The 64143-nt window shown below is 50.4% G+C and overlaps 5 protein-coding genes across 7 annotated transcripts; 2 read left to right on the forward strand and 3 right to left on the reverse strand.

Moving 5' to 3' along the window:
* Window positions 1-643: 643 nt before the first annotated feature.
* VPS16 (VPS16 core subunit of CORVET and HOPS complexes) lies at window positions 644-27228 on the reverse strand. The gene is made up of 24 exons (XM_004772907.3): window positions 27108-27228; window positions 7318-7406; window positions 7009-7106; window positions 6798-6926; window positions 6576-6720; window positions 6347-6462; window positions 6130-6252; window positions 5944-5999; window positions 5511-5600; window positions 5309-5403; window positions 5128-5204; window positions 4326-4457; window positions 4077-4204; window positions 3930-3965; window positions 3628-3736; window positions 3324-3458; window positions 3120-3228; window positions 2931-3028; window positions 2725-2832; window positions 2318-2395; window positions 2043-2212; window positions 1866-1962; window positions 1060-1163; window positions 644-944 (listed from the first exon to the last, which is right to left on the reverse strand). The coding sequence occupies exons 1-24, from the start codon at window positions 27158-27160 to the stop codon at window positions 800-802; spliced, it is 2520 nt and encodes an 839-aa protein (XP_004772964.1). The 5' UTR covers window positions 27161-27228; the 3' UTR covers window positions 644-799.
* Window positions 27229-27585: 357 nt separating this feature from the next.
* On the forward strand, window positions 27586-32373 carry PCED1A (PC-esterase domain containing 1A). 3 transcript variants are annotated; one of them, XM_004772904.3, is made up of 8 exons: window positions 27586-27722; window positions 28033-28177; window positions 28707-28786; window positions 28896-29134; window positions 29235-29385; window positions 29500-29746; window positions 31367-31642; window positions 31988-32373. In XM_004772904.3, exons 2-8 carry the CDS (start codon window positions 28054-28056, stop codon window positions 32233-32235), a joined length of 1365 nt encoding a protein of 454 aa, XP_004772961.1. In that variant the 5' UTR covers window positions 27586-27722; window positions 28033-28053; the 3' UTR covers window positions 32236-32373. The 3 variants fall into 3 exon arrangements, with proteins under 3 accessions (XP_004772961.1, XP_044941986.1, XP_004772962.1); XM_045086051.1 differs by having other exon boundaries at window positions 31571-31642; XM_004772905.3 differs by lacking the exon at window positions 27586-27722 and adding an exon at window positions 27771-27857.
* A 10762-nt stretch (window positions 32374-43135) lies between these two features.
* Window positions 43136-43893, reverse strand: TMEM239 (transmembrane protein 239). The gene is made up of 2 exons (XM_004772910.3): window positions 43789-43893; window positions 43136-43655 (listed from the first exon to the last, which is right to left on the reverse strand). The coding sequence occupies exon 2, from the start codon at window positions 43642-43644 to the stop codon at window positions 43186-43188; it is 459 nt and encodes a 152-aa protein (XP_004772967.1). The 5' UTR covers window positions 43645-43655; window positions 43789-43893; the 3' UTR covers window positions 43136-43185.
* Window positions 43894-43929: 36 nt separating this feature from the next.
* On the reverse strand, window positions 43930-47134 carry CUNH20orf141 (chromosome unknown C20orf141 homolog). Its single transcript, XM_004772909.3, is given in 4 exon segments — window positions 43930-44631; window positions 44727-44871; window positions 44874-44945; window positions 44948-47134. Coding segments are annotated over 4 exon segments (498 nt in total). The 5' UTR covers window positions 44991-47134; the 3' UTR covers window positions 43930-44393.
* A 2658-nt stretch (window positions 47135-49792) lies between these two features.
* On the forward strand, window positions 49793-56117 carry CPXM1 (carboxypeptidase X, M14 family member 1). Its single transcript, XM_045086052.1, has 14 exons — window positions 49793-49976; window positions 51276-51437; window positions 51607-51716; window positions 51839-51978; window positions 52079-52169; window positions 52752-52902; window positions 53202-53290; window positions 53607-53730; window positions 53832-54028; window positions 54109-54288; window positions 54374-54671; window positions 54848-54987; window positions 55550-55652; window positions 55756-56117. The coding sequence occupies exons 1-14, from the start codon at window positions 49793-49795 to the stop codon at window positions 55995-55997; spliced, it is 2211 nt and encodes a 736-aa protein (XP_044941987.1). The 3' UTR covers window positions 55998-56117.
* Window positions 56118-64143: the final 8026 nt, after the last annotated feature.

Raw genomic sequence — 64143 nt, forward strand, 5'->3', positions numbered from 1 at the left:
GCCCCAGGACGACATGGGAGTTGCTTACCACTGTTAGGTGGACATGGTTTGTGAAGGTTCCTCCTCTAACCCTCTGACACGCTGGCCACATGCTCATCCGTCCTCCAACCCTTACTGTGGTGAGAATGGAGGCCTTGCCTCGGGCTCCTCTGCTCAGAGGGCCCAATTTCAGTCATCCCTCTTCTGTCACAACAATAGCTGAGGAGAAGCTCTAAGACCCCTACCAGCACAACTAGGTTTCAAATCCCAGTTTCGCCACATACTCACTGTCACCACACATCCTCAGTCCTTGACTTCCTCTTCTGTAAAATGGGGCAATGTTACCTATCTCACTGGGCTGTCTTGCGGAATAAGTGAAATAGCAATGGTAAAGCATTCAGCATGGTTCTTGTGTGTACATGTATAATGCTTTTCAGATTGGCTCTCGATGGGCTGCTGCTGGAGTTCTGCCCAGCTACCCGGAGCTATGAGCTTAGTTACAGGGCTTTCTTCCATAACTGTGGAGATGGGCAGTTCTCTTGCAAATATCACTGAGGAGCAACCCTACAGTCCCAAACAATCAAACACACAGAGTACTGCTCAAGTGTCTGGATGGTTCTGCCTTCCAGCATGCTTTTGCCTGGGCCGGACTGCGTGAGACAGGTACTCTAAAATGTCCCAACTTTATTCACAATCAGACCATCAGACCCCCGGCTCCCACCCCACCTCAGCTCCTCAGCTTAGCTCGGCTCTGAAGAAGCTGGATACGCAGTGACCTTCTGCCAAGCCTAGAGCTCAGGAGACATGCAAGATGAGCCCCTTACTTCTTCTGGGCTTGTGCCCTAGCCCGCTGAATCTTGTCAGCCGTGGCCGCGTCCGTGGCTCCAGTGCAGTGGGACAATACAAGTGTCAGCTCTGCTTCGTTCCGGTGTTCAATGGCCACATCTGCAGCCTGAGCCACATCCCTGTGGTTTGAGCAGGAGGGGAGATGTTGTCAGGCTGCCCAAAGGCACAAGCCGTACCCCTCATCAGCCCCTGGGCTCAGCCCCCTAGCACCCATGGGGCTCTCAGCCAACGCACCCAACAAGAAGCAAGGCCTTGACCTTCTGCTCGGGACCCACACGGGAGGCATACTTCTTGGCCTCATATTTGTTGTGTTGTTTCATGCAGATCTCGACAAAGGGCTTAGGAGAAGATGGGGAGAGGAGAAGGTAAGGCAGAGCCTTCCTGTCCTCTCTCTTACGAGCCAAAGTCCAGTGGACGCATGGTCCCCGTGTACTTCATACACCCTTCAGTGTACACAATCCTGACCCACCCCCGCCCTGACACACATGCAAAGTTGTGATCGCCACAGTCTCTGGGCAGGAACCGCCTACACACAGATCTGTTAGAGCCTTGAGACTCTATGTTTATGTCCACACAGCCACTCCACCATCCATGGCTACCCTCTCGCAACAGGAGTCCCTTGCCTTCTCAGGGCCTGTGCTTTCTCTCACCGCTGCCCTTATCCCACCTACCTGCCATACCCCTGAACCACCTGCCACAGAAAACAACCCGTCAGTCTCTTCCACTGCCTCCCGGACATGCCCTCCTACTGCCCCTCCACCCCCTACTCACACAATACTTTCCCTTAGGCACAGGGTGCTTGCTGCCGGCCTCCTGGGGGGCAAGCAGCTCATTCCCTCCCTGGCCAACACCCGTGGGTTAACTCAGACCCACTCGCCCACAGACCTGGCCCACGGGTGTGCAGTCATGGGAAACACCTGCTAACTATATGGGAGGGCTGAAAAGATGCAAGACCAAGCCATCTGCCCAGCTCTGAGCCTGGTCCCCTCCCCAGGATTACTCCCACTGGGTGTGGGGTGGCCGCAGAGCCCCTGCCTCACCAGGTAGCCAATGGGCGATTTCTTGCTCTTAGAAAACTTCTCTAGCTCCTCCCAGTCTTCCAGATCTGCCAGCGCAGTCAGCTTCAGCCACCAGAGCCTGCAGGGAAGCCGGGCTCGCAGGTGTTGTGGGACAGGCAGGCGATCCCAGGACCTACCTGCAGCCCTGGCCTCTCCTACCTCTTGTCTGGAATGCGGAAGTCACGTGCCAGCTGCTCCGCACGTTTGCTGTGGCCGCCGAGGACGAGGGTGGTGACTGTGTCATGCAGAGACAGGTCCACGAAGTGGCCCCCCAGCTCGTCTTCCAGGCGCCGCTGCAGCCGCAGGAGCCGCATTTGATCCTCCGTGGCCTGGGGTGGAGAGGAGGCCAGATGGGTCTGAATGGGGCCAACAGGGAAAGGCGACCAGACCAAGACCAGAAACAGACAAGGTTCTCAGAAAACAGTAGGGCAAACCTTGGCTGCGAACTCATTCTTGGCCTTGTAGAAGGCATCAGCCGCCGACTGCAGAGCTGCCACTCGTCCCTCAATACGCTGCAGGGGCAAGCAGGGAAGCCTGAGCTCCTGGTACCAAGGAAATCAGCCTTCCCCATTCAGGCTACACTGCTCTCCCCAGTCCCCATGCTCAGGGTTGCCAGGACCAGCCTTTCGCGCTGGGTGCACCGCCCCCCTCAGTGTCCCTGTGGGGAGGCTAGCTCCTCTGGGACCGACCACCATCCTGGCCTCTTATCATCTCAGACTCTCCCGCAACAGTGAGGACCAGAGGGGGTGTGTACTGGACAGACAGGGGACCCAGATGCCTGGAGAAGGTCCCTGACCAGCAGCCCAGCCCATAGGCCCTCCCCACTCTGTGGACCTCGGACCTCCTCAGCAGCATAGCTGGCTCGGATGTGGAAACTGCCCAGCTCCTGATGGTTGTCATCCTGATTGTAAAGGTCCTTCAGTGTCTCCAGCTCCTGGTGCTTACAGAACTGCGGCCACGGACAGGCAGGCAGTCAGCAAGGCCAGCTTGGGAGGCCAAATCAGTGGCTCGGGAGGCTCCAGCCCCACCCTTGCCCAGGGCACACACCTGTCGGTACAAACTCAGGGCCATGGGCTGGTTCCGAAGAGTCATGAAAAAATCTCCTCGGTTTAGCTCATTCTTCAGGTGCAGCAACACCGTGAACACTAAGGAACGGTAAGGTGGTGTGGGGACTCCAGCCCAGCCCTCTGCTTAGCCCAGGGGCCCCAGCCTTGCCCTCCCTCAAACTCTGCTCACCCAGATCAGTGTCCCCACTCTCGATAGCCTTGCTCAGGGCCAGTTTGCTTCTCTTCATCTTTAGGAGAAGGGGTACCTGCTCCCCTGAGCGTGGCTCATACTCCAGCAGCTGTGGGGTGAGGAGAAAGGCACAGAGAGAAGGAGTTGGCCTGGGGGCCTCTAATACCAATGTCAGAGTATCTGGGGAGGGTTGGGAGCCCACACCTTGATGGCCAGCTCTGTGCGGCCACAGCCATAGGCCCGTGCAGCGATGTCAGAGTAAGAGACGCCTGGTGTGTCCCCAAGCTTCTGATTAATGGCCCGAGCAACATCCTCATCGGACACATCCTTCTGTTGCACCTGCAGACAGAAGAGGGTTGTCACCCACACCTGGAGCTCACCCTTCACCCACCGCCCCAACTGGCCCTGGATCAGGACCTCCCCCTTCACCTCTACATTCCGTGTTTCCCACATGTCTCCGGGGCCTGGCATCTTCTAATTGACTTTGAAGTCCACCCTGTGTCCTTACCTTGTAGCAGGCCCAGTGAGCCAGAATCCTGCTGACACCCTGCACTTCAGGAAGGCGCAGGTACTCACAGATCTGGATCGCCAGAGGGTAAAGCCTCCGTAACACCAGCCTGACAGGCAAGGGGATAAAAAGGACAGGAGTGAGGTGGGATAGAAAGAGAGGGCAGAGTGGCCCCAGCCTGTAATTCAGGCCTTCCAGCTCCCAAAGAAATGGGTGAGGAACAGTGTCCACAAGAACACACCAGGGGCTATAATGCCCGCCCACATAAAGCCCTCCTCCCAGAGCCCTGGGACTTGCTATACCTATCCAGCAGCACCTGGATGGTGAGCTGTTTATATCTAGATTTTACGTGGTTAAGGATCCAAGGACTGGGAGGCAGTATGTTTAGCCCCTTCACCTCCCCTCCCCACCACGGGCTGTAAACATCCCAGCAGCTCGCTTAAGGATACTGGCTGTAAGTGAGGGGGATCCCGATGTGATAGTCCCGGATGGCATTGAGCACACGCAGGTCCTGACACATGCGCACGAAGCTGTCCGGTGGAAATCTGTCGAGGAAACACTTTCCAAAGGAGGCCGCCTGAGAAGAGCCAGAGGGCGAGAGGGGTGATCATACCTGCTGCCCTACCCTTCCCGCTAGGGCATACCCCCTCCAACACGCCCAGCACCCCTCCAGCCCCATCCCCGCTGGCCAGGCCGACCCTGAGCAAACTCTTCTGCATGTCTGGCCGGTGCTCGTGTCCCGCAGCCTCGATGCACTGCTGCACGGCCTGGGTCAGCTGCCCCAGCTCCTGGATCTCCCGGAGGTACTCATCTGCCTTCTGGCTCTCTTTCTGGGGCGTGGAGGAAGGGCACCAGGGATGGGGTGCCATGAGCGAGAATACCCCCATTTCCGGCCCCCCCACCCCTCTGGGCTGAAGTTCAAATGGGCTGGCATGGAGGGGCTGCAGAGGCCAAAGCCCAAACTCCCTCAGCCCACAGTCCACCCAAGTTACCCATACACCCTCCACCATATCCACCCGCAATTGCCGGCAGAGGGCCTTTATGACAGCCCTGATCGGTGCCTGGGCTGGGGACAACAGGGGTTCCCTGCACCTTCCCATCACTGCATGGAAGATACCATATTACTTCAGTTTACCTGAGCTGGCTCTCCCCAGTGTCCTGCCTGGACTCCTCTCTTTTTTTTTTTTTTTTTTTAAAGATTTTATTTATTTGACAGACAGAGATCACAAGTAGGCAGAGGAGGCAGACAGAGGGCGGGGGAGCAGGCCCCCTGCTGAGCAGAGAGCCCGATGCGGGGCTCGATCCCAGGATCATGACCCGAACCAAAGGCAGAGGCTTTAACCCACTGAGCCATCCAGGTGCCCCTGGACTCCTCTCTTGATAAGTGGCACCTGGCTGAGTTCATTGTGCCCAGGCAGGGAGGGACACAGGGCTGAGCCAATTAGGAAGGGGAAGGAGAAGAGCATGGGCTGGGGCCCAGGGAGAAGCCTAAGGCTTTACCTCATACTCTTTCTGGGCCTCCAACAACAGTGCTCCAGGAGCCATGGAGGCAATTTTGAAGATCTCCTCGCTGGCCACTAGGGGAGGGAGTTGATGAGTGTTGGGAGAGCAGGGAATCCTCAGCACTGGCTCAGTGCCCTGATCCTGCCCTGGGGCCCGTGGTCCCCTGGGAGGGCCTCACCTGGAACCTCATGCAGGAACTCATGGGTGCTACGAGAGAAGATACGGACCCCATCCAGTTCAGGCACCAGGTAGGAGTCTTCATCCAGCACAAACCTGGGCTCAGTCAAGGTTCCCAAAAGTACCCGGAAATGGGGCAGGGCAGGTGAGCCTCTCTCACCTTCTTTCCCTTCCCACCCACAGAGGCAGCCCTCCAAGGATACTGGATGCTCTCAGGTGCGTCACCCACCACCATCAGCCGTCTCTCCCAGGCCACCACGACAGCCCTCTCTTTGCTGCGAGGACGGCTGCACCTGTGGGCAGCATCACATGCACATCTGGGATACACACAGGACACGGGGCCCACAGCCACGTCTCTCACCTTCCCACATCGCTGCTTATACTGCTCTGCCTTGGGACAGCCCTGCACACGCATGCCACCCCGTATCCCATGCCTCTGACTGACATCTGCTTCCCTCTCCCCTTATGCTGTCAGCTCCCCGGAGCATCTGGGGCCCACAGGGGCGCAGAGGTTTCCCTCAAACATGCACTGGCAAAGCGGATAACTCCTCCTGGTGTGGCCAGTAGACAGGCTGAATCAAGGTGTCCCAGGAAACAAGGCTGTGCCCACCCACAGCATTATACCCCCATCCTCACCAGACCATCTGCTTCGGGGGGGCCCGGATGTTGCAGTTGAACTCACACAGCTTCTCCTGGAAGGGTGCAAGGAATATCACGGCCCTGTCCCAGTAGTCACCAGTCTGGTTAAAAGGCCCTTCCCCTACCCTTAACAGCTCTTTCCTGGACAAGACAGGGTGCCCCCACGTTGTCCCAAGAGCATACCTTGAGTGATGCCGTCCCCATCCAGATATAGCCTGTGTCTGTGAAGAGGGCCAGGTGTCGGTAGGTGAAGGAGACTGCCATCTGCAGAAAGCTGCTCACTCCGGGCGCCAGGCCAGGGGGCGTCTGGGACAGGCGAGGGACAGCAGACATTTTCTCACTGCCTCCCCCCGCACTGCCTCCCGCACCCCTTCCATTTCCCTCTCACTCGGGCCCTCACCACTGCAGAGCAGGTTGCATGGTCGAGAAGGTAAAGATCAGGCCCCACAGCCAGAAGAATGTGTGCAACTCGGTCCTGGCACAGTGTGGTCCAGCATGAGGGTGCGCTCTGCAGACCTGTGGCCGGGGCAGGGGGCAAGCTCAGGATGGCCAGAGCCCACGGCTTCAGCTCTCCTGGCCCCCAGGTCTGGAGGGCACCAAACGCCTGTCTCAGGGATGTTGGGGCTCACCTGGCACCTCCGGCATCCGGCGGAGCTTGAGATCACCCACATTGGCGCTGAGGGTAAAGCGGTGGGCCCCCGTGAGGATGGCCACCCCTGAACCAAACTCAGTATGGAAGATCCGGGCATCTAGAACGCGGTTCTGGAGCACCTCCTAGGGAGAGGGGCCGTGGGTTGAGAAAGCCAGAGGCCCAGACTCCAGCCCTCTCCCCAGCCCCCAGCGGTCCCTACATTGCCCATGCTGAAGTGCCTCCGGAAGTCGCCATGAAGCCCGTAAACCAGCACCACACCATCTTCCTGCACGCAGAGCAGCTCCTCCTCGGCTGACCAGCCTAGTGACACCACGGGCCCGCTCTTCCACTGCAGAGGACGGGGAGGTTCCTGAGGCTGTCCTTGGGACACAGACCCGGCCTAGCCCCAAGCAGGGATCACGAGTGCTCACCAGCAGACTGGCCAGAGGCAGGCCGGAGGCGGAGTAGATCTCAAGCACTGGCCGGACACTGGCTGCCTTCTCCTTCCGCCACGGGTTCCTCAATAGTGCTGTAGTTCAAGAAGAGATTTTCTTTCCAGCCCCCCAGGCCCACCCCATATGAGAATCAAAATTTAAAGTATCTCAGCAGGGGGTGAGAAAGGGGAAGGCGAGGGGTAGCTACATTAGCAAGGAGCACCTGCCAGCAAGGCCCCCGGGGAATCATGCACCTAGAGTTCAACCCATTGTCCCAGAACATGCAGCAGCATAGGGGTGACATACCAATGGGGCCCCCATAGGGCGCAGCGGCTACCAGGCAGTCCCTGAGTTCCTCCTTCAGGTCCCAGTCCATGCTGTACAGCTCATACTTCCTGCCCACACAGAGGCAAGCAGAAATTAGCCTTCTCATGACCTTATGCCCAGATGGAGTGAGCCCAGAGGAACCCCTAAAGCCTCCATTTGTCCTTCACAGGGGAGTTGAGGCCCCCCACAGCTGGGAGAGGGTGACGACTAGAAACAGCTCGGGTAACTGACCACATCCATGCTTAGGGACAGCAGGTGACAGAACAGAGGCATTTGGCTAGGAAGGATGTGGTTCATGGGGCAAGAGTCCAAGGGTGGCAGGAACTCATGGCACGACAGACAGGCTATGTGACCAATATCCAAGGCATAAATTCAGATAGGACCAGGGTGGGGTGGCTGGCTTGGGCCGGCATTAGCAGGAAATAAGACCGTCTAAGGTGGGGGCAGGTCTCTCAGAGCAAGCAGCCTTTCTTCTATTTCTGGTTCTTAACACCAAAGCAGGTTATAGGATTTATATCCAGGGGTCGCCCTCAATGCCTACTGATAATGAACTCCATTTTAGAGGCATTCAGTTAGTTAGCAGTGCTTGAAACAAATCCCAGAGGCACCTGGGTGGTTCAGTGGGTTAAGCTTCTGCCTTCAGGTCATGATCCCAGAGTCCAGGGATTGAGCCCTGCATCAGGCTCTCTGCTCAGCAGGGAGCCTGTTCCCCAACCCCCCATCCTGCCTCTCTGCCTACTTGTACTCTCTCTTTCTGTCAAATGAATAAATAAAATCTTAAAAAAAAAAAAAAAGAAAGAAAGAAAACAGAAATCACAGAGGAGCTCTTTGGTGAGCCCAGAGCTCAGGGGACAGAGTCCTGGGCTGGAGATGTCAATCTCTGAATGCTCAGCTTATGGGAGGTCACAGAAATCACAAGCTGGCACGAGATGACTGGAGTCTGAAATGGGCGTGGGTCGCTGAGTGTGTGCGACATGAAGACGGAGTAGGAGTCCTGAAGCCTGCCGTCATTTGAGGGCTGGAGGTGGGGACAAGCAGAAAAGGAGTAGGCCCTCTCCCAGGAAGCCAAGAGAAAGCAGTTTTTAAGGGGAGTGTTTCCTCCAGTATCATTTCGGGAGCCTTCCTGATAAGAATCAGAAAGATGCCTACCATTATCTTCTATTTGACATTCATTTTGGGGTTCTAGCAAAATAATTTAAGAAAAAGCAAATATAAAGGAGTTTATATTTTAGAGAAGGAGTGAGTTTGCTGCTAGTTGCAAATAATGTGATTGTCTACTTAGAAAATCCAAAGCAGGCTATGGATTAATGAACAAAACAAAAGGGCAATCAACAGAAGCCTACATATTTTCTATATCATAACAAAAATCAACTAAAATATGACTTTAAAAGACCCTAATCATGATAGTATTAAAATGATGATATGCAAGAATAAACCTAACGAAAGTTTTTACCAAATACAATCACGGTGGGGGGAAGAGAGGCGAACAAGGAAACAAACCCTTAACTATTAAAAACAAACTGAGGAAGCACCTGGGTGGCTCAGTGGGTTAAAGCCTCTGCCTTCAGCTCAGGTCATGATCTCAGGGTCCTGGGATCGAGTCCCGCTTCGGGCTCTCTGCTCAGCAGGGAGCCTGCTTCCCTCTCTCTCTCTCTCTGCCTGCCTCTCTGCCTACTTGTGATCTCTGTCAAATAAATAAATAAAATCTTAAAAAAAAAAAAAAACTGAGGGTGATGGAAGGGAAGCAGGCAAGGGTGGGGCTGGGATAGAGGGTTGGTTAAATAGGTGATGGGGATTAAGGAGGGCACTGCTGAGATGGGCACCAGGTGTTTTCTGTAAGTAATGAATCACTAAATTCTACACCTGAAATTGACCTTACACTGTATGTTAATAAACTGGAATTTAAATAAAAACTTGAAGGAGGGACATCTGGGTGGCTCAGGTCATGATCCGAGGGTCCTGGGACCAAGTCCTGAGTCAGGCTTCCTGCTCAGCTGGGAGTCTGCTTCTCCCTCTACCCCTCCTCCTGCTCGGTCTCTGTCTCTGTCTCTGTCACTCTCTCTCAAAAATAAATAAATAAAATCTTTTTTAAAAAACCTTAAAGAAAAATAAAGTTAAAAAAAATCAAATCAGGGACGCCTGGGTGGCTCAGCTGGTTAAGCAGCTGCCTTTGGCTCAGGTCATGATCCCGGCGTCCTGGGATCGAGTCCCGCATCGGGCTCCTTGCTCAGCAGGGAGCCTGCTTCTCCCTCTGCCTCTGCCTGCTATTCTGTCTGCCTGTGCTCGCTCTCTCTCCCTCTCTCTCTCTCTGACAAATAAATAAAATCTTTAAAAAAAAAAAAATCAAATCAAAGTTTACTCAAAGATATAAAAACACAGAGAAAGAGGTAAATAAAATCTTAATAAAATCTCAATAAATAAATAAAATCTTAATAAAATCTCAAATAAATAAATAAAATCTTAAAAAAAAAAACTAAACATAAAATCCTTTAGAAAATACAGGCTAATAGTTTTTTATAGTGTAAACTACGGAAAAGTTTTTCAGAGCAAGACGCATTCCAAACAGATCTATGAATGCATAAAAATTCCAGTAAAAACCACTCCCAGTTGGGGGGGGCGGTGGAAGCACACACTGATTCTTTTTTTTTCTTTTTAAGTAGGCTCCACCCCCAGCATGGGCCCAGTGCAGGGCTTGAATTCGTGACCCTGAGATGGAGACCTGAGCTGAGATCAAGAGTCAGATGCTTAACTGACTGAGCCACCCAGGCGCCCCAGCACAAACAGATTCTAAAACTCACTTGCAGAAAAAACAAATATAATTTTTATTTTTTTTTAAAGATTTTTTATTTATTTATTTGACAGAGAGAAATCACAAGTAGTCAGAGAGGCAGGCAGAGAGAGAGAGGGAAGCAGGCTCCCTGCTGAGCAGAGAGCCCGATGCGGGACTCGATCCCAGGACCCTGAGATCATGACCTGAGCCGAAGGCAGCGGCTTAACCCACTGAGCCACCCAGGTGCCCCAAATATCATTTTTAAATAGAAAATGCTGAAAAGTATTTTAAAATATTTTTAAAATAAGAGAACAGATATACGTCAGATATAAAATATACTACATAAAACTGAAATTAATTAAAACTGTTGTTTTGGGATAGGGAAAAGCAAATAGATTGATGGAAGAAAAGAGTCCAGAAAAAGAACTGGGAATTGAGCACGTAATAAAGATGGCATTTCAAATTATTGCAAATTGATACTTGAAATGAGACAATGGGCCATATGGGAAGAATTGCAATAAACACTATTTCATTACTTAATCTCTACAATACAATATTTTCCAGATGGAATTCAGGACTTAAATGTTAAAAATAAATAAATAAAGCCGTATCTGAACAAAACTTGGATCTCTTCACACTCTCAAAACAGAAACAATTTCTAAGTATGGTATATAACCCAGAAGTCACAGAAAAAGAACGAGTATAGATAAAAAAGACTTCTGGGGGTGCCTGGGTGGCTCAGTGGGTTAAGCCTCTGCCTTTGGCTCAGATCATGGTCTCAAGGGCCCTGGGATCCAGCCCTGCACTGGGCTCCTTGCTCAGCGGGGAGCCTGCTTCCCCCTCTGCCTCTCTGCCTACTTGTAATCTCTATCTCTCTGTCAAATAAATAAAATCTTTTCAAAAAAAGACTTCTGTATACTTCTATATGAAAAGGGTAAAAACAATATGTATGTTTTGTATTTGCTTTTATTTGAAAAACAAGAAACTCTGGAAAGATTTCTAAGATGCTAGTAACTGATTACTGGGAGGTGAGGAGGTGGAATCAGTTGAGTAAGGACAGGGACAGGAAAAACCTCGTTTGAGGTTTTAAATCACATTAATGGTTATTTATTAAAATGGTGAACATTAAGGGGTGCCTGGGTGGCTCAGTGGGTTAAAGCCTCTGCCTTTGGCTCAGGTCAGTGGGCTCTCTGCTCAGTGGGGAGCCTGCTTCCCCCCTCTCTGTCTCTGCCTGCCTCTCTGCCTACTTGTGATCTCTCTGTCAAATTAAAAAAAAAAATGATGAACATTAAAAAACTTTAATACATTTAAAAAATCCATGGAAAACTAGGAAGACAGACAAAATAAAAAAATGTGACACGTGAAAAACAGGTACTTTTCTTAAAAATACAAAAGGCTCTAAGTAATTTTTAAACATTTTTTAAAAGATTTTGTTTGAGAGAGAGAGAGACAGCATAAGCGGGGAGGTGGGCAGAGGGAGAAGCAGCAGACTCCCTGCTGAGCAGGGAGCCCAACTCCAGGCTTGATCCCATCATGAACCGAGCTGAAGGCAGATGCTCAATGGACTGAGACACCCAGATGCCCCAACTCTAAGTAATTTTTAAAAATGAAACTAAAACCAAAAGAAGAATGGTCAATGGCTATAATCATACTATTTTATGTGAAAATATTTAAGAACTAAACAGGGGTGGCTGGGTGGCTCAGCTGGTTAAGTGCCCACAGTGAATTCACTGTGGCACTACTTAAAATAGTTCTCTTGCAAATCCTGGAAAAACCTACTTCAATATGGGATGTCTGTTCTGGGGAATATTATGTGGCCATTAATAAGGTGAGTCTGCGTACTGACATGAAGTGATCTCTAGATGTCCTGTTAGGTAAATACAAACAAACAGGGGCACCTGGGTGGCTCAGTGGGTTAAAGCCTCTGTCTTTGGCTTATGTCATGATCCCAGGGTTCTGGGATCGAGGCCCACATCGGGCTCTCTGCTCAGCAGTGAGCCTGTTTCCCTTCCTCTCTCTCTGCCTGCCTCTCTTCCTACTTGTGATCTCTGTCAAATAAATAATAAATAAAATCTTTATTAAAAACAAATGAAAAACCCCTGCAGCTCAACAGGAAACATATGAACCCATTTATTTTATTTTACTTTTATTTTTTAAAAAGATTTAATTAATTATTATATATACTATATATGTTATATGATATATTATATTTATTTATTTATTTATTTATTTGACAGAGAGACAGAGAGAGACAGCAAGAGAGGGAACACAAACAGGGGAAGCAGGAGAGGGAGAAGGAGGCTTCCTGCTGAGCAGGGAGCTCAATGCAGGGCTTGATCCCAGAACTCTGGCATCATAACCTGAGCAGAAGGCAGATGCTTAACGACTGAGCCACCCAGGCGCCCCGACCCCATTTATTTTATAAGAAAATTAAGCACATATTTTGTATATATATACATATATACACATATATACATATATGTACACATCACTACACATATGTGTGTAAATGCACAGAAAAACCCTCAGAGACACGAAGCTGCACTGAGCCAGAGACAGTGGTTACCTGTGCCGAGGGTGGTGAATGGAGGATGTTGGAGGACTGCTAAGTTTTAGACTTTTACATCACTTGACTTTTTGATAAACCATATACAGTTTTTGACATTTTGTTACTAAAATAGTTGCATGAAAATCTGACGGGAAAACAGTTGTTCACACAGACCTACTATGTCAGTTCTCATGGAGCCACTCAACTCCAAATTCACCCTCCACTACTGCTCTGTGATAGACAGCATTCCTTTAGGCCTTTCCCCTTCACCATGAGTGTGAGTTTCATCTTTCCCAGCAGAGGGCGCTCAGAGGGACATTACCGGAGGAAAGAGCTCTCCGACTGCTTCCAGCTGGGGACAGCCGGCAAGCAGCCAGGGTGTGAGGACATCTGGCGGCGCTCTGCCTCCGTTATGCAGGAGCAATCTCAAAGGTTCTCCTGGAATGGTAATCACATTTCCAAGCCTCCCTGGGCAGACACCACACTCCTGGCCTCCTGCCCACACCAGGCTCTGCTTCCTCAGCTGCCAAGATCTGACTACCCGGCCTGTGCCCCTGTGTTTGCACTGACTGACATCCCTCTGCACACCTGTGCACCCAACCACTGCTTGTGGCTAGACACCATGGGCTCCAGGCTGCAGAAGCAGCACCATTCCATCCCATGCCCACATGCTTGGCCACCTGTTGCCGCTTCCCTGTGTCCCCTTACCTCTGAACCCCAGAGCATTGTTTCTTGCTTGCCCAGGACCTGGGGACCAGCTCTGGCCCATGTAAACCAGCGAACTTCTCTGCTTTCCAGTGATCTGCAGTTTTATTTTCGCCATTAGTATCTGAACCCCTGCATGGGGAGAGGCTTCCTTTCCAAGTGTGTCACTCCTTGGGTGCTCTCCCTCAGCCTAATAATTCTTTATGTTTATCATTCTCCGTTTAGGTCCCCAGACTGGACCCAAACTGATACAAACTTGGGGCAGGGAGTGGTCCAGAAGACAGCACCCTAAAGATGTGATCTGGGGATTGGTTTGGTTGTGTGCTTGGGCCTGAGTGCAATACTGAGCTCCTGGTCATGGGAAACGAATGCTAGTCACCTATTTCATGTGGCGGCATCACAATTAATCAAGCGGGCAGTTTGCTGTGGTGAAATGCCAAGTCAGACATGTGCCTTCGGAGTGACTTCTGTGCCTGACCGTGGGCTAGATCATTCTGAGTTCACTTGAACATTTATAAAGAGAAAATGACAAACTTGGGTCCATTAACTTTTAGCTCAAATCATGGCTCTGAGAAGTAGGAAGCTTCCATAATTGCCCTACAGTATACAGCCACACAGCTGCTACTGCTAAAAATCAAAATTTAATTGTGTGGGTTGTTAAATTGTAACAGTTGAATTCACCAACACGCCATTTTTCAAGTGAAATTTAACAGCATTGATCAGAACAAGAACTGTATCCTGAAACTTAGAAACAATGCAAGTAGCTTCCCTTCGCGTGTCCAAGGAAACTAGCCTTCGGCTCTTGAAAACCTTGTGATAACCTCCTTTGGGATAGATGTCTTGGGAGCCTCCCTCCCCAAGGCTGACCTAACTAACAGTACTGCTGAGTGGCTAATGTGCCAACAACAGAGACTAAGATCTGGTCCCAATATGGCACCATTCCTGGGGGTACCAGCCTACAAGTTGATTACATATGACTTTGCAAGGGCGGATGTGGTCATCAGCGTCCAAACCCACTGGTCAATCTCTACTTTGCTCCTAGTGGACAATCTGATGTAAGAAGCTTGCAGATGTGATGCTGCATAAGTATCACAGCATCACCTATGACACGTTTCTGCCAAAAATGTTCACCCTGAATCTGTTCAGGCCTCTAGATCTAATACAGTTTCAGGAAATACAGGCTATGATAGAGAATAAAGATCAAAGGCACCACAGGGAAGCAATGGGACAAATCCAGAAAGTAATCTGGTCTCTTAAACAAGTCAATGTCATGAAAACAAAAGGTAGCTGGGTCTCTGAAAGAATTAGTAAGATTGATAAACCCCTGGCCAGACTTATCAAAAAGAAAAGAAAAAGGACCCAAATAAATAAAATCAAGAATGAAAGAGGAGAGATCACAACCAACACCAAAGAAATACAAACAATTATAAGAACATATTATGAGCAACTATACGCCAGCAAATTTGACAATCTGGAAGAAATGGATGCATTCCTAGAGACATATAAACTACCACAACTGAACCAGAAAGAAATAGATAACCTGAACAGACCCATAACCAGTAAGGAGATTGCAGTGGTCATCAGAAATCTCCCAACAAACAAGAGCCCAGGGCCAGACGGCTTCCCAGGGGAATTCCACCAACCCTTTTTTTTTTTTTTTTTTAAGATTTTATTTATTCATTTGACAGAGAGAGAGCTCATAAGTAGGCAGAGAGTCAGGCAGAGAGAGAGGAGGAAGCAGGCTCACTGCCGAGCAGAGAGCCCGAGGCGGGGCTCAATCCCACGACCCTGGGATCATGACCTGAGCCGAAGGCAGAGGCTTTAACCCACTGAGCCACCCAGGGGCCCCTCCACCAAACATTTAAAGAAGAATTAATACCTATTCTCCTGAAACTGTTCCCAAAAATAGAAATGGAAGGAAAACTTCCAAACTCATTCTATGAGGCCAGCATTACCTTGATCCCAAAACCAGACAAAGACTCCATCAAAAAACAGAATTACAGACAAATATCCTTGATGAACACAGATGTGAAAATTCTCACCAAAATACTAGCCAATAGAATCCAACAGTACATTAAAAGAACTATTCACCACGTCCAAGTGGGATTTATTCCAAGGCTACAAGGTTGGTTCAACAACCGCAAATCAATCAACATGATACATTACTAAAAGAAAGAACAAGAACTATATGATACTCTCAATAGATGCTGAAAAAGCATTTGACAAAGTACAGCATACTTTCCTGATCAAAACTCCTCAAAGTGTAGGGATAGAGGGTGTGTACCTCAATATCATCAAAGCCATCTATGAAAAACCCACAGCAAATATCATTCTCCCACAGCGAATATCATTCTCAATGAGAAAAATTGAGAGCTTTTCCGCTAAGGTCAGGAACATGGCAGGGATGTCCATTATCACCACTGCTATTCAACATAGTACTAGAAGTCCTAGCCTCAGCAATCAGACAACAAAAAGAAACTAAAGGCATCCAAATCAGCAAAGAAGAAGTCAAACTATCCCTCTTTGCAGATGATATGATACTTTATGTGGAAAACCCAAAAGACTCCACCCCAAATCTGCTAGAACTTGTACAGGAATTTAGTAAAGTGTCAGGATACAAAATCAGTGCACAGAAATCTGTTGTGTTTCTATACACCAACAATGAGACAGAAGAAAGAGAAATTAAGGAGTCAATCCCATTTACAATTTCACCCAAAACCATAAGATACCTAGGAATAAAGCTAACCAACGAGGCAAAGAATCTGTACTAAGAAAACTATAAAGTACTCATGAAAGAAATTGAGGAAGACACAAAGAAATGGAAAAATGTTCCATGCTCATGGATTGGAAGAACAAATACTGTGAAAATGTCTATGCTACCTAAAGCTATCTACATGTTTAATGTAATCCCTATCAAAATACCATCAATTTTTTTTGAAGAAATGGAACAAATAATCCTAAACTTTATATGAAACCAGGAAAGACCTCGAATAGCCAGCGGAATGTTGAAAAAGAAACCCAAAGTTGGTGGCATCACAATTCCAGACTTCAAGCTCTATTACAAAGCTGTCATCATCAAGACAGCATGGTACTGGCACAAAAAAAGACATATAGATCAATGAAACTGAATAGAGAGCCCAGAAATAGACCCTCAACTCTATGGTCAACTAATCTTTGACAAAGCAGGAAAGAATATCCAATGGAAAAAGACAGTCTCTTCAACAAATGGTGTTGGGAAAATGGGACTGCCACATGCAGAAAAATAAAACTGGACCATTTCCTTACACCACACTCCAAATGGATGAAAGACCTCAATGTGAGAAAGGAATCCACCAAAATCCTTGAGGAGAACACAGGGAGTAACCTCTTCGACCTCAGCCACAGCAACTTCTTCCTAGAAACATCGCCAAAGGCAAGGGAAGCAAGGCGAAAAATGAACTAATGGGACTTCATCAAGATCAAAAGCTTTTGCACAGCAAAGGAAACAGTCGACAAAACCAAAAGACAACTGACAGAATGGGAGAAGATATTTGCAAACAACATTATCAGATAAAGGGCTAGTATCCAAAATCTATAAAGAACTTATCAAACTCAACACCCAAAGAACAAATAATCCAGTCAAGAAATGGGCAGAGGATATGAACAGATATTTCTGCAAAGAAGACGTCCAGATGGACAACAGACACATGAAAAAGTGCTCCACATCACTTGGCATCAGGGAAATACAAATCAAAACCACAATGAGATACCACCTCACACCAGTCAGAACAGCTAAAATAAACAAGTCAGGAAATGACAGATGCTGGTGAGGATGCAGAGAAAGGGGAACCTCCTACACTGTTGGTGGGAATGCAAGCTGGTGCAGCCACTCTGGAAAACAGCATGGAGTTTCCTCAAAAGGTTGAAAATAGAGCTACCCTACGACCCAGCAATCACACTACGGGGTAATTACCCTAAAGATACAAATGTAGTGATCCGAAGGGGCACATGCACCCAAATGTTTATAACAGCAATGTCCACAACAGCCAAACGATGGAAAGAACCTAGATGTCCATCAACAGATGAATGGATAAGGAAGATGTGAAATATATACACAATGGAATACTATGCCGCCATCAAAAGAAATGAAATCTTGGGACGCCTGGGTGGCTCAGTTGGTTGGACGACTGCCTTTGGCTCAGGTCATGGTCCCGGAGTCCCGGGATCGAGTCCCACATCGAGCTCCCAGCTCCATGAGGAGTCTGCTTCGCTCTCTGACCTTCTCCTAGCTCATGCTTTCTCTCACTGTCTCTCTCTCAAATAAATAAATAAAATCTTTAAAAAAAAAAAAAAAAAAAGAAAGAAATGAAATCTTGCTATTTGTAATGACGTGAATGGAACTAGAGGGCATTACGCTGAGTGAAATAAGTCAATCAGAGAAAGACAATTATCGTATGATCTCCCTGATATGAGGAATTTGAGAGGCAAAGTACGGGGTTTCGGGGGTAGGGAAGGAAAAAATGAAACAAGATGGGATCGGGAGGGAAACAAACTGTAAGACACTCTTCATCTCACAAAATAAACTGAGGGTTGCTGGGGGGTAGGGAGGTACAGAGAGGGCCGTTGGGTTATGGACATTGGGGAGGGTATGTGCTATGGTGAGTACTGTGAAGTGTGTAAGCCTGACAATTCAAAGACCTGTACCCCTGGGGCTAATAATACATTACATGTTAATTAAAAAAAAAAAAAAGGTAGGGGTGGGGGTGGAGACAATAATGTTCAAGTTTACAAGAGGCTTAGTTAAGAGAGGTAAGCAAACAAGTAATTCTGGTTTGGGTCTTGATTTGAACAAACCAGTTATAAAAAGACACTTTGAAGACAACTGGAGAAGTCTGAATAAGAACCGGTTGTCAGATGACTTTAAATGTTAATTTTGTTAGGTGTAAAAGAGTCCTGAAGTTTTATAGGAAAGACTGTGTTTTTAGAGGAAAAAATCGTTTTTTAAAGTAATACATATTGATGTTATGTCTGTAATTTAATTTTTTAAAAGACTTTATTTTTAAGTAATCTCCACACCCAACATGGGGCTCTAACTTATAATCCTAAAATCAAGAGTTGCATGCTCTACCGACTAAGCCAGCCAGGTGCCCCTGCAAATTTACTTTAATATAAATCATAAGGGGTGCCTTGGTGGCTCAGTTGAGCATCAGACTCTTGGTTTCAACTCAGGTCATGATCTGAGGGTCTTGGGATCAGCCCCACATCACACTCAGTGCAGAGTCTGCTTCTCTCTCTCCCGTCCCCTCTGCCCCCTTGCTACCCCCCATGCCCTGCAGCTCTCTCTCTCTCTCTCCCAATTAAATCTTTAAAAAAAGAAAAAAAGAAAGAAAGAAAAAAAGAAATACAAGAGAAAAAGTATTTGATTAAAAAGATGTATCTGAAAAAAATAAATAAATAAAAAGATGTATTTGGAGTTGGCTTTAGATAGTCCCAAAAGTGTCTGAGAGGGGGAAGGGAAAGATGAAAAGAAAATGACAGTATTGATCTTTAGTGCAGTTCAGGAAGAAGTACATGGGTGTCCGCTAAATTACTCTGTTTAACATTTCTTTTAGAGATTTTATTTATTTGACAGACAGAGATCACATGTAGGCAGAGAGGCTGGCAGAGGGGAGGAGGAATCAGGCGCCCCACTGAGCAGAAAGCCCGATGCAGGGCTTGATCCCAAGACCCTGGGGCTCAATCCCAAGACCCCCGGATCATGACCTGAGCCGAAGGCAGAGGCTCTAACCCAGTGAGCCACTCAGGTGCCCCCATTTGAACTTTTTCTTAATAAAATATTTTAACCTCCAAAGTACTGAAGCAAACACTGCAACACAACAACAATTTTTAAGCCCAGGTGGTGATGCTGTACTTTTTGTATGCCTGAAGATGTCCCTAGTAAAAGGTTAAATTCAATTCCCAAGAAAGAAGTGAGCACTTACGATTCTCCAGTGTTCCAGGGAATGAAGTTCAGATGAGGCCTGAGATCTGTCCACTCAAGTGACAGAATGTCACTAAGAACAAGGTGCTCGGACCAGAGTGAATGATTAGTAGGAAGAGAGAAAACAGAAGGAAATGCAGATGGTGGTCTATCGACCGTTGGCTGGAATGGGCAGAAAAGGATGCAGTGACAAGGAGGGACCTGTGGAATGGGGGAGTTTATTTTTTGTTAGGACAGGGAGATACAGATCAAATTTCTAGGACCCATCCCAGAGATAAGGGAGTATGTCTGACCATGGAAGCTTTGCATAGCCAGCATCTCAGGTGATTCTGAGCAAGGGGTCCTGGACAACAGCTGGAGAAACACTGTGACTGAGGAAGCGTGTGGGTAGATGGCACATGGTTTCTGGGAGGACAGGGGGACAGAGGCACAGCTCCTCACTGGGTCAGGTTTGGTAGCGGGAAGCCTAGGCCCTTCTATGCAGACTTCCAGTTCTCTCAGAAGCACGAGGCAAAGTCAGCTGTTGAGAGAAGGGGCCAAGGAGACTATGATTTTCAGTATTTCCAAGTTAACTTCGTTGTTTCTTTGTGTAATCTTTTAAAAGGAAAAGCAGAGCCCTTGCGGTAAGTGTAGGCTGAACCCCCCCCAAAAAAGACTAAGAGGGCCCAGCTGAGGCTGGGGGGCATCGAGTTGCTGTCGTCCCAACTACCTGTGTGTGGGCTGCCCGGCAGCAGTGAGCAGCAGCCTAAGCACAGGTGGAGATGGTGAGTGGCTGGCACACTGGGAGGTGGCTCTGTCTCAGGCAGGAGTAACCGAAGGACAAAGGAACAAGGTTGTCAAGGAAAAGACAAGAAACTGAAATGACTGACTGCAGCTGTACTCCAAGCTGGACAGGGAGGGACACATTTATAGAAGGGGGCTCTGCTCGTACATACGAAGAGAACAAAGGGTTCCAGGGATGGGGATCCCGGTGAGGTCCAAGGACAGGTGGATCAGGAGGTATCAGAGTACCAGTGAGGACAGGAGCCTACGGTCGGATGGGGGCTGCCTGAATTGAATGCTTCCGAGGCAAAGCAATTCTGGCAGAGCACAGGCGCCGGGTGGAGGGTGGCTGATGTAGATAAAATCACTCGAGTAGAGCTCAAGGAACCCTGAAGCCAGGTGGGCCCTTAAATCACTCTGGAAAGAGCAGGGGTGCACAGGAGGCTGTCCCAACAGTTGGCCAGGGATGTGGTTCAGGAGGATGGCAGCAACACAGACCTGGCTGGGAAGGAGGCAGAGCCCCTCCCAAGGGGGCCAGAAGTAGTGAAGAGCAACAAAACACGGACTACCTCTCCAGGTCTTGGAGGTAAAGAAAGCTTCTCAGGGACAGTTGGGTGACTCAGGCTGTGCCTAAAGGGTGGCACTGGGTCTGCAGAGGCAGAGTGGAGGGCAACAGGGAGGGTGGCCTCTCAGAAGAGCCTAGGGGTAGGGACTCTTGTAAGGACAGCCATACGTTCAATGAGGAAGACCAGTCACAGTTTCCTCCTCTACTCCCAGTTCCTGGAAGTGGAAATCTCAGCAGCAGTAAACGGACCCTGGATTCCAATACCAGGAAATCACTAAACCTAGCAGTCCTCGTAGTCTCGGTTCTAGCCCCTCCCCTCTCCATCCCTCCCTTCAGACACTGAAGAAATCCCTGTGGCTGTGGAGCTGAACTTCTGGAAAAGTACGTTCTGCTGCAGCGCAAGCAGAGCCCTTGTGTGAAAATAGGTGATCTCCAGCCTTTGCCTCCAGGGTCTAAGCTGGACTACTGGACCACTGGGGTGGAAGAGGCACATCAGGTCTAGCCTTGGGGAATAATCTATTCCAAATCCTAAAGCCCAAGAGAGTTCATCAGCACCCCTGAAATCCTTTGACTCCAATTTGCCTCAAAAATAAATACTCTATGGGGCACTTGGGTGGCTCAGTGGGTTAAGCCTCTACCTTCGGCTCAGGTCATGATCCCAGGGTCTTCAGATGGAGCCCTACATCAAGCTCTCTGCTCAGCAGGGAGCCTGCTTCCCCCCTCTCTCTCTCTGCCTGCCTCTCTGCCTACTTGTGATCTCTGTCAAATAAATAAATAAAATCTTTATAAATAAATAAAGAAATACTATGGGGGCGCCTGGCTCACTTAACTGGTGGAGCGTGCAACTACTGATCTCAGAGTTGTGAGTTTGAGCCCCATGCTGGGTGTGGACATTACTTAAAAATAAAATCTTAAAAAAAAAAAAAAATACTACACTGGGGCGCCTGGGTGGCTCAGTGGGTTAAAGCCTCTGCTTTTGGCTCAGGTCATGATCCCAGCGTCCTGGGATCAAGCCCCGCATTGGGCTCTCTGCTGGCCACCTAGGCGTCCCTCAAATAAATAAAATCTTTAAAAAAAAAAAAACACTGAAAAGAAATCTAAAAAAATAAATAAAAATTTAAAAAAATACTACTAAAGAGCTCCTGCACATTGTCACTGGAATTTTTTTTTAAGGATCTTTTTTTAAGATTTTATTTATTTATTTGACAAGGAGAGAGAGAGATCACAAGTAGGCAGAGAAAAATTCCAGCAACAATGTACAGGAGCTCTTTAATAGTACTTTTTAAAAATTTTTTATTTATTTTTTAAAATTTCTTTTCAGTGTAGTATTTTTTTTAAGATTTTATTTTTTTAATTTTTTATTTTTTCCAAAGATTTTATTTATTTGCCAGAGAGAGAGAGAGAGAGAGAGAGCATGCGCAAGCGAGCACAGGCAGACAGAGTGGCAGCAGGCTCCCGGCCGAGCAAGGAGCCCGATGTGGGACTCGATCCCAGGACGCTGGGATCATGACCTGAGCAGAAGGCAGCTGCTTAACCAACTGAGCCACCCAGGCATCCCTTAAGATTTTATTTTTAAGTAATGTCCACACCCGGCATGGGGCTCAAACTCACAATCCTGAGATCAATAGTTGCACGCTCCACCAGTTAAGGGAACCAGGCACCCCCATAGTATTTCTTTATTTATTTATAAAGATTTTATTTATTTATTTGACAGAGATTACAAGTAGGCAGAGAGGCAGGCAGAGAAAGAGGGGGGAAGCAGGCTCCCTGCTGAGCAGAGAGCCTGATGCGGGGTTCAATCCCAGGACCCTGGGATCATGACCTGAGCCGAAGGCAGAGGCCCAACCCACTGAGTCACCCAGGCGCCCTGTTGCTGGAATTTGAAATGGTGTGCTTGCCATGGAAAAAAGAGTCTGATAGTTCTTCAAATAAATAAACACAGAATAACCTGTGATCCAGCAAGTCTATTCAGGTTATATATCCAAAAGAACTGAAAATAGTCTCAAAGGGACATTTGTACACCCATGTTCATAGCAGCATTCATACTAGCCATGAGATAGAAGTAACCCAAGTATCCATTGATGAATGACTGCATAAATAAAATGTTATACATGTACAAGAGAATATTATTCAGCCATAAGAAGGAATGAAATTGACACAGGCTATCATATGAATAAGCCTTGAGGACAGGAAAGTATGCTAAGTGAAATAAACCAGTCACAAAGAGGCAAATACTTTCCACTTCCACTTCCACACTTTCACTTATATGAACTATCTACAGTAGTCAAATTCATAGAAAAGGAAAACAGAATGGCCGCTACCAGGGCTGGGGGAGGGGGAACATGGGGAGTTATTATCTCATGGATATAGAGTTTCAATTTTGCAAGATGAGAAAGTTCTGGAGATTTCATTGCACAACATGAATATACTTAACACTCCTGGACTATCCTTTAGAATGGTTAAGGTAGTGAATTTTATGTTATTATATTTAACGACAATTTTTTAAAAGCTTATTTTTATGTTTTATTTTGAGGGGGAGGAATAGAGGGAGGGAGGGAGACAGAGAGAGAGAATTGAACGCAGACTCCCCAGTGAGCAGGGAGCCTGACGTGGGGCTCGATCTGAGATCATGACCCAAGCTGAAACCAAGAGTCGGATGACCAACCGACTGAGGCACCCAGGGACGCCTAACCACAGTTTTTTTAAATGTTCACGTTTAGGGACACCTGGCTGGCTCAGTCAGTAGAACACGTGATTCTTGCTTTTGGGAGTTTAAGTTTGAGCCCCACGTTGGGTATAGAGATAATTTAAGGTTTTAAAAAATTTTTTTTAAAGATTTTATTTATTTATTTGATGGACAGAGATCACAAGTAGGCAGAGAGGCAGGCAGAGAGAGAGGAAAGAAAGCAGAGCCCGATGCGGGACTTGATCCCAGGACCCTGGGATTATGACCTGAGCTGAAGGCAGAGGATTTAAGCCACTAAGCCACCCAGGTGCCCTAAAAATAAAATCTTTTAAAAAGTTTGTGTTTAGGGCGCCTGGGTGGCTCAGTGGGTTAGGCCGCTGCCTTCGGCTCGGGTCATGATCCCAGGGTCCTGGGATCGAGGCCCGCATCGGGCTCTCTGCTCAGCGGGGAGCCTGCTTCCTCCTCTCTCTCTGCCTGCCTCTCTGCCTGCTTGTGATCTCTCTCTGTCAAATAAATAAATAAAATCTTAAAAAAAAAAAAAAGTTTGTGTTTATATGTTACTCCCCCCCCCAAAAAAAATCCCTACTAAAATAATCAACCTCTCTTCTAAGAAGAGTTTCAGGAGTACATAATGTATCTTGTCTCCTTTCTCTTACAGTGAGGGATGTTTCTACTAAAGTACCTGAAGCAATGTGTCCAAAACCAAGGTAAACCTTTCCCCACAAAACTCACTCTTCCTTTTTTGTCTTAAGCCAAAAGCCCAGTCATCCTCAATTTCTTGCTCTACTCCTTTCTACCCAGTGCAACCCATCACAATTTCCTTTAATTTTGTCCCCTAAATACTTCTCTGATGCATCCCTTTCTATTTCCAACATCTCTGCCCCAGTGCTCTCCACCATCAACTTCTCTCAGGCATATTCCACCCTTGTGTCCATATTTGCTTGCTCCTTCCAAAACGGTCTTATTTACACACATACACTCCCGGCAATCCAAACACACTGGCTCTGTTTAGAAGATTGAGAGTGTCCTTGTCTTTCCTGCCTCAGGACCTTTGTATATGCTTCTTTCATCACACTCCCTGCACCTCCATTTACTCATTCCCTGGATAGGGTATTATTGTTTCTTTCATTAAGTCTTCTTACCTCTAACCTCCCAGTGTACTATATATACTCTCTTAGGACCTTATATCTCTCCTTTACACTGATTATGATTAAATAAATACTAAGTCATTAATGGTTATCAACTGTGTCTCCTGCTGGCTGTAAGCTCTATGAGAGCAGACAGAGTCCATGTCTTTTTATTGGTTGATATACATTCAGGGTTGGGCAAAATTAACTAACAGGATTAATCCAAGGTTGGGTTTTAAAATAAAAATGGCTTAAATTCTGGATTCCTATAAAAACTAGTAACCATTCCCTCTCATTCCCTTCCCAAATTCAGTGAGCTTTCCAGAACATTACTTACATCACAAAAGAATCTTGACCTGCAGACAGGACTCAAAATGCAATACTTACATCAGTCATTCATTCACTTATTGGAACATGCCCTGCCATAAAGCTATGAACAAATATGAATAAAACTAAATAGTTGCATTTAAAATATTTCCACTCTGGTGAAGTTAGAATATGCTGTATGTTTCCCGATTTACAACAACAACAACAACCAAAACCAAAACCTCTATGCTTTAACACAGGTTCTAGAAGAACAACGGATTCAAAGCCTGGCTCCACCACTTACCTGGTGACCTGGCCACCTAACCTCTCTGTGCCTCAGGAAGATGGAGCTAATGACACATACCTCATAGGGTCTTGAAACAAACAAGTTAATACATATAAAATACTTAACATAGTGTCTAGTACACAGTCCCTCTGTCAGCAAAAGTCATATATCCTCCAGAGCAAGGCTTAGACTTCTACTCTTTCTGGCAGCACAGCACAGGTAAGGGGAGGCTACCCAGACAGGTCATGTCTACAGCAGGCATTCCACACTTACACTCATTTAAATCTTTCCTGGTATACCAATAAAGCTAAGACTGCATGTGATAAAGAGGAGCTCTGTGGTAATGAGGTCATTGTCTTCAGCATTCTCTGATTTAACAAACCTGTGTGGTCACATGTATTTTCCAAAATAATACGAGTTAATATTTTTTAAAGTGTATGATGTGCGAAACACTAAGTTACGTGGCTACTTTTGTCTGATATACCTTCTCTGCAAAAACAGTTGAAATCATTATTTCCTACTGACTTTACTGCTTTTTAAATTAAATTTCTGCATTTTCATATTGCATATTTCATAGGCACATTTATAAGACAGAAGAATTACAAATAAACAACAAATGCAAAGGATCTCTAAAAATCGCCATACAGTTTCACTAACACAAGAGTACTTTGTGTTGAAATATGATCCCAACACAGTATCTTCATGACCTTTAGTTGAAATCACTAAAGTATTTTTAAAACTTTATTGGGCAAGTACTATATAACAGGCACTGTTCTATGAGCACTGGACAGAGATAAACAGAATGTTGGCCCTCAAGGAACTTAGTTTAGCAAAAGAAACCACATGCAAATATTGCCCTACTGCGCCTTCCATAACAGACAGCAACACCGGCCAGAGAGACCTAAAGGAAAGTCAGCTGACTCTACTGGGACTGGATCAGGGAAGGTTTCAGAAAGAACCCTTGAGCTAAGCCCTGAAAGATGAGCAAAAATTTTCCAGTGAGATAAAAAGACCAATGGCAGTACCCAGAGAAGTAACTGCAGGCTGGATGCAAACATGGAAAGCCATGAAACATCGTGGTGTATTGGGGTTCTGTAATTCTGTGCAACTGGAATACAAGACTTGGGTAGGAGAGGGGCAGACGGCGCTGGAGATAAACAGAGACTGACTTACAGATGTTCCAAAAGGAGTTTGTATTTTACCCCACAAAAAAGTGGCGCCGCTGAAAAGTCCTATTATTACCTATCAGGGTAATAATGTGATCGGTTTACACTTCACATCAATAGTTTGGGGCTCGGGGCCCCTGGGTGGCTCAGCCGTTGAGCTTCTGCCTTTGGCTCAGGTTATGGTTCCAGGGTCCTAGGATAGAGCCCCGCATCGGGTTTCCTGCTTAGCGAGAGGCCTGCTTCTCCCTCTTCCACTCCCCCTGCTTGTGTTCCCTCTCTTCCTCTCTCTCTCTGTCAAATAAATAAATGTGTGTGTGTGTGTATATATAGTTTAGGATATATATATACATATATATATATATATATATATATATAGTTTAGGACTCCACGACTCCCGTGAGAGGGTTACCCCAAGCTAAGCGTCCTCACAGGCCCTACCCCTGGATTCGCCCCTCTCTCCCAGTTTGCTGTTACCCCGCCCGCCGTGCGATCCCGCCTCCCGCGGAGCGCCACTGTAGTCTAACTTTGGCAGCACTTCCCCACAGGAGACTGGACACTCGCTGTCACCCACAGGCCGTCTCCCTCAAACGTGATCTGAGCATCCTTCCGGAGGCTGACAGATCTCAGCTTCAGCTTTGGGCTCTCTCTGCCCCTACTCGTGTGACCGTGATGTGACTGCCTCAGTTTCCTTCCTGGAGCTGGGGAAGGCCCGGCCCCCAGGCCATTAGGCGGCTGTGCGTTCAGCGGTAGACGCTGCGGGGGAGCCCGCGAGGGGCGGACCCCAGCGACCACAGTGACGAGGGCGCGCGCTGCCGGCTCCGCCCGAAGACTCAAGCCAGCGGGCGAGCGGGGTATGCCGGGCGGTGGGCAGGAGGGCGGGGCGGCTCACCGGTAAAAGGCAGAGTCCCCAAGCGGGTTCCAGTTTGCCGTGTAGCAGTCCATGGCTGGTGCAGGTGGTGGCTGGGAAGCGCCGAGGGGACACCCGCCTAGCACGGGCTCCCGACCGGCACTTCCGCTTCCGCCCGTCCGGGTCACGTGGCGAGGCTGCCGCCACGCCCATCACCAGTGTGGGCAGCTACATTCGGCCGCCGCCGCGCCCCCGCCCACACCCGGGCCTCGTGGCCGCCCGGGTGGGCTCGGCCCTGGCTCCCACCCTCCGTCGCGGTCCACCTCGCCGCCTTCCTGTCCCCTCGGGCGCCGGGGGTCGCGCAGGGCGGGACATGGGTGACCGGAAGTGGCTGCTGTGAGCGTCGCCGCCCGGGGCGCCAAGGCCCGAGGCGCCGTCGGGGCCGCCGCGACGCACGCATGGAGAGCGCTGGGCGCCGGGCTGCGCGCCGACGGCTAACCGGGACGCACGGGTTCTGCCGGGCGCGGGCTGTGCAGAACCGACTGGCGTCCCGGGGCGGAGGAACATGAGGCTAGGCCTGGGGCCCTCAGAGGGCAAGGCGCGCAGTGCGCGGCCCTGCCCCGGGCGTGGGTGAACGGTGCGGCGCCCCGGGACTGGGTAATTGGCGCTAGCGGGCGCGCGCATGCGCGGGGCGGTGGCGGGCACGTGGCGGGGCGCAGGGCGGCGCCGCGCGGGAAGAGCTTCGGTGCCCTGGTGGCCCGCGGGCTGGCGACCCCCTGCCTCCGGTGCCAGGTGGGACTGAGGCAAGACGCCACCACGGGTCCCACTCTGCCGCCGCTACCTCGTCTCGGTAGCCCTGAGCAGCCGGGGAGGGGCCGGCGCAGGTCTCATTTATCGCGGGGCGGGCCCTGGGGCCGACCTGTCCTGAGTCCCCGCCCGCGCGCGGCTTAGTGGCCTCTCCCCGCAGCCCATCATTAGCCGCGGAGGCATGGTCTTCTGTCTGGAGAACGAGGAGCCGCGCCTCCCCCTGCGAAGCGCCATGGTCCACTTCCAGGCCTCGGAAGTCCAGCAGCTGCTACACAACAAGTTCGTGGTCATCTTGGGGGACTCAAGTGAGTGCCCCTCTAGGTTCACACTACCCAGCCCCGGACCTTCAGTCTGTTTTCGATGACTGGACCCTTTGTCTCGCACCCAAACCTTTCTGACCCCGAGTCTGTTCCAGTCCAGGGGGTTTTCCGTCTTTGATTTCCCTATGCATGCACCTTCCACAGGTGTCCTGATCGATGTAGTCCGACACATTTTTTACCCCATCCTTGCTCAGCATTTTTCACCCTGACAGTCTCCCATACTTTCCTTCATGGGAGCAGTGGATTGTGTTGTCTGTTTTCTGGGTGACTTGGCCAGCTGACTTCCGCCTGGTGATCTGGGGCCACTGTGTACTAAGTTGGGGGTAGTGTATCCCGTGAAGGCAGAGGTGGTACCAGGATTTTTTTAACGTCAACTTTTCTCCTGCCTTTGTAATGAACTCCACAGTGGTGGTGTTGGGCAGCCCCATCCTTGGGAAGATGGAAGGCCTGGATTTAGGAGGAGCTAGGGTGGGATGAAGCTTGTCTTAGCTTTAGGATCTCTGTCTCCCTGTAGTCCAGCGGGCTGTGTACAAAGACCTGGTGCTCTTGCTCCAGAGGGACTCACTGCTCACAGCTGCCCAGCTGAAAGCCAAGGTGAGGGAAGCTTGGTAGCCATGCCAGTGGTGGGTGGGCACAGACCCTGGCCTGGCAGGGCCTTCCTCCCTAGCATGGGTCTGACCATCTGGGGGCCGGGGGTGGGCAGGGGGAGCTGAGCTTTGAACAGGACCAGCTGGTGGCTGGGGGTCAGCTGGGCGAGCTACACAATGGAACGCAGTACCGGGAGGTTCGCCAGTTCTGCTCGGGTTCTGGCCACCACCTTGTGCGCTTCTACTTCCTCACCCGCGTTTACTCCGAGTACCTCGAGGGCGTCCTGGAGGAACTGACCTATGGGCCTGCCCCGGACCTGGTGATCATCAACTCCTGCCTCTGGGATCTCTCCAGGTTGGGGCAGCGGGAGAGGGAAATAGTGGTTGGGGGGTGGAGGTACAGCTCAGAGGCTGTCCACCCTGTGCTCTTGCCCACCCTATGTGCTGTCTGACAGGTATGGCCGCTGCTCGATGGAGAGCTACCGGGAGAACCTGGAGCGGGTGTTTGTGCGCATGGACCAGGTGTTGCCAGACTCGTGCCTGCTGGTGTGGAACATGGCCATGCCCTTGGGGGAGCGTGTCACTGGGGGTTTCCTTCTGCCAGAGGCAAGTGACGGAGGCCCTTCAGGATGGGGGAGGAGGCAGCTGTTAGATAAGAGGTCCTTCCCTCCCGACCCTGCTTCATTGTGCAGCTCTTAGATGCTGCACTTTCTTACTCAGCTCCAGCCCCTGGCGGGGTCTCTGCGGAGGGATGTGGTTGAAGGGAACTTCTACAGCGCAACACTGGCAGGGGACCACTGCTTTGATGTCCTCGACCTCCACTTCCATTTTCGGCATGCGGTACAGCACCGTCACCGGGACGGTGTCCACTGGGACCAACACGCTCACCGCCACCTCTCACACTTGCTTCTGACCCACGTGGCCGACGCCTGGGGTGTGGAGCTGCCCAAGCGTGACTATCCCTCTGGTGAGCCCTGCCACAAGTGGGTAGGAGAATGATGCAGAGGGGTTTCTTAGAGTATAGGGCTCAGACCCAGAATAGGACAGAGGTACTCAGGGAGTAGAGGCCTCTCAAAAGTCTGTTGTGGCTCCCGAGTGCACCTTTCTCATCCCCTGGGGAGGGTGAGATCACAGGAACAGCGTTTTGATCCAAGTTCTGGTTCTGTGTGGGCTAGCATATAGTCATCTCTGCACATGAGTGAGTATATATAAGCTTTGAGCACATAAGGCAGCATGTCAAAAGACTCCTATCCCACAGATGAATAGGAAAGAAATGGGGGGACTTCTAGCTAGGCATGGGGGCTGGGGGTAGAAAGACGGAAATGGAAGAAGGGCAATCATGCAATGTTACAGAAGCAAAGAAGCCCCTCACATGGTGCTGTCAAGCCTCTCAGTTCCTGCCCGCTCGCAAAAGGAGTGTGGTGGCTGTTTGCATGTGTGCTTTCCCCCTGGATCATGTCCTCAAAGGGCAAGGTTCCTACCTTGTTGCCAGCTCGTTCCTTTTGGCCTTGGGGTCTGGTACAGTTGCTGTGTCCATAGTATGTGCAGGATAGAGTTTGTTGATTTGGGGGTACGAGTCATGTTAGAAGGCTGTTACAGCAGCACTAGAGCAAGTGAGGGCACAGAGAAGCCAGGAATGTCACGGAGGTAATCTAGGACTTGGTAGCCAGGCGTTGGATCCTTGGGGAGGTGGATTAGAACTTTGATTATATAATGGCTCAGTTTCCTTGTTATCCCCAGCAAAGAGAGGGATGCCCTAATGGTTGTAAGGCTAGTTCGTGGTGGCTTAGGTCTTCTGAATCCAGTTTGAAGCTCCAGAAGTAGGGAGGTGAAAAGGAAGAGTTGGGTGGGAAGATGTGATTGGTGAGTTTGGTCCAGGCAGACCTCTGACGTGCTCTGGAAATGTGGGGCTGTGGGTCTCAGAGTCAACTGTGAAGGAGAGAGCAGAAGCCGGGCCATGCTGTGGAGTTGGAAGGGAAGAGGGGCTGATGTTGTAAACAAAAGGACCTGAGGGCAGAGACACTATCAGGGAGGACAGGGGCTCTTAGTCATTTAGTATGACTGGCAGGAAGAGAGGAAGTGGTTACATTTAGTCAGAAAAGTGCTGAAGGAGTGAAGCAGGGTTTAGAGGCGGGAGCGGTTGATGAGAGAATGGGAACTGGGCAGAACACTCCGTGTGGAAGTTTGGAAGGCACAGGACTGCTGGGAGAAGAGAGGGACAGGGTCTCATGTTGTCCAGAGAAAAGACTTCTTAGAAGGCTCATTTTTTGGTCTGTGGGGAGGAGCTGGGAGAAGAAAAAGCTACAGATACAGGAACCAAGCATACAAAAAGAGAAGGCTCTAGAGGGGAGCATAAGGTTAGAACAAAAGCAGATCTATGACTCTGAGAAAGGCAAAGAAGAAGGAACATACACTGGGCTTAGCCTGCAATGAGACAGTGTGAGGAAGACAGGGTAGGAAGCAGAGGGTGCCCCGTCCTGGTGGCCCTATTCTCCCAAGAGGAGGAAAGAGGTTTAAGAGTGCGGACAACCAGAATTCTGGGCAGCCTGGCTCTCAGGCCTAAAACAAACAACCATCCCGTTCTTAGACCCGTGGACTGAGGACTGGCCAGAGCCGGATCATCTGTTCCAGGGGAGCCATGGGCAGCCCCCAGACTTCGGGGAGCAACTGGCCTTGCCCCCACCCCAACCCTCTCCCCTGCCCCCTCCCATGCCTTTCCCCTACTCCATTCCTCAGCCCTCGCCACCTCCCTTGTTTCCACCCCTGCCCCAGGACACCCCTTTTTTCCCAGGCCAGCCCTTCCCACCCCACGAATTCTTCAATTATAATTCAACAGAAGACTTCTCGATGTCATCCCACTTAGGTAGGTGCCTCCACAGACCTCCCTTTCCACCTCTCCCAGCCTCCCTGTGCACCTTCCCCCACCTAGCCTCCCATCCCCAGGTGGACTGAGAGGAGTTCGGTAGCTCCTTGTGCCCCCAGGATTGGGTCCAGTCACTGCTGGATCTACAGCATCTGTAGACTCATTAATCAACCATTGATTGTCACAGTCTGCTGGTTCAGTGGAAGGGGAAGTGGTGTTGCCATTTTGTAGATGGGGAAACTGAAGCCCAGAGAAGCTCACCCTGGAGGACTAAAGCTGCCCGGAGGCAGAGCTGGGCTCACTTGGTCAGAGCCCACTCTCTGATAATGGCTGGTTCTTTTGTAGGATGTGGCCCTGGAGTGAACTTTGTGCCTGGCCCCCTGCCACCTCCAGTCCCTGGCCCTGTCCCCCATGGTCAGCACCGGGGCCCAGTGGTCCACCGGGGGATGCCACGCTGTGCTCCCAGCAGCCCCTATCACGTGCCGAGGATGGGGGGGCCCTGCAGGCAGCGGCTCAGACACTCAGACAGACTGATCCACACAAATAAACTGGACAGACAGCCTCCTGCCCATTCGGGGACATGGCCTGGGTAGACTGGATCTTGGACTGGGGCTGGATATGCCAATGGCCCTACAGGGTCTGCTTGCCATCCCCAGTGCTGGGTCAGGGTGTCTGTTATGCCTGGCATTGTTCTTGTCCATTGCTGTCACTAATAAAAGCATGGAAGAACAGAGTGGCATCTTCCTGTATGAGGGGATGGGTTTCCCAAACCATGATCTGAAGTGTTGGGGAGCTGCCTCTGGGCCTTCTCCAGTCTTGGCTTTTCACCTCACACTATTTAAAAGTCACTGAACGTGTCCTTCCTGCTATCTCACACACTCATTCCCACTCTTACCAGAACACAGGAGTGTGCCTAAAGATCCTGGGGGGGTCGCTTGTTGGCTGCTGCTCGTTGGGATTGAAAAATAGCTAGGGCTGAGCTCAAACTGTATTTTATTTGGAATTTTGGATCTGGCTAGTTCTCACCTCTATTTCCCAGTCTTATGCATTCACGGATACATTCAACATTCATCTGTTTCTGGACATGCACGCATACCTTAGTTATCTGCACAACTCTCGGCACATGGTGGGCCCTCGTTAAGTGGGTGGGACTGAACAAGCTTCCAAACTCAAGTGGAAGACTGATTAGAAATCCACTATTTAATAGATATAATGTGCAATGGTAGCAAACGCAACACAGACCAACCTCTTTGTTTGTGGGGGGATGGGAGTAGAGGGGGGCTGAGGGAGAAGTCCAAGATGGGGCAGGGGGTAGGAGGCTGTGCCAAACTCTGTAAGGAAGTTAAAAGAGTATAGGGTTTCAGCTTTGACAAGTGGTATTGACTCTAGGTTTGTGATACTACTAAGCATCAGGGGTAAAGTGTGGGCCAGATGGTGACATTGAGGGAGGAGGGATCAATAGGCCGAGGGCAGTGTGGGGCAGAAAAATAGGGTAATGTGGAGAACCACTAAATCATCCTGAAGTAGAATCGGAGGGAAGAGAGGGACGCAGACTCCTTGTATTGAGTTTCCGTACTTGTTACTAAAATTTTACCTTGGCAAAGGATAGCATATCTCACACAAGAGGAGGTGAAATAGCACATCAGAAAAGTGTTGCCCATTGGTAGCAATCAATGAATTGCAAATGAAAGGAAGCTGTTAAATTAACCGGCTAGTGCTGGGGAGGCTGGTAGAGACGAGGTGAATTAATAAAACCTTTTAGAGAGCAACCTCGACAGGGTATTTGAGAATCAAAAGAGACAAACAAGCTTGGTTTTCTTTGGTATAGACAAAAAGTGTAAGGGAACATGTGAAAAAAAAAAAAGAAAGAAAGAAAGAAAAAGCCTTTTGTTAGGGAGTTAATCTATTAGGTTTGTTATTTTTACTGTTGCAAAAGATTGTTTCTTTTTGGTAACAAATATTCCTTCTCTCCTGGGCTTCCGTTTGCCCAACCGCTTGTTCACTCTTTTCTGCCTTTCTTCAAAACCCTTTTCTGTCTGGACACTCTCACACCTCTGGCTCTGGAGTTTCTCAGTGTCACTGGAGAAAATTTTCCACCTGGATTGATGGTCAGAAGAAGAAAGTAATACGAGTTACCTGGTCTCACCCAGTCTTACCCAGCCCTGTCCATTGCTTGTCATCGTATTCTCTAAAAACTCCTTGTCCCCTCCCTTATCAATCCTTCCTGTGTCTTTCCCATTCTCGTCAAACCTCATCCCACTTCTGGAGCTCTCCGTAAGCAACCTTGAGACTGTTCATTGTACTCCATGTCCCCGTCATTCTACCTGTGCACTTCCCATCTCCAGCCCATTTCACTGTGTGGCTCCCATTGCCCACAGGGAGTTTCATAACCTTTCCTTCCGCTTCCCAGCACAGACTTGAAATCTACCACAAGAGCAGAACGGAGATAAATTATTTTATTTTCATTGGGTCATATAAGCATATTATAGTACAAGGCACTTGACTTCTCTCTTAGAGATTTTATTTGGTTACGGCTGGGAAATAAGAAACTTCAAAAATAGCCACATACAGGTCATTACATACATTTACAGTGTGTCAGGCCTTTGTTTGGAGATGTAAAAATGGTGAGAATTTTCGTTTTCTCAGCATGTAAGCACACAGTTTGCTAGTTAAGCATGACAGAACTCAAACTTGATTTTCTCAAAAACCACCCGTATTTGACCATCGACAAATCATTTAATAAGGCAGTCTTACATAGCAGTGCCTGGGTGGCTCAGTCAGTGGGGCATCTGCCTTTGGCTTGGGTCATGATCCTGGGGTACTGGGATGGAGCCCTGTGTTGGACTCCCTGCTCCATGGGGAGGCTCCTTCTCCCTCTCCCTCCGCGTGCTCGTGCTCTCTCTTACTCTCTCTCTCAAATAAATAAAATCTTAAAAAAAAAAAAAGTGGGGGGTGCCTGGGTGGCTCAGTGGGTTAAAGCCTCTGCCTTCAGTTCAGGTCATAATCTCAGGGTCCTGGGATCGAGCCCCACATTGGGCTCTCTGTTCTTCAGGGAGCCTGCTTCCTCCTCTCTCTCCCCACTCCCTCTCTCTCTGTGTCTGCCTCTCTGCCTACTTGTGATCTCTGTCAAATAAATAAATAAAATCTTAAAAAAAAACTATCTTATATAGACTCCCTCTCGTTCATGGAATCTTGGTTTGTGTTTTTTCATGGAATCTTGTTTTTTAGAGGTTTCATTTATTTATTTTTTTTAGAGGGAGAGCAAGCAGGGGGAGGGGCAGAGGGAGAGAGAGGATCTCAGACTATGCTGAGTGCAGAGCCCAACATGGGGCTGGATCCCACGACCCTGAGATCATGACCCAAGTCAAAATCAAGAGTCAGAACTCAACTGTCTGAGCCACCCAGGAGCCCCTGGAATCTTGGTTCCAATATCCTTTCTTTTGCCATACCAAGATATTCCTGAAAGTAGTAAAAGATGTATGAGCATGTCAGTTGTAATATCAGCCTTTATTTTCCAAGGAAAATAAAAGTTTTGAGAAGAAAAATCACTGGAATTTTTTTCCCAAACATTTTAACCAAACTGAAAGTTTCCTGGCAGGAGTAGATAACTTGCCTTCTGTTGTGTTGTCCAGGTCCTTACACAGATTGTGTGTTGAGTTCATTTTAGTGTTTACCTCCACTATGTATAATTGGTGAAAGATAAACTCTGACTACAAGAAAGTGGACCTATGCTTAAAAAACAAAGAACACTACTTTATTGAGATGTAACTCAATCTGCATCTATTTCAAATCTACAATTTCATAAATGTTGAGACGTATACATTCATGAAACCATCACAGTCAAGATAATGAAATTTATCTTTCTGCCTCTTCATAAACCTTTCCCTTGTTCTCTACCCACAACCTCCTCACATCTCCCTACTTCCAACACCAAGGAACCACTGATACTGATTTGCTTTCTGTAACTATGGATCAGTTTGCGTTTCCCAGAATTTTACATGGAACCATTCGAAAGGTACCTTTTTTTTTTTTTTTAACATGGCTGCTTTCACTCAGCCTAATTAGCTGGATAGACAGATCAACATGGAAATTCATGTTGTTAGGTGTATCAGTAGCTCGCTCTTTTTTACACCTGAGTAGTAGTCTCTTGCGTGGCTGTACCATTGTTTATCTGTTCACCCATTGGTGGACATTTGAGTTATTTTTAGTTTTTGCCTATTGCAAATAAAGTTGCTATGAATATTTATGCACAAATCTGTGTAGGGACACATGTTTTCATTTCTCATACTTAGAATGAAATGGCTGGGTCATACGGTAGATGTAGGTTTAACTTTTAAAGAAACTGACAAACATTCTTCCACAGTGATTGTCCCATTTTATATTCACGCCAGCAGTGTGTGAGGGATATAGTTCTCCCACATCCTCATCAACACTTGGTATTAGTCTATCTAATATTAGCTATTATAATAGTGTGATTTTACTTTGCATTCCCATAATTACTAATGAAATTGAATGTCTTTTCCTGTGTTTATTGGCGATCTATTTATCTTATTTGGTAAAGTTTTTTTTCAAATTGTTTGTTCCTCATTTCCACCCATCCTTCCCCTTTTTTAACTTATTATTGGGCTTTGAGAACTTTCTATCCTGGATCCAAGTCCTTTATGAGAGATGTATGGTTTGCCAGTACTTTTTCCTTCCATGGCTTGTCTTTTTCTTAGCAGTATCTTTTGAAAAACAGACAATTTTAGTTTAGGCAGGCAGAGAGAGGAGGGAAGGAAGCTCCCCGCTGAGCAGAGAGCCCAATGTAGGGCTCGATCCCAGGACCCTGGGATCATGACCTGAGCCAAAGGCAGAGGCTTTAACCCATTGAGCCACCCAGGCGCCCCAGCATCCTGCTTTTTAAATTTCTATTTCTGATCATTCATTGCTAGTCCAGAGAAACACAATTTATTTTTTTTTTTTTGTATGGATCTTATGTCATAATGGTGACCATGTATATATTAGTTACTTTGCTAAATTCCCTTATTAGTCCCAGTAGCTCTTTATAGATTCCATTAGATTCTCTACATAGGCAGTCCTGTTGTCTGCAAATAAAGATAGGTTCACTTCTTGTCTTCCAATCTGTATGCTTTCTATTTATATTTCTTGCCTTATTGCACTGGTTAGGACATCTACTACAATGTTGAATAGAAATGGTAAGAACAGACATACTTTTTTCCTAATCTTAATGGGAAAGTGTTCAGTTTTTTAACCAACTGTAAGATCAGCTATTTTCTTTGTTTAAGATTTTATTTTAAAAAATTTTAAAATATTTAATTTTTATTTAATATAAAATATTTAAATCCTTTTAAATATGTAATATTTTTAAATATTTTTTAAGATTTTATCTTTACACCCTGAGTGGGGCTCAAAGTCAAAACACTGAGATCAAGAGTTGCATGCTCCACTGACCAAGCCAGAAAGGCACCCCTATTTTTCATAGATGCCTTCTATATAGTTGAGGGAGTTTCCTTTTATTCCTAGGTCCTTGAGAGTTTTGTTCTATTTTTATCAGGAAAGAATGTTGGATTTGTGAAATGCCTTTTCTGCATCTATTGAAATGATCACATGTAGTTTTTAGTTCGATAATATGGTGAATTACATTGTTATGTGTATATGCATGTTTTAATGTTAAACCACCCTTGCATTCTTGGCTTTAAAAAGGAAAGCAGTTCAGGGCGCTTGGGTGGCTCAGTCAGTTGAACATCTGACTCTTGGCTTCAGGTCAGGTCACAATCTCAGGGTGGTGGGATCGAGCCCCCAGTCAGGCTCTGTACTCAGTAGGGAGCCTGCTTGAGGTTCTCTCCCTCTCCTTCTGCCCCCTCCTTCTCTAAAATAAATAAATCTTTGAAAAAAATAAAAAGGAAAGAGGTTGTGCAGTTTGAAGATGATAAAGTTGGTATTTCCTCCTCCTCTCAGAAATCACTCAAGCAAAAATGAAAATAAGAAACAAACGGAAATACCATATCTGATGACTAGAAGAGAGCAGAAACCCCAAACAATGAATTTGGTGGATAGGCTGGAAAAAAGCCGTGGAATCACTGCTTGGTACAAATCACCTTGAAAATTATTGGGCAGCATTTGCTAAAGTTGGAACATTTACATGCTCTATGATCCAACAATTGCACTTCAAAAGAAATGAGTGCATCTTGTCTACCAAAAGACATGTCCAAGGATATTCATATAAGTTTTATTCATAAAAGCCAAAACTTAGAAACAAGCCAAATGTCCTTTAGCAATAGAGTAGATAAGTTGTTGCTTCCCTTACAGTGGGATAGTACACACTGATAAAGCAGGGCAGACTACTGAGAGATGAAACAACATGAGTGAATCTCACAGTTGTAACCTTGAAAGAATCCAGACAATAGAGTACATTTTGTATGACTTTGTTCCGTGTGATTTCAAGAATAGGCTAATCTGTTGTGATAGAAGCCATGATACAGGTTACGTATGGGGGAAGGTATTGATTGAAAAAGACATAATGGAACTTTCGGGGGTGATGGAAAAGTTCTGTATCTTGATCTGTGCAGCAGTTACATGGACACACATACAACTATGTAAAATTCCTTGAGCTGTACCTCCAAGATTTGTGCGTTTTACTTGCACACAAAATGTGTGTGAATTATACATCAATTAAAAAGGAGCCAGGATGGGGTTTTTCTTCTAGGAAGAGTTCAATATTAAGACACCTAAAAATGTAATTCATATATATAAAAGAATATAAAAAGAATAAAGGAAAATAACCAAGTTGTCCTTGTAGTAGATGCAGAAAAACAATTTTATCATTCAATAACCATTCACAATAAAAACTGTTAGCAAATCAGGAATGGAAAGGAATTTCCTTAGCTGGATAAAGGTTAACTCTCAAGATTCTACAGTAATCTATGTAATCCTTAATGGTGGCACTTTAGGAGTTTCTTTTAAATTAAGATCAAGTGAAAGGTGCCTATGAATAGCAATTCCATATGCCATTGTCTGGGAACCTCAGCTTGCACGGTTAGATGATGAATGCAGAGGGAGAGGCCTGATAATGTACTGATAACATCTGGCTTTTAGATGGATGTGGTATCCTTCAGTTTAGAGGACTTTATGACTTTCATATATGTTACAAGTATTTTGCAAGTATGCAGTATCACATATCAATTGTAAATGTTGTGGGGCTTTTGTGAGAGGTTTAAAGATACAGATCAGAAAATATGGTAGAAGCCGCAAGATCTTAAATCAAGTTCTTTTATTTTTAAGATGGAAAATATTTGAAAGGCAAAGGGGCAGTGTAAAGGAAGAGAGACCCAGAATATAGATGATTGCTCAGCAGGAAAAAAAAAAAAGTTTTAAAAATTTGTTGCATCCAAACTCCGACAAGACCTCACAAAAGACAGCTCTTTCCCCCAGGAGGAATGGGATCTTAGACTAGGGGTGAGCCAGAAGTCCCTTGAGACAGTGAAGCGGGCTATATTGGACCCCTCCTTCTCCAGGATTCTCGTGAGCTCGGCCCTGATGCCTCTGGGTTTCCAGCTGGGGGACCCAGGCTGGAGATTTGGGGAAGGGGGTCAAGAGTCACCGAAGCCCCTACCGTGACGGCAATGAGTCAGAATGCCCCTCTCTGGCGTCAGGATCCACCCTCGCCCCCAGGGCTAGTGTCCCCGGCCTCTGAGAGACCTCTCCCTTCCCTTCCTCCCCACACCCCAAACCAACCCGACCCTTCATTGCCTTCATTGCGGAGAGGGAGACCTCCGCTAGGGGGCGCTCCTAGCATCCTCGGTCGCCGCCGGCGCCAGTTGCGATTCCGCGAGGCGCCGATTCCGAGGATGCCTAGCTCCTTCCTTTTGTGGGTGCCCACAGGCCTCCGATCCCCAGCTTTGCTTAGCATTTCCTTCTCAGCCTCAGGCCCTTGACCACCTCGCTCTGCCCGCACGGGCAACGCGCCCGGTTGGACGCCCTCCAGCCGTCGCCCCGGCCCCTCTCCCGCGCACCTCAGCGCCTTGCGCAGTGCCCAACACCTGCCTCCTTTTCCCGGAGTGACCTCCCCTCTCGGCTTCCCGCAGCTGGCCCTTGGAGGATCCCCCGGCGCCGCACACCCCCTCCTTCCAGGGACCCCCCCAACCTTCCCTAGGGTAGTCACCTGTCAGTGTCTTGACAGGCACAACTGTCTCAGTGGTGCCCTCCTGAGCCCCCTTCACCCCCCTCTCAGACCCGCCGTCCTGACCGCTCCTTCTCGGTGCTTTCTGTACATGGGGCTGAGGAGAGTCCTACCCGACGCTCCTGCTCCTAGGTGCCTCCCAGCATATCTCCTCCTCTGCTTTCTTAGATGCGACGGCCCTCAAGGCTGACGCCCCCTCTGCTCCTGTCCCTTCTCCCCTGCCTGATCTGATTATCCTTCTGGCCAGGCTACCAGGGTGACTGGGAGTGAGCTGTAGGCTGTGGTGGGGGAGGCCCAACAAAGACACCGATCCCCCTGCCCAGGTCACTCAGGCCAACGGAGCAGATCTCCTTTCTTGGCCCAAATAGGAAAAGGCTTAGAACTTCATTCCAGCCTGTCCATTTGCCCCAGGCTTGCATTTTTAAGCCTTTTAACTCTAAGCAAGTCGCTTTATCTACATTTAAAGGAATTTCAGGAATTATGTTAATGATACCAAGGTCCCTCACTTCCCTTTTCTCTGTATACTACACTCCTTTTGCCTGCCTCTAGAATTTCCATTCTATCTTTTGTTTTCACGTGTCGGGTCGGGGGTGGTTTGCTGGCATACATTCTAAATTTGTGTAAAAGGAATTGTATTGTTTCTTATTCAGTGAGTTTCTTTTCACTCAGTGCTATGATTTCCAGATCAATAGGTATAGCTTCTTCTCCCACTACTGTGCTCGTCCACCTTATTTTACCTCTCCCATCTCCTGCCACCACCGATTGTACAACCATCCCTCTCAAACACAGTCCCTGATGCTGTGCTTCTCAGACATCTGTGTGCATGTGTAGCACCTGGGATCTTGTTAAAATTCAGGCTCTCATTCCACAGGCCTGGGGTGGGGCCTGAGACTCTGCATTTCTAGCCAGCTCCCAGGTGATACCTATACTTCTGGTCCTGGTGGGACCACTCTGATGAGCTAGGCCCTTATGGGCCTCTCTGGGACTTCATTCTGGATTGCTGGGTCACACGATATGGGTTGATCTAATTTGACAAATATTGCCCATCCGCTCTGCAGTCCAGCTCTACCACCTTATCCTCTACCAGCAGACACAGGAGGGTGGGAGGTATATATTTATGTGGGGAAGGACAGGCGGCCTCCTTGCTTCTTCCCAAGCCCTTCCTGCCTTCATCCCCACAGTGTGCCCAGTCCAAGCCAAAACCTCTTCTCTCCCTTAATCAGAATGGCCCTGAGACTCTTAAATGATGTTGTTGGCCAGCAATGACCAGCCAAGTCCATGAGAGACCCAAGACTGGCATCCTGGCTTCATCCCTGACAGGAGCTCTTAGGAACAGGCATCGAGAAGCCCCAGCGTCTTCCACTCAGTTCTATTTCCTCCATCGCGTTTGCTGGAGTTGCCCACTGGAGTGAACCAGGATTCAAACCAGCTGGCTTTGTGCTGGCAAACAGCGATCCTAAGTCTGACTCCTCATCTCTAAAATGGGATAGCATAGCTACAGTGTGTGGCGTGGGAAGCCAGTCCAGGAATTTTGCTCACATGTCACGAGCCCCACAGGAGCCCTAAAACAGGTGTTCTTGCCTTGGTTTTACCCTCGAGGAAAAGGAAATTTAAGGTTTAACAATTTCCACCAGGACCATGGGGCTAGGAAGTAACAGTGCTGGGATTCAAACCCACCCTCAGCTAATACCCCAGGGCTCATGTGAACTAGGAGGCTTCAGCACCTCCATGTCCTGCCTTGCCCTTCCAACCAGGCCACATTTGAGGCAGAACCACAAGGAAACAGTAAGGAAGGGCTGTGTCTGGGGTTTGGGGCACCAACGCTGAGGGCCTCTGACCGTGGTTATGAAACCCCACAGCAAAAGGGTTTTAGCAAAAATAAACTTGGGCTCTAGGGGCTGGTTCCCATGGCCTGAATGTTTAGGCAGCAGGAGAGGGGAGTCGGGGTTTCAGAAGCAGAAGTTTTAGGGTTAGACATCCAGTGGGGTCATGACTGGAAGGCAGGGAGGGTCAGGAACTGGGTAGGGGTCCAGCAGGTGGGTCTGAGCCATGGGTAAAACTATCTCCCATGTGCCTTGCTTGGTAATAACAGATCACGGTTTTGTTTGGAAGGTTAGCTACTGTGTGTAGGGCCAGGATGCTGGGCATGAAGGGATGCCCCCTTCCAGACCTTTCTGGAGCAGTGAGCAGCAGTCAGGACAGCTAAAGAAACCCCTGGGCTCTGCTTTCTCCATTCACACAGCTGTCCAGGAACCTCCTGGCGCCAGGCCCCAGCCCCAAACATTTCACAATCAGGAGAGCTCAACATGTGCGCGTTTCGAGGTTTCATGTCACATGACCTTTTACATCTCATCCACACCCATCCACCCCTGTTTACCATTGGAGGGCCCAAACTGTATGCATTTCTCCGAAGCTTTTCTCTGAAGGCCTAGGGAAGCTTCCTCTTCCCCTTTCAACCCCCTTCAGGGTCAAAAGACCCTTGGAGCCTACAGATTATTCTCAGACTTCAATATAAGATCTTACAGTTTTCTGGTCTTTACAAAGTCCCTCACACAAAGATGGTATTGCCTTTGACTCGCCACAACCCCATGACAGGGCTGGAACCCACTAAATCCAAAAGAATTAACTGGGCATGGCCACATATTGTGTGGGGAAATGGGACTTCTTGTTCATTTTTCCATCACAGACCTTAGGAATCTTAAAGTAGGTCTCCTCTGGGATGCTCACTACCCTAGCTGGCCCACTTCCCAGACTTGGGGATGCTCACTGAGGCAGAAGGTAGGGACTCTAAGGAGTGGGGGATGTCTGGGCAGAAAGGAGCAGGAGGTGAGTTAGTTGAGGTCTCATGGGGCTCCTGGCCAGCCCTCTCTCAGCTAGGTTTCTGTCAGTGGGCCCTTTCTAGAGCTCAGGGAAAGAGGGAGGGTTAGTGGAAAGAATGGCCAGCCCAGGGCTACCTAGCTAGAAGTTCTCAATGATCTGCACCTGAGGCATCTGAGAGCTTCAAGAAAAAGCGGCTGCCAGTTACCAAGGGAGCCCTCATGGTGTCACCACACCCTTGCAGGAACTCTCTGCAGCTCAGCCAAGCTCTGGCCCTGCTCACCCTTCCGCCCTGCCCCTCTTCTCAAAGCCCCACACCAAGTACCTGTAACATCGGCTGGAGGGAGGTGGCTAGAGGTGAGGCCAAACTCCCTGGCCAGCTCTGGCCACATCACGCCTGGCCCAAGCAGGGCTAGGGACTGGAGGGTTGGGGAGGGGGCGTTGTGGGGGTGGGGCTGCTGAAGCCACTGCCCCCACGGGGGGGGGGGGGGGCTCAGGCCCTAGGCCAGGGCTCAAGAGACACAGGCAGCGGCATGGGGTTGCCCTTCTATTGGTCCAAGTCCTGAGTGTAGTCTGGGTGAGACATGGAGGTGAGGAGGCCCATGAGGCTCAGCAGCGTGGAGAAAAGCAGCAGGAAAGAGGCAGAGAAGAGCAGGGTGGGGAGGGCGCTGAGCACCAGCAGGAGGACGGCAGGCAGCAGATGGCGCCACACTGCGGCCATGACGGGCCACAGGGAGCTCAGCAGGTAGGAGCCGGTGGTGAAGAGCGCATGGCAGAGCATCAGGGACAGCAGCAGGTAGAGGAAGCCCTCCAGCCCCCACAGCACACGCTGGAGTGGCTGCCGCCAGCCCGACGTGGCCCACCACTGGACCCAGCTCCGAGGCACGTAGCACAGGCACCAGCGCACCCAGTCCTGCCGCGTGACCCAGGCCGACCAGGGCACGGCCCGAGGTGGCCCCTCACCGGCCCCGATGGCATCTGTCTCCACTTGCGGCTGCTGCGTCATAGCTGGTGCACCTGGGGAGAGGGCCGGGCCAGCTGCAGCAGCAGCCCTGGAGGCACCTGGGACCTCCAGGCAGATGGGGGTGCAGGGGTCGGGAGGGTACCAGCATGCATGGGCTGGGGCTTTGAGCTGGGGCCTGGGTCTTACCTCTAGGCAGAGCCCCCTATGTCATGTTGCTTCCTGCAGCACCCAGGATGGCCTAGGAGCCCAAGCAGAGCCCCCAGTGTCCCTCACTGCTCTTCCCGGCCCGCCCCCCACTAAGGATCCCCATTGTGACCCGGGTGGGGGTGGGGTCCAGCCAAGAGAGGAGCCACTGCAGGATGGGAGGCTCACCTGAATCTCTCTCCATGGACCCGGCAGGCTGGTAGGGGGGTCTGGTGAGCCCGCAGAGGCAGATGCTTGTGCTTTCTTGTGGGAAGCCCTCTTTGGATCCCTGTTCCCACCCTGCTAACTGATATCCAGTCCCACTCTGTTCTCTTGTAAGTCTTTCCAGACACTCACTCTCTGGAACCACAGAAGAGGCCAGATTGGCCACCCACAACTCACAAGCTCAGAGGTGGCAGCCACCACCTGCCCCGGGCTCCCTGTCCCTTAGCTCGCCTTCTATTTCTGTCTCAGACTTAGACCAAGATACCAAAAGTCCCCTGCAGTTCAGGCCGGAGATAAAGGGGTACCCTACTGCCTGCTCAACCCAGGACAGAGGGAAAGGTGATCTGGGGAAGCAGCATGGTCAGTGTATTTCTGGAGGGCGCTCAGGCCCAAGGATGGAGGCAGAAAGCCAGGCCAAGCAGGGCCCAGGGCATGCCGCGGACTCCCAGGAGCAGCCCCAGGCCCAGGAGAAGCAGGAGCAGAGCCTCTTGGGGGCTGAGTCGTCCTGTGACTGTCCCTGGAGGTGGGAGTACAGCCGCCTGCTGTCCTGGACCCTCGCCGGCCCCCTGAATCTGGCCTCCCGGGAGAAGTGTGAGCTGTGGCTGGGGGCGGCCTGTGGGCCTGCGGAGAGAGAGGGCGGTGGCCGGGCTTCGGGAAGTGGACCGCTTGCTGGCCTGCCTACTCCTGTCTACCTGCCAGGCTGCTTGCACACTCACCAGTGGAGCAGGTCAAAGGCCAGGAAGCTGACCAGGAGCAGCAGCAGCAGCAAGGCTGGGCCAGCTGGGGAAGAGACTGCACGAATCGTCAGCCCCAGTGCCCCCCACCCTAGGACGCTGTCCCAGAGCTGGGCCGTGCTAGGCCCCAGGGGGACATACATGGACCCACTGGACTATAGGACCCTTCGCCAGTACGCAGGCCTCTGGGAAGGACTGGGTAGGATAAGCAAGGGCTTTGGGCCTGGGTAAGCAGAGCTGGGTCATGGAGGGAGGTGGAGGGGACAGGAAGGACTAGTGTTGGGAGAGAGTAGGGGTGGGAGGGTGTGTGGGAGGGGGTGAGGCCCTGGCAGACACTCTAGACCGCTCCGTGGGAATCTCCCCCATCCCACACACACCCCCTCCACACCCTCCTCACCTCCCCCTTCAGTCAGCTGTTCTGGGACTGGGCAGCTGGGGCATTGTGACCTACTGCTATGTGGAGCCCTGGGGTACAGAGCGAGCTGCTGCTGGTTTTGGCCTCCTAAGCAGTTGGTGGCTTAGGCGGGACTTGAGCAGAAGGGAGTCAATGATTTCTGAGAACCAAGACTCATCCTCTTGCCTTCGCAAATTCCCTGCCCCAGGACGCCCCAGCGAGGATCTGAGTTACCAGAAAGGCATTCTAAGTGGGCAGTTGAGCAAGAGGGGAAGGGCTGCTTTCTTTCTCCTGTGGGTTCCCAGAGCTGTGTGTCCAGGGACAATCATTCAATCTTCTTGTCGGCAGCTCTCTCTCCCCTGAGAGCTGGGGGCTGCCTGTGGGCCCCTGTGGGGGGATTTTCAGGACTGAAGCCCTGAAATGCAGAGACCGGCTCTTCCCGGAAGCACCATGAAACTTTCTGGGGCTGGGCTGCCATGGAACTGCTATAGGGTGAGGCAGGAGGGGGCTGTTTCTAAGCCCTGTGGTCTGTGGGAAGCGCTCCATGTACTGAGATTCCAGAAACGGCACCGATAATGTAAGAGGACTGCACCATAGTAACCCCCAAACTGAAAGTTAGAGTTCCCCTCTGAGAATGAAAGTAAGGCAAATGAACATATAAGGAAGGGATTGATCATCTGAAAAGGAAGCCTATCCCCATGATGATCAGTAAATGGCTGGTGGCTACAGAGGTTCCAGCCCATCTCAGATTAGTGACTTACGAGGCTAGAGTGAAAGAGATCGTAACTAAGAACAGAATCCTTGTCCACATATCATACTTCGAGGAAAAAATGTTGGGGCTGGTGGCCATACAGCCCCTCAGAGAGGAGATGCAGGAATCAGGCAGCATATCTACCTCTAGCAGCCCCTGTCCAAAGACTCAAGCCTGGTGAACTTGACATTGACACAGAGCCAATGCCCCTGGCTCTTGGGACCATTCATTGATTGTTTTTGCTCTGGCTCCTCCCAGTGTAATAAAGCAATGCCCGCAGAATTCTGAGGGAAAATAATTTCCAACCTAAAAACATAGATATGGCCAAATGATTCTCAAGTATGAGAGTAGATAAAGACATTTTAAGCCATGCACGTTCTCAAAAATCTGACCTCACATACACTCTTTTCTAGAAAGTTACTGGAGGATGTGTCTCAGCATAACAAGGGGACAATATGGGAGTCAAGAAATGAGGCTAAACACAGGAAAGCAATGATGAAAGAGGCTCAGGGTGTCAGCTGTGCTTCCGAGTGAAGAAAGCAAACAACCCGGGCTGGAATCAAAAGCCAGATGCTCCAGGAGGCATGTCTCCAGGAGAAAATGAGATTATCTCTGGTTTTTAGAGATGTTCAAAATGTTCAGTTCTGTTGGTCGCTTTGGGATTAAATTAGTAATTGATGCCTAGAAAACCAAACAAATGATAAAACAAAGCAATTGCTAACTTCAGAAACACACAAAGTTGGACAATAATATTTACATGGTCATAATATAAGCACTGAATATTGACTCCAGTGACTTAGCTCTTTGGAAGGATGGAAGGAGTTTGTTTGTGCGCTTGGAGATACGTGTTGGGGAGGGTGGTAGGAAAGCAAAATCCTTAATTCCATAGCAGGAAACCTAAAGATAACATTTAGACATAGAAAAATTAAGAAATGGCAACAGAGGTATAGAGGGTACCAGCATCCCACAGTTCCAAGCCCCTACGGGATTGGCCGGGAGTGGCCATCCTGCCAGTCCCTTGTGGGGGTCAGGTCTCCTAGTTCATTGCCCTGGCATCTCCTCTCCCACAGAAACTCGTGCTGTTGGGGATAGTCAGTCCACCTCATCCCTGCTCAGTTTTCTCTAACCTTGAATATATTACACAGATACTCTGCCCCCCACCCAAGGAATGATTGATTTAGCCAGCAGTGCAAGTGGTGGGGAGGGGCAGAGGGAAAGAATCTCAAGCCCACTGAGCACAGAGCCTGACTGGGGCTGGATCTCATGACCCATGAGATCATGACCTGAGCCAAAATCAAGAGTTGGATGCTTACATGACTGAGCCACCCAAATGCCCTTATGCAGATCATTTTTGAGCATTGACTAGGGACCAGGTGCTGTTCTATGCCCTGAGCGGTGAACATCTGGGCACAAAAAGCTCTTCTGGGGTGTTGTTTAACCTTGCTGGGAGCAGGGACCCAGACAGTGAACACACAACACATAACAAAACAAGATAATCTCAAACAGTGTTGAAAGCCTTGAAGACAAATAAGATAATAAAACGGGGTGTGAGGATAGAGTGTGTGTAGAGGATGGGGCTTGCTTTCACCAGAATGGTCAGCGAAGGCTTTTGAAACAGGTGACAATGAAAAGCAATCTGTAGGGGCGCCTGGGTGGCTCAGTGTGTTAAGCTGCTGCCTTCGGCTCAGGTCATGATCTCAGGGTCCTGGGATTGAGTCCCACATCGGGCTCTCTGCTCAGCAGGGAGCCTGCTTCCTCCTCTCTCTCTGCCTGCCTCTCTGTCTACTTGTGATCTCTCTCTGTCAAATAAATAAATAAAATCTTAAAAAAAAAATACTCAGAAAAGCAATCTGTAGGACCAGGACGCAAACTTGGCGAACCAGTGCAAAAGCCCTGAGGCTGGATGGGGCTGGTGCATTGGAGGTACTGCTAAGATGCCAGTGCGCTGGAGGCATGCAAGCCAGGGGAAGAGCCCAGGGTGCTGAGGTGGGAAAGGTGTGGGTGGGGAAGAACTCTGTCAGGAAGGGCCTCACAGGTGAGCCCCCAGGGACTGAAGCAAGGAAGAACCTGACCTGATTTAGCTGCTGTGGGTGGGAGCCTCAGGAGGCTGAGATGTTCTAGCCGGGTCCCCCCTCTACCCCCTCACACCTGCCTGGCAAACTTGGGTGAGGTTGGGGCCAGAGACAGAGTAGTGGCCAGACTGGGCTTTCGAGGATGGGGAGCAGCCCTCAGGACCTGCTCAGACTCACTTCTAGCTCTATGGGAGCCTGTCCTGACCTCACACCCCCGGAGGAAACTTCAGTGTACAATATTGTCTTTCTACCCCTGACCCAGCGAACCCAGCGCTTCCTGAACCCTTGGCTTTGGCGCTCCTTTGGTGTCTTTTTCTAATTCCCCCTGGTGCCTGGGACCTAGCTATCCAGGTAGGGCGCTCCAGGGCAGAAGAGGTACCCCATGGGCCCTATCCCGGTTACTCCTTTCGGGGGCTCTCTATCCAGAGTGCGTGGGTTGGGCCAGGTACCTCGAGGGGCTCCAGAGCTGGTGTTTGTGAGGTCGCCCCTGGGGACCTAGATCCAGGGGTTCGGCGTGGGATTTCTTTCGAGAGATCACGTGAGATTGAGCCGTCGGTATGGTGATTTGGGGTGATTCAGATTCTTTACATAGAGACCCTACAAATAAAATAAAATAAAATAAAATAAAAATCATCGCTCAGGGCGGCACACGCTCCAGAGGCTTCCTGGCCACGTCTGGGCAACGCTTCCTTGGTGGGGATGGCAGTATCTCCCCAGCGGGCTTCTCGCAAGTACAAAGCACCGGCCAGAGGCGCGGAGCGGACCCACTGCCATCCTTCTGGGAGGCGATCTGGCGTGGGGGAGTTAGAGAGGGCTAGCGAACCGGGATGGGAAAGGCTCTGTGCTCTGGAATCCCCGGATCTGGGGCAGCCCCCGCCCGCAGAGACCCAGGCTGCCGGCCCCCAGAGGAAAATGAGGCGGCGGTAGGGGAGGCGGCGGAGAGGGCGGAACTGGCGAGCATCAGGCCGGGTCCCTCCACCTCAGTCCCCAGCCGTCTGGGTATCTGCTCCGGCTTCTCTCCTCGAGTTATGTAACCCCGGAACGTGGCAGCCGGCGAGCAAAGGAGGAGGGGAGGGAAGGGGAAGGAGGAGAGAAGAGAGGCGGGGCCGGAGGAGGGGGTTGGCGGTGGGAAGCGCGGTCTCTGGCTGGGCCCCTCGAGTTGTCTTTCAGAAGGATTCCTGGAGGGCGGGCTGGTCCTCCCCTTGATCGCCGTCCCACCCCGTGCCTCGGTTTCCCCTCTTCTTTCTGACCCATCCGCCCTGGGAGGGGGCCTGTAGCTCTGGATGGATTTCCCTCTCGGGTAGTAGTTTCCTCCCCAAAGTTCTCAGCTGTGCTATCTTGGCCAAGTCAGTAGGGAGCTCTGAGACTCAGTTTACCTGTTTGTAAAATGAGGTTTGATTGAGAGGCCATGTGCAAAGCGCCCGGCGTGGTACACGGTGCAAAGTAGGTGCCCACTGTGGGCCGGGCGCCTCACAGGGTTTAGTGAAATCAGGGAGGGGTGCCGAGGGGCTGTGCGAACTGCAGACCGCAGCGCCAGAGTGGGGCGGGTGAGCTCGGGACGCCGGATGGGGCGGGGCTGGGCCGGTGGGTGCGGAGACCCGGGGAGGCCGCTCCGGGGGTGCGCCCCGCGCGCTCCGCCTGGACCCTCCCCTCCTCTCATATCCCCTCCCCTCCAGGGTCCGAAGCCAGCGAGAGGGCTGTGGGCGGGCGGAGCCGCAGGGGGCGTGTGGCGGCGGCAGGAAGGGGCGGGGGGGCTCTAGAGCACCGGGCAGGAAGAGACGAACCCACCGACCAACGCGAGCCCCGCGCGTCCGCACCTTTGGATCCCGCCATGTGGGGTCTCCTGCTCGCCTTGGCCACCTTCGCGCCTGCCGTCGGTCTGGGTCTGCCGACGCCCGGCACCTCCGTGCTGGGACTTGCGCCGCCCGCTACGACCGAGGCCTGGAGCCCGGCTCGTGGCTCGACCCCGGCCCCGCAGAGCAGCCCAGTCCAGCCGCCCCCGGGGAAGGATAACGGTGAGCGCCCCGACCGAGGGCTCCCCCCCGCTTCTCGGGCTGGCCGGTTAACCTTCTCCCCCGTCCGCTGTGTGCCCACCCTTCCCGGACAGACACACACGCACACAACGAACTCACACACTCCCCCTGCCTGGAGCTTGTGTGCCGACCCTTCCGGACACTCACACATCCACTCCTTCCCTCCCTCCCTCCCTCCCTCTCTACCGCCCCCCCCCCCCCACTATGGCTGCTGACTCAGCAACCCTAGTTCGCAGCCAGACCAAGTCAGCAGTCTTGGGATGGAGCCAGTAGGATGCTGCCTCTCCAGCCCCAAACCTTTTCACTGATGAGGAAACTGAGACCCAGCCAGGAGAAGGGGAGAAAGAGGGACAGACAAAAGCCCTGAGACTAAAATTTAAAACGTGCAGAGCTAGACTTAGGACAGAGCTTGAGGGCTGGGGCTGGAAGGAAAGAGGGAGAGCAAGGCAGGAGAGTCCTTTTTGCCAGCTGCCTGGAGGAATGGGACACTAGCAGGGGTCGGGGAGAGACAGGCTGCCTGACTTCCTGACTTCAGCTGTGAGTGCCTGGAAGAGGATGGCAAAAGGATGGCAATCAAGGAGGGCTTCTCAGAGGAGGCAAGTGGAACTGGGTCCTGAAAGGTGGATCTCTCTGAGTCAGGAAGAGCTAAAGAGAGGAGGAAAAGGAAATTGTATGTGGAAAGGCGTGGGTCACCAGATACAAAAATGTACAGCCCGTTCTGGAAGTACCCATGGAGCTGGGTGTGAGGGGAATTAGAAACATCCAACCTGTTTAAGGTGCTGTACTACGGGGCAAGCAGGACACAGGTCCAGCCATGGAAAGCCCGAGCACTGGGGCAGGCAGTCTGAGGACAGGACATCTCAGGCCAGGGGGCAGATGCAGCGATAGAGGCCAACTTGGGCTTTGGAGCATGAGATTGGGTCTAGGGCTAAGGAAGGCTCCTGGGCTGAAACTCAAAGACTGGGAATTGAGCAATAAGATCAGGGGTGGTGGATGGTATGATGGAGAGGGTCAACCAAGGCCAAACTCAGCTCCTTGGAGCAACCCATCAGTTCCTAGGGGCTGGGTGGAACTCTCCACTGGAGAGGGTTGGAGATGAGGCCGGCCAAACATGCAGTCATGTCAAGGAGAAGGAGCCACGGAAGTGGTGGGAGAGGCAGGTGGGGGTCAGACTTTAAGTCCACGCTTTAGATACAGGGGCTGGGGGGTTGCTGCCTGGGGCTTGCTTTCTTGGGCTAGCAGACCACTCCCTTGGCCATTCTGTGCCTCCGTGGTCTCCAGGGACCTCAGAACCACATGTCCGGGTTCGCATCGTCAAGAAGAAGAAGGTCATTATGAAAAAACGAAAGAAACTAATTCGCCCCAGACCCATGGCAACTGCCAGACCTCCGGTGACCACCACCACTACAGGAGCCCTTGACCTCCCAGAGGAGCAGGACCCAGGTACTGCTACACCTGCCCAGACTTGCAGCCCCTGGGGTGCATACTCATGTCACTTCTGGCCTCAGAGGCGTAGGCATGCCCCCCAGCACACTGGCAAGCATGGGCTCGGCTTCCTACCTTCCCTGGATGCTCTCTCTGGTCCCATCTCACTGCTCTGTCCCTGCCCCAGGCTGTCCCCCTTTGGGCCTGGAGTCCCTGCGAGTTTCAGACAGCCAGCTCGAGGCGTCCAGTAGCCAGTCCTTCGGTCTTGGACCACACCGGGGACGGCTCAACATTCAGGTCAGCAGCCCTGGTTCTGAGCAGGGCACCTCCTAGAACTTCTTCCCTACCCTTCCCTTTCCCTCATCCCTGGCCTGCTCTCTGCTGTTCAGCTGGGTCTGATCACCTTGTCCTGTGCACAGTCAGGCCTGGAGGATGGTGACCTCTATGACGGGGCCTGGTGCGCCGAGCAGCAGGACACCAAGCCGTGGTTTCAGGTGGATGCAAGGCACCCCACCCGCTTCTCAGGCATCATCACACAGGGCAGGAACTCCATCTGGAGGTGAGGCAGACTAGCCCAGTCCAGGAAGTCTCAGGCAGACTCAGGAGCGGGGGGGTGTCCTGGGGCCACCGATGATCTCTCCCCACGCTTCCTGCCCCAGGTACGACTGGGTCACATCATACAAGGTCCAGTTCAGCAATGACAGTCAGACGTGGTGGGGGAGTAGGAACCGCAGCAGTGGGATGGAGGCGGTGAGTGGCCCTGTGGTGGTTGCCCCCCCACCGTGTAGGGTACTGGGTGGGGCTGAGGCTTCTCTGAGGTCAAGGAATGGATGTGCACTTGGCATCCTAGGAGAAAGGGGGTTGTCAGAATGGGTAGCACCCACCAGGCAGCCTTGGGGGCTAAGCTGCTTGGGAACGTGCCCACATCCTCCCCAGGTACTTTCTCCACGGGATGGGCCCCATTTCATGCCACAGCTTCCTGCTGAAACACCCTCTCCGGTGATGGGCCTCCAACCCACTTCTCACCTCCACATGGCTCTGGCTGTCCCAGTTCACAGACCCCTTTTTATACCAGACTATAGTGTGGGGCTGGCTGCTGCTGAGTGGTGGGCCCCTATTGGTCTATTTCATAAGCTATGTCCAAGCCAGAAAGCCTGGCTGCCGAGGGCTACCGGTTAGCAGTGACTCTGTATTTGTCCTAGAGTGCCAGTCTCCAGCTGAGCCCACCAGCGTAGGTTTGGTGGTGAGCTTAGAGGCCTGAGTTCTTTCTCTGGCCCTGGGCCAGGTTTGCTGGGTTTTGAGCTGTCCCCCCAAAGCAATTGATGTCCCCAGGTATTTCCTGCCAACTCAGACCCAGAGACACCAGTGCTGAACCTCCTGCCCGAGCCCCAGGTGGCCCGCTTCATTCGCCTGCTGCCCCAGACCTGGCTTCAGGGAGGCGCGTCATGCCTCCGGGCAGAGATCCTGGCCTGCCCAGTCTCAGGTGGGCAGTCAGACAAGGGCTGGATGACCAGGGTAAAATCTCCAGCGGCGGGGGGAGGGCACTTGCGTGGCTCAGTTGGTTAAGCGACTGCCTTTGGCTCAGGTCCTCATCCTGCAGTCCCAGGATCGCTTCCTGCATCGGCAGGGAGTCTGCTTCTCCCTCTGACCCTTCCCTCTCTCATGCTTTCTCTCATTATCTCCCTCTCTCTCTCTCAAATAAATAAATAAAATCGTAAAACAAAACAAAACAAAAAAAACTCCAGCACGGATCCTCTTTACCATGAATTCATTCTCCACCAGATCCAAATGACCTATTCCCTAAGGCCCCTGCACTGGGATCCTCTGACCCTTTGGACTTCCGGCATCACAATTACAAGGCCATGAGGAAGGTCAGACATAACCCCTATGAGCCGGGGTAGAGAAGAGCGGCGGATCTTAGGTCCCCTTCCCAGGGCTTAACCTGCTAGGACTGTCCTCATGTCCCCACTTCCCCACTGTCTCACCCTTTTCTCCCCTTGACCCCTAAACTCTACCCCCAAGTTCCCCTGGTTATGTTACTTCCCTTCCTTCTGGTCTGCTACTTCTCCTCTCCTATATGTCCCCGTGTGTGAGCCACCACTGGTTTCTGTGAGTCCTTCCCCGGCCACGTGGGATCTGACCCTGGGGTCTGATCTTCACACACCCCACACTGCTCTGCCCTTCCAGCTGATGAAGCAGGTGAACGAGAAATGCCCCAACATCACCCGCGTCTACAGCATCGGGAAGAGCCACCAGGGCCTGAAGCTGTATGTGATGGAGATGTCGGACCAGCCTGGCGAGCACGAGCTGGGTACTGGCGGGTTCTGAGTTGGGAGAGGCAGGCGCAGGGTGGGGTTGTGCGCATGCGCCAGCTCCGAACCCCGGCACCCCACCCCCCCACCTTGTTCCCAGGAGAGCCCGAGGTGCGTTACGTGGCTGGCATGCATGGCAATGAGGCACTGGGCAGGGAGCTGCTCCTGCTCCTGATGCAGTTCCTGTGCCACGAGTACCTGCGAGGGGACCCGCGAGTGACCCGGCTGCTCACTGAGACCCGTATTCACCTGCTGCCCTCCATGAATCCTGATGGTTATGAGACTGCCTTCCGCCGGGTAGGCTGGCTGGGCTGAGGGCCGCCCTGCCCCTTCTGCACTGGTGCCCGCTTGGCTTGAACAAGCCGCTCCCCGTGCAGGGCTCGGAGCTGGTAGGCTGGGCCGAGGGCCGCTGGAACCAGCAGGGCATTGACCTTAACCATAATTTTGCTGACCTCAACACGCCCCTGTGGGAAGCAGAGGATGATGGGTTGGTGCCTGACACCGTCCCCAATCATCACCTGCCCCTGCCCACCTACTACACCCTGCCCAACGCCACTGTGAGTATTCTGGGCCTGTGGTGGAGGGCTCCCCGGGGGGCTCTTGTCTCTGTCTCCCACCCCTGTCTGACCCGCACCTGTCTAGGTGGCTCCCGAAACGCGAGCCGTAATCGAGTGGATGCAGCGGATTCCCTTCGTGCTGAGTGCCAACCTCCACGGGGGTGAGCTTGTGGTGTCCTACCCATTCGACATGACCCGGACCCCGTGGGCCGCCCGTGAACTCACGCCCACCCCCGATGATGCTGTGTTCCGCTGGCTCAGCACAGTCTATGCAGGCACTAACTGGGCTATGCAGGACCCAGACCGCCGACCCTGCCACAGCCAGGACTTCTCCTCCCTCGGCAACATCATCAACGGCGCTGACTGGCACACGGTTCCTGGGAGTATGTGCCTCAGGATAGAGTTAGCCCTGTGCCTGTAGCCCTGCCCCTGTCAGGCGGTGTGCTCCGTCCACCTAGTGTCAATGCCCTCGGGGAAGTGTGCTCCTGAGGAGGGCCCCAGGAGGACCGGGCTCCCCATCCCCCTGTCCCCCAGGCTCCAGCCTCTGTGGTAACCCTAGGTATGAATGACTTCAGCTACCTGCACACCAACTGCTTCGAGATCACCGTGGAGCTGTCCTGTGACAAATTTCCTCACGAGAACGAGCTGCCCCAGGAGTGGGAGAACAACAAAGAAGCCCTCCTTACCTACCTGGAACAGGTGGGATCTGAATTGCTCTGCCCCCGCCTGCCCATGTCACTGCTGCCGTCTTGTCCGCTGTCCCCCCGGGGTTGCAGCTCCCATTGAGGGGCCTCCCACGGTCCCCATGGGAAGCACAGTCTGCCAGCAGGACGGCCTCTGACATGATGAGCCAGGACTCTAGATGAGTCCACAGCCGTCTAGCCCTGGGCCGTAGAGCTGTCCCAGGAAACTGTTCCCAGCAGAGACCCCTTATGCAAAGGCGGGGGGGTGGGGGGACCCTGGCATGGGTGCTTCCTGTTCCGTAAGTGTAATTTCCAAAGGTTGCAAAATGATAAGCCTGATACCGAAGGTTGCTGAACTTGGGGAAACCCAAAGACAGGCTTTCCAGCCAGGTGTTCATAGCTCCCCGTCCACCTGCAGTTTATCAGTTGGGAGTTATTTTTACCAGAGTGTGGCCACCTAGGAGCATAGACCTGCCATCCCCGACTTTGCCCGGAACAGAGCCAGAAAATGAAGTGAAGGTCACATTCGCAAGCAGAAGGAGAAGGTTTGATAGCCTTTCCCCCCCACCCCCACACAGGTGAGAATGGGCATTACGGGAGTCGTGCGGGACAAAGACACGGAGCAGGGGATTGCCGATGCTGTCATTGCTGTGGAAGGGATTAACCATGACGTCACGACAGGTGTGTGGGAGACAGGAGGACAGAAGTGTGGGAGGGGTCAGCTTTCGGCTGGGTCAGAAGCAGAGAGTCCCCGGATCCTGATCTTGTCCTTCACTCCTGTCAGCATGGGGCGGGGATTACTGGCGCCTGCTGACCCCAGGGGACTATGTGGTGACTGCTAGTGCTGAGGGCTACCACACAGCCACGAGGAAGTGCTGGGTTCCCTTTGAAGAGGGCCCAGTGCCCTGCAATTTCCACCTCACCAAGACTCCCAAGCAAAGACTTCGAGAGCTGCTGGCAGCCGGGGCCAAGGTGCCCCCAGACCTTCGGAGGCGGCTGGAGCGGCTGAGAGGGCAGAAGAATTAACATGTGTCCAGGGGAAGAGCCCTCGAGCCTTGGGCAGGCTGGACCTGTCCGGAACTGAAGGAGGGAGGGACAGAATGGGGGAAGAGGTGCTCAGGCTCATTAAAGCTACTTGGCACCTCAGCCAGTCTTCCTGTGGTCTCTGTATCCCAGGTCCTGCCGCTGGGCCAGTCCTCAGTTTCCCCTTCTCCCCGATCCTATTCCTCGCATATTTGCTTGCTTTCGTGTGGAAAGATCCCGCCTGGGTTCTTCCTGAACCTAGGGCTTACCAGAGCAGCTCATCCAGCCATCACAAGGCACCGTGTTCAGGGCCAAGCATGCAAGGAGTCAAGGATAAGCCGGGCCCTCCCAACCTCCTGGGGCTCCCAGCGAAGAGAGGGGATAGTTCAGTGCGGTGTGAGGCATGCTGAGGCAGAGGCTGGTTTCTGTGGGAGCACAGATGGGCTTACATACTTGGGTGTGAAATACTGCCTTTCAGCAGGGACTCGGACATCAAGGATGCAACAGAGGTGAAGGTTCTCGGGGGGTTGATGGGAGGTGAACCAAGTGTGGGGTATGGACAGAGAGCTCCAAGCAGGAGAGACCAGCCAAGGAAGACAGGATAGCTGGGCATGTTTAAATTTCTTTCGACAGCCATTTTTGGAGAGGGTTGGTAAATGACAAGATTCGATTCGTTTCTTTTAGACTGAGGGGCAAATTATGTGTCAGCCTGTGTCTTGCCAGGGAAATCACTCACTCAGGGATTTCAAGCAGAGAAAAATGTAATGCTGGACATTGGATATAAAGTTTTGGAAGAGCTGGATGATGAAAAGAGAGAAGGGAGTTTTACCTAGAAACTGGGCTCCAGACCTCCCGCTGCCACCTGGGATCACTTGCGACCACTTGCTATGGCCAGAGCCTGAAGCAGAATAATTTCTCCCTTCCTGCCACTTTGTAATCTCCAACCCACTGGCAAAATCTAACTATACCTGGGATGCCTAGCTGGCTCGGTGGAACATGCAACTCTTGATCTCCTGGTCGTGAGTTCAAGCCCCACATTGGGTGTAGTGATTACTTAAAGAAATTAAAATTAAAACAAAAAAACAAGGGGCGCCTGGGTGGCTCAGTGGGTTAAAGCCTCTGCCTTCTGCTCAGGTCAAGTCCCAGGGTCCTGGGATGGAGCCCCACGTCGGGCTCTCTGCTCTGCAGGGAGTCTGCTTCCTCCCTTCTCTCTCTACCTGCTTCTCTGCCTACTTGTGACCTCTGTCTGTCAAATAAATAAATAAATCAATCTTTAAAACAAACAAACAAACAAACAAACAAACAAAAACAGCCTAACTATACCCTAGCTTGCAAAGAAACCTCTGAAATGCATTCATCAGGCACCCAGCCCACTGATTCAGAGGAAAGTTTGTAAGGTCAGGGTTGGGGCAGTTACTAACATGTAAATTCAGCACAAAGACATCCAGGTAGCCTCCTGTTAGGTAAGCCTGCCCAGTGCTGGGCTGTTCTGTTGTCTCTCTTTCTTGAGCTGTCGCTGTGTCTCTCTCTCATACTTTCAGTCTCAGATTACTGGGAGGAATTCAGCGCCCCATCTCCCATCTCTCTGCTCCCACCTCCAGCTCTCCTTGTACAGCGTCACCTTTTTCCGAACAAAAAGATTGTTTTTATTCATCAGAGTTTAATATACATAATGAAAAGTACACTTAAGTGCCCAGCTGATTGGCCGAGTGGATTACAAGATGGGACACCGCTATAGACGGTATCAAACTCACTTTCAGTGTAAAGATACAGACACCTTGAAAGTAAAAGCCTGGAAAAGGATATATTAAGAAAGTAGGAGAGGCTTTTTTTTCTCCCCTAAAGATTTTATTTTTAAGTAATCTCTGCACCCAACACAGGGCTCGAACCCACAACCCTGAGATCAGAGCTGCACGCTCCAGGCAGGGAGCCAGCCAGGCGCTACAGGAGTGGCTACCTGAATATCAGATAAAGTTGACTTCGGGGCAAAGAAAGTTACCTTTCTGTGTACATTTCAGATTTAGCAGTTCGGAGGGAGAACAGAGCAGGCTCAGTGCTTTTTGTTGTGTTTTGGAAATTGGCTCTTGGGTATGAAAAGGGAAGGCCCAAGGAAAGCAGGTATTGATGCCAAGATGATGTCTTGGAAGGAGACTAAAGGGACAGCAAGACTGCCAGCACTCCCCCTCCCCAGTCCAGAGACTGGGACCTGCTGAGGGTGCTACCTGATCAGGGAGGTGAGAAAGGAAATGGCCCAACTTGGTTGGGGAGGGGAACGACAGGCACAAGAGGGTTGGGACAACAGCCTGGGGCCTGGGTCAGCAGAGCCAGTGGAGACAACTACCCATCACCCCCGCAGTGAGTGACCGCTCTTAAGGTTTCCCTGGTCACATGTCCACCTCTGCTGCTGAGCACTGCCGGCCTCATCCATCTCCCTGCACAGATCCTCCCCTTTGTTTGTCAAAGCCTGGGACACTCCCAAACAGCCCAGCAGGAAACACAAGGGGCATGCTTGCCACCCAGGAAATAGTGGTCCCACAAAGGCCTAGCCCCTGTTCTGGAGGTACGAGAGATGGCTAGGGTGGAGGCCCTTCCTGTCCCATCGAGAACCTTCTCAGCAGCCAGTGCCCCCATCCCCTGACTTAAGGGAAAGTTGTCTGCTAATAGCTGGCGGCCTCCCCCAAATACTGCTCTTGGCCAACTGGGAGCTGCCTGACACAGGGCTTCCATGCTCTGTCCTGCTTTGGCAGCCTGTGACCAAGGACTGACTGGCCTGGAGGTATTCTAGCTTTCTCCTTGTCCCTGGTCCAACTGGGGTGAACTTCAAGCTCCAGAGCTCCCTGCTGGGATCGTTCTCAGCTCTTGGCCCGGCCCTGTCCTGCCTCCCTCACGGCTTTTCTTCCGGGGAAGACTTTCACATGCTCCCAGATCCCCATTTTAGCTCCGTTCCAGGGAATCCCACCTAAGAGGACGAGTCGGTGGCAAGTGCTGAGTGAACGTGAGGCATAATGGCGGCATAGCCCCCTCACACCGCGCGCAGCAGCAGAGGCCTCGTGGGGGTTCTTTCTCTGCTCTGGCAGCCCGCACTTGCACACACACACCCCCAAGCATGCACACAGGCCCCTAGAGCTCCCTGCGACCCCCTCTCCGCCATCTTCTGCTACAGCACTGCTCCCACAAGGAAGTAGGTTTGAAGGAATTTGGTCAACCTTGAGGCTTCATTCTGAGGTTTTTGGTTTCCGGCTGAGACCAAGAGAGCGGATGTCCCTGCCTCCATCAACAAAGAGGGCAGAGAGTTGCCCAGCAAGTAGGCTCTCCGTCCCTGCTCTTGGCCTGGCCTGCCCCCGGGACCTTGTGGGACTTTGCGCTGTGGACCAGGCCAGGGCACCACCAAGAGGCCTGCCAAGTTTGGGCCCACTCAGCAGGCACTCCACCAGATTACCCCCACCAGCCACAGTTTATCTTGGCAAGGGGGCCTGCTGGGCCTGGCTCCAAGAACAGCCTAGGGAGCAGCCCCAGACAAACCGGCTTTTACCACAGAAGCCAAAGCTGGCTGAGCTCGAGTCCCTGCCAGCCCCAGAGTGGCCAGACCCTCCTCCACCACCCGAAGGTCAACTCAGACGCTGGGTGAGTGGGTGGATGTGTGGAGGGGAGCCAGGCTCCCAGGTGAGCGGAACCCCAAGAGAGGCAACAGGAACAGGGGCCCAGGCCAGAGGGCTTTCCTGGACTCCTGGGATGGCTGCCAACTTTGGAGTGTCCCTCGGTCACAGTGCCAGACAGCCCTTTACAACCTTGCCATGGGGACACATCCACACTTCCCCTCTCCCCGGAGCCCTGGCAGGCCAGCCTGAGGGGCCCACTGCACAGCCAGGGAGGCCTCTGGAGCTGCCTTCACTCCCAGGCCGGCAGGGGACGGGGAAGGAAAGGCTTTGAAGAGACAAGATGCCGAGAGATGCTGGGTCCCAAGAAACAACAGACCTGCTATGACATTTTTCCTTCCCCTTTTAAACACTTGACCCCTCCTCTCTCAAGGAATAAAATTACCTAAAGAATGTGCAAAAAAAAAAAAAAAAAAAAGTCTTGTTTCTATTATTGTCCTGCTGAGAAGCCTCTTCTACATCTTTAGAGTCTGGAAATCTCTTCCATTCTGTCTCCAGGGGGGGTTGTGCACTCAGAACCCTCCCACCATTCCCCTTGGCAGTCCTGGAAGCTCTGAACCTAGAGTGACCCCATCCCCCCAGGGCTGCCGTTTGGCTCCCCTGCAAGGTTTGGCCCCCTTTTCCTTGGGGAGGTAGGTGGAGGCAGGTCTTTAGAATGGATGGCCCAAGATTGCCCTTATAGAAATCCAGTACAGGGGACCCAGAGCCAAGAGTCCAGCTGGGGAGAGGCAGGTTAGAGTGGAGGTAGAATGACTTAGGTAGAGACTTGAATTTACATTTGTTCTTGTTGAGTTTGCAGGCCGGGTCCCAGAAGGCAGCACAGCAGGCTGAAATACCAGGGCGGTCTGCTGGTCTCTGCATTTTGTTTCCCAGAGGCCTAACTTCCTGAGAAGTGGGGAAGGTGAGGGCCAATGAGTGCCTTCTGGGAGAGTAGGAGAGAGAGAGGGGTTGAGGGGAGAGGGAGAGAGGGAGGGAGAGAGGGAATGGACTCCCTGATGACAAATGGTATCTCCTGGGTAAAGGATGGGAGTTTACCATGAAACAAGTAATTGCACAGTTAATGCAATGGTTTGTCACTAGACATACAATGACTGTAATTCAGCACATCAACAAAATAATGGAGAAAGTCATGTGATTATCTCAAATATTTGCAGAAAAGCATTTTATAAAATTTGAACATCTATTCAAACTTTTAAAAATTTTATTTTTTTTTTAAAAGATTTTATTTATTTATTTGACAGAGATCACAAGCAAGCAGAGAGAGAGGAGGAAGCAGGCTCCCGGTGCTGAACAGAGAGCCCGATGTGGGGCTCGATCCCAGGACACTGGGATCATGACCTGAGCCAAAGGCAGAGGCTTTAACCCACTGAGTCACCCAGGCGCCCCCAAATATTACAAATTTCAAAGAAAATTAGAAATAAAAGGATATTTATAAAACTAAATGTGATACTTAATGGTGAAAAGCCAAAGTTTGCCTTTGGGATCAGGAACAAAACAAAGATGTCCGCTATTACTCCTTTTATTCAACAATGAACTGTCTATGACCAATGAATTTGTCTAGCCAGTGCATTTAGGCAAGAAAAAGAAACAAGGACTGGAAATGAAGAGATAAAATTGTCCTTTGTAGGGCGCCTGGGTGGCTTAGTGGGTTATAGCCTCTGCCTTCAGCTCAGGTCATGATCCCAGGGTCCTGGGATCGAGCCCCATATCAGGCTCTCTCCTCAGCAGGGAACCTGCTTTTCTCTCTCTCTCTGCCTGCCTCTCTGCCTACTTGTGATCTCTGTTTGTCAAATAAATAAATAAAATCTTAAAAAAAAATTGTCCTTTGTAGTTAAGAAAATCCAAGATAATCTACAGATAAAGTATTACTATACATGAGTTAATAATGTTTGCTGGGTATAAGGTTATTGTTCAAAAATCAATTGTATGCACATGAGAAATAGCGAAATCAAGAAAATGTTATTTATAAGAGCATAAAGTAATCAAATACTGAAGAATAAATGAAAGATGTATAAGACAGAGGTCTATAAGGTACTACTTAGAGAAGTTTTAAAAGATAGAAATAAATGGATATACCATATCCATAGATTGAAATAGTATATTAAAGGTGTCAATTCTCCATTAACTGACCTATAAATTTACAGATGCAATGCCAAAGAAAATTCAATAGGTTTTGAAAAATAGAAGTTAGTAAACTGATTATCACATTTATATGGAAATACAAAGGACCAAGTGTAGCCAAGATAATCATGAAAAACTAAATAGGACAACTTGCCATACTAGATTTCAAAACTTACTACAAATCTCAAGTAGTTAAGTACTTAAGATAGTGTGGTATTGGTGTAAAGTTAAAAAAAAAAAAAAAAAAGACCAATGGATGAGAACAGAGAATCCAGAACAGACCCATATACAAATGGTGGCTTGATTCATGATAAAGGTGCCAATTGCAGAGCAGGAGGTAAAAGTTGGTCATTTCAATAAACGGACTTGAGCCAAGTGACTATCCAGACAAAAATACACTTGACTCCTAGCTCATACCATACTCAAAAATATCTTCTTAATTTGTAGGTGGGTAAAGATTTCTTAAAATGATACAGGAAGCAATAACCATAAAGAAAAGTTTGACAACTTACACTACATTCAGTTAAGAAGTTCTGGTAAAAATCTCCTAATGAGGGGCACCTGGCTGACTCAGCCAGAAAGGCATGCGACCCTTGATCATGGGGTCATGAGTTCAAGCTCCACATTGGGTGTAGAGATTAGTTAAATAAAAACAATTTTCTTTAAATCTCACAATGAGTGTGAAGAGAAGAAGGTTCAGGAAGTAACAGGAAGATGAGTCCACAGGGATGGTCATTGCTGCACACTCATTAGGACCCTCATGTTGGGGGTCTTCTTGTGAACATAAGACTTCAAGCTTCAAAAAGGTGGCTCATTTCCTTCCATCCTCCGATGGGTCTTGTTTCTGCCACTGAGCGGTGGCATAGGAAGGAAGCTCAAGGGTATAGGTATGGGTAGGAAGGCAGGAGGTGGCCACCCTAGGCTCAGGAGCTAGGAGCTTTGGCGAATCATTGTGAAGAGCCTGTCTCTTCTAGGGGGGAAAGACCCTGATGCATGAACTTTTTCCCATTTAGAGAAGTCATCCTAGGAAAGAGAAAGGATATTCTGACGGTCCATTCAAACCACCTCAAACATGTTTAATACTTGCCTCATTCTAAAATTGATCACGCAGGGTGCCTTCAACTCAGGTCATGATCCCAGGGTCCTGGAATGGATCCCTGCATCGCATCGGGCTCTCTGCTCAGCAGGGAGCCTGCTTCCCCCACCCCTCAAGCCTGCCTCTCTGCCTACTTGTGATCTCTATGAAATAAATAAATAAAATCTAAAAAAAAAAAAATAAAATTGATCATGCAGTGGGAAAACAAACCTTGGAGGTTTTGGCAAAAGCCTTCTAGTCCATCTTGAAAGGCATGAAATTTATTGTTTTAGCTTTCACATTGGGATCCACAACCCATTATAATTAATTTTTGTATATGGTGTGAGGTAGAGGTCCAGTTTAATTTTTCATATAAATATGCGACAGACTCAATATCATTTATTGAAAAGACCATCTTTCCCCTGATGCATGGCCCTTCCCATTTTTCTGGGAGTTTTTTTGGGACAAGAAGAGGGACCCCACTCATATGGGTGGGGGGTGGGGGAGAAGAGCATTCTGCAGAATACTCAGCTGGATGGCTTGTCCAAGCTGGTGTCTACCTTTGCTTGAGTCAGTGGAGCCTGTCCACAGCGGGTCCTGTCTGAGTTAAATGCAGCCCCAACGGCTGCCAGGTCCAGGGCTACCAGGTCTATAGGGGAGGATGCAGAACACAACAGCCTGTTTCTTCTGGAAAATATATGAGGGAGGAAGGCAGAGGACTTTCTGGAAAGATGCTCTCTCTAAAGGGCTTTAAGTAGAGGCTCTTGACACCTTGCCCATATCCCTTTGGACTTACAGTTCGGTTCTGGTACTTGCTCACAACATTCTAGAACAAAACCCTAATTGGTGGCTTTTCTCTGCAGGTGGGAGGGCAGGCCAGAAGTGCCAGAGAGGTCAGCAGCTCCTGGGATTAGTCCTCAGGCAACTTCAGAGGGCTGGAAGATCAGTACCCCAGATTCTCTGCCACTCGGTGGGGAAGCTCTGAAGTGTGCCCTATACTGTTTCCCAGAGTTCTCCAGCAGGGAACTTGTCTCAGGTTCTGCTTCTAGGGGAATCCAAACTGAGACACGTGGGAAAGAACACTGTATTTGTCAGCCTGGGCCGCCATAACAAAATACCAGAGACTGAATGGCTTGAACAACAGAAACATATCTTCTCATTGTTCTGGAAGTTAGAAGTCTCAGATCAAGGGGTCAGTGATTCAGTTCCAGGTGGTGACACTCTCTCTGGCCCATAGATGGACTCCTCACTGTACCCTCATAGTGGAGAGAAGGTTCTGGAGTCTCTTCCTCTTCAT

The sequence above is a fragment of the Mustela putorius genome, unplaced genomic scaffold, assembly GCF_011764305.1.
Source record: "Mustela putorius furo isolate JIRA1106 unplaced genomic scaffold, ASM1176430v1.1 tig00000874_pilon_pilon_pilon, whole genome shotgun sequence".
Lineage (NCBI taxonomy): Eukaryota > Metazoa > Chordata > Mammalia > Carnivora > Mustelidae > Mustela > Mustela putorius.

What these genes read in the sequence shown, in the direction of transcription:
- VPS16 (XM_004772907.3), bottom strand. Translation starts at nt 27,160, where the DNA reads ATGGACTGCTACACGGCAAACTGGAACCCGCTTGGGGACTCTGCCTTT. An exon ending in GCCCTATGGGGGCCCCATTG is followed by an intron (nt 7,107 to 7,317) that starts GTATGTCACCCC and finishes CTTGAACTACAG; the next exon opens with CACTATTGAGGAACCCGTGG. An exon ending in ATGCAACCTGCTCTGCAGTG is followed by an intron (nt 6,253 to 6,346) that starts GTGAGGGCCCGA and finishes CGCCTGTCCCAG; the next exon opens with ACGCCCCCTGGCCTGGCGCC.
- PCED1A (XM_004772904.3), top strand. Translation starts at nt 28,054, where the DNA reads ATGGTCTTCTGTCTGGAGAACGAGGAGCCGCGCCTCCCCCTGCGAAGC. An exon ending in GGGGTTTCCTTCTGCCAGAG is followed by an intron (nt 29,386 to 29,499) that starts GCAAGTGACGGA and finishes TTTCTTACTCAG; the next exon opens with CTCCAGCCCCTGGCGGGGTC. An exon ending in CTCGATGTCATCCCACTTAG is followed by an intron (nt 31,643 to 31,987) that starts GTAGGTGCCTCC and finishes GTTCTTTTGTAG; the next exon opens with GATGTGGCCCTGGAGTGAAC.
- TMEM239 (XM_004772910.3), bottom strand. Translation starts at nt 43,644, where the DNA reads ATGACGCAGCAGCCGCAAGTGGAGACAGATGCCATCGGGGCCGGTGAG.
- CPXM1 (XM_045086052.1), top strand. Translation starts at nt 49,793, where the DNA reads ATGTGGGGTCTCCTGCTCGCCTTGGCCACCTTCGCGCCTGCCGTCGGT. An exon ending in GCCCCCGGGGAAGGATAACG is followed by an intron (nt 49,977 to 51,275) that starts GTGAGCGCCCCG and finishes CGTGGTCTCCAG; the next exon opens with GGACCTCAGAACCACATGTC. An exon ending in CCTGGCCTGCCCAGTCTCAG is followed by an intron (nt 52,903 to 53,201) that starts GTGGGCAGTCAG and finishes ATTCTCCACCAG; the next exon opens with ATCCAAATGACCTATTCCCT.